At 43.0% G+C, this 72,089-nt stretch overlaps 1 long non-coding RNA gene across 1 annotated transcript; it reads right to left on the bottom strand.

The window, feature by feature from the left end:
- Nucleotides 1–15,159: 15,159 nt before the first annotated feature.
- Nucleotides 15,160–63,722, bottom strand: LOC136013170 (uncharacterized). Its single transcript, XR_010612168.1, has 4 exons — nt 63,651–63,722; nt 55,233–55,371; nt 18,826–18,957; nt 15,160–15,645 (listed from the first exon to the last, which is right to left on the bottom strand). It is a non-coding gene; the product is annotated as an uncharacterized LOC136013170 (long non-coding RNA).
- Between the last annotated feature and the right edge of the window lie 8,367 nt (nt 63,723–72,089).

Genomic DNA, 72,089 nt, shown 5'->3' with positions numbered 1-72,089 from the left:
TACACCACAGAATTACCACTACATGCTTGCCTTTCTCATACGGTTTAAGCATCTGCTCCTGACCACCAGTGAAGGGAGGATAGTAGACTAGCCATGTTTAGAGTGATTCAATATGACTATTTATCATTTAAAACTTTCTATGTATGTGCTCATTCACCTTAATGATGAGGGTTGTCAACCGCAGTGGTTCACCAACTGCTTCATAAGCAGCTGAGCCATCCCTGCAGCCCAACCACTTCAGGAGAGAGACAAGGTCTGAACTGGTAGGGAGATAGGCCATGTTCTCCCTGGATTAATTTATCCAGCTGCTACCTACAAGAAGGTAGAACTTCTCAGGCACTTAGTTCCCCTGGTTCAGACATGCCCTAAAGGGTTCATCCAGCTCAGACACAAAGGACTGTGGCAGGCAAAGGTACTGACTGATTCCAGGTCTCCAGAGTGCTCTGGTGGTGCCCAAACACCTGATCTGTTTTGCTTCTCAACTCAGGAGACAAGTGCAGGACAGGGAGGAGGTGGTAAGTGAAAAATAACAATTATGCAAGTGGCTAAAAGGATATTGCAAAATTTATAGGTCTGCACATCATCTCCCACTAAAGTTTACAGTGCACACCTCATTTTGGCAGCCTTCCTCACTGGTGTAAGTAGTCCTCTCCACACAGAAAGCTGAACGTGCCTCGAAATCCTGCAGCAGTAGCGGTTATTACTGCTGGCATGCAGAAGGTCAAACTCTGTTTTAGCAAGTCCCTGGAGCTCTAACATGGATTGGACTTGCATACACAGGTGAGGCAGAAACAGGAAGTAACATGGTTAGCAGAGAATAGTGCTGTAACATGACCCTTTGGCATAAAGATCTGCCTGCGTAAATGCCACTCTAGTCATGCCAGATGGAGACAAAAGAGTTTCTAATGCTACCGTTCCCAAATGTAACAGATCCCAGAACACTTGTGATTCCCCAGTCTTGCCTGAATCACTGCACCCTCTTACTATGTGCTACCAGGCATTAGTCCTGTCCCTGTGTGTAGGAAATCACTGTGGCAACTCCCCAAGGACTGCCAATGGGAAACCAGGTTTAATTCCTGGTTCTACCATAGGATTTTTCATCATTGCTTAGGACAACTGAGGAGGTGACATCTCTGTGCTTCAGCTTCTCCTCTGTAAAGCAGGGCTTGCAGCTGTTTTTAACCCCTTAGGAACATGAGGAGAACACAAAGATGTGAGAGAAGCTGTAAGATACTCCGATTTGTTGGTACTAGAGACCACCACAGCACGTAAGACAGGCGAGCCCATGGATGATGCCTGCTGGACAGAACTGAGACAGAACTGGACAGACAGAGCTATTCCCCTGAAGTCTAAGACAGGTGGCTGCGACTGAAGATCGCTTCGCCTATGGAGGACCTCCTGTGTGATTTGAGGTACATCCAGGCTTTGTCTCTTCCCCTCTGCCCAAACTTTGCCTTAGAATGGCAGCAGAATAGATGGTTGACTCGTGTAGCTGTGGGTCAGCTAGTCAGGACTCTGTATGAGCATCACAAACACCTTGTCCTGGCACAGCTGCAGAGCCCAACACCAAAATCTCCCAGCACCACACCACTGCTGGGAAGAATTACAGTTTCTTAAAGCTTCCCTGAATAGCCATACAACTGTATGTTTCAGAACAGCTTGTTCTACCTCAAGCCATGTGGTTATTTCATCTAGTGGTGGGCTTTGGGCAAACTACTTTATCACCAGTTGCAGCAGGGCTGAACTGTTTCCTGCTGCTGATTAAAGAAATAAAAGTCAACAAGCAGAGATTTTCCTGAAGTCTTTGTGTGAAGCTCTTCCCCTCTGCATGCTCACCACTGTATCGCTTTGCCAAGACTTGTTAAGGCTTCTCCATTGTTCTTCATGTACTGTCAATCAATCACAGTTGCCTGTACACACTGGCAAGCTTTCCAAAGAGGAATATGCAATTGAGATCCTTAATTAACACCACATAACATTCAGATATAGTCACTGGGGAAGGGACATGTGAAAGAAATCAAGCAAGAAACCTAACAGAATGGGGGGAGGGGAGTGGACCCCTTCCAAGGATTTTATCTGCAGAAAGATCTAATTAAGCTAGGATAATATGCAAGCTCACTTGAAAATGAACATCAAGAGAAGCTGAAGCTAACAACCAGCTGTCTCCTCTTTGAGAGTCAAAAGCTTTAGCTCCTGAGGCAAGGAGAAAGAGAAAAATAGGCTTAGGATTTGTGTATCTTAAAACAAGTGAAATCTACACCCCCTGCTATAACACTGCAAATCTTCCGCTTCATTTACATCACAGGGGCAGGTCTATTCACTACAGGGAAATGTCCCTCTATTTGCCAGTTAAAAACATTGCTGCCTGTTGTAGACAAGCCTAGTACTACGCTTCCACTTTCTCCTCAGCCCAGCCCAGGCTTCCTACCCTATCTTTGCTGTCTGGGGTATATCTGAGGTGTAGCGCTGAAGGCAGGGTAACCAACAGGTGGGCTGGTTTTGGGACTGAGGGAAGATGATACCGTATTGTTCATAGAGACCTCACAGGGGAGAAAGGCAACATGGAGAAATGTGTTAAATCATCATTTCAGAAGTTAAAAATAGGTTTTAGGTAGTGATTTGAAATGCGACTTAAACATTAGGTACCTAGGTGACCTTCTCAGCAACCTGGACACCCAGTTCCCCTAGGGTGTGTCTACACTAACAGGAGTTTTCCAGCACATGTATACATACATTGCTGGAGCTACGACAAAAATATTTCAGTAACAGAGATGCCATTCATACCACTGAAGGAGTTATTTTCTCAGCTACCTAAATAGACTAAACTATATATTTTATTTTTTTTCCCTTTTTGCAAGCATAATTGAAATTATGTTAGGGCCAGCACTGATACGGGTTTGATGTGTGTTCTTCCATATACTCCCAAACAGCATAGCCCACACAGATGACAAAAATTTCAAAGCAAAATTATCTATATGCAATTATCAGTATCACCACTACCCTTTAGAAAGGGAAAAACAAACCCAGGGGAAAGCATTCAGGTCAGTGCGAGAAGCCACACAGCTCTGCTGAAGAGCCAGCAGCAGTAACTCTGATTTTTCCAGCCTTTATTTAACTTTTCCATTCAGTGGTCTGTCCGCAGCCCTCAGGACATTGAGGATGCCAATGGTTCCTTTATAATTGGGAAGTTTCTACCTCTGTCAAAGCATTACCAGAAAATACATTTATACCCACCAACTAAACCCATCAAGGAATCACAATCCAATCTGCAAACTCTACAGGACAACAAAGCATCTGAGCATCCCTCAAAGCACAAACCAACACAAAGTGCCTGGACTCCCCAGCAGTGACTTGTCAGCGATGCATAAATTTATCTCCAAGGAAATACAGGGTTGTTGGACTCTAGCTGAAGACCCAGGTTAAAGAGCTTTCCCTCTCTGCTCTAGCTGTCTATTAATCAGACACGTAAAATATTACACTATTACAGATAGATTTGCTCTTTCTTAACTGAAAGGTGGAAAGAAATGTGTGCATTTCTACAGTCCAGGAATCATGATCAGTTTTGCCTAAACTTAGAGCAAACTGAAGGTTTTTCAGCAGACCAACTTTTTCAAAAGTGGGTAACCAAGAAAGCACATATAGCTATGACTAAAATGGCTGAAAGGCTGTCATTCCTTGTCCTTGGAGACTTCACTTGAATCCTCTGAGGCCTGGCTGAAATTTAACCACTCCTTTGACAAGTGTCCAACCCATTCATGTGAGCAATGCACTGAGAACTCAACAGCAAAGCAGGGAGTAAGAATTTCTGAATGGCTGTGGTGAGAGGCTCAAAGGACCTTCTCTAACCAAAGACATGAACTATCAATGACAGTTCCTCTGGTGGAGGGCAGTGAGAGTGGGCTGGTCGATATCCATCAGAACACTGACAAAAATGAGATTAAAAATTTAGAGATGTGGAGGTCTTACTTATTTTGAGAACAGGAGAGAGCAGCCACTAAGGCCAAGCAATTTTTGAATACGAAGATGAGCACTCCAAATGCTAGGAGATTTTTAAACATAAAATTAGTAAAGGACAAGCAGAATAACCACGCACTATTGTACACTTTATATGCACATGGATAAGGCCTGTGGTAGTCTTTAAAAAAGGGCAAGAAAATGAGCAGCTACAATGCAAGATCTGGATTTCTAATTGATGTCGCAATACAGTTACCTCTCCTCCCCCCACTTTTATTTGGGAGAAATTATATGAAATTTCTGGAGTTTTTAATTGCGGTTTCTCAGGCATTTCTAAAGGGTCAGAGTTCAGCCGCAGCATAGTGTCTCCAGCCTTCTATTTAAGTAACACTTTCTTTGGTGAAGAGAACAAACGTGGACTGGGAACAGACTAAAACCTTCTCCAGTCAAATTCACAAACTAATTCTAGTGTTTAATCTCCTGTTGCAATCTGCTGCTGATAAAAAGCCCCAACTTATTATATATGTGATTATTAAGATAATCATAAAATACAACATATTGTTTGACTTTGTTACAATAAACCTCCCCTCTCTGACTGGCAAAAACATCTTTGTCTACATCACATCTTTATCAGCTCTCTGACTGGCAAAATATGTCTTTGTCATCAGTGGCATACCAGGATACTTTATCCTGGGTTTTACCCATATACTCAGGAATGTTTGACATGACTATAAATAATTCAGTGCTGACACATAGTTTTTAAAAAAGATTTAGTCTCAGTTATAATGCAAGACAAAGCCAAATGCCTGATAGGAACGGGACAGTATGAGAACCATGCTCTAACCATTTTCTTTACCTGAGTGACTAAACAGTGAAGATGGCCCTTCTGAGACCAGTCTTTGTGGGAAAATGCACCCAGCTGAAAAGCTGGAACAGGCAGAGCCGGTGGAAAATCCCCAGCACAGCACACAGCCCCTGATGGGAGAGCCGGCAGCAACAGTTAACACATTCCTGGCCCAAATAGATTTCCTTTCCACAGGTCCTGGCTTGTGGAGGACAGGATGATCTCAGGCAATGCACTTACAGGACACATCTCTCACAGGAATGTATTGCACAAAACAGGGGTTAAAAAAATACAGTCTGTAGTGAGAGGGGTGAGAAGTGTGTCTGCTCCTTGAATACAAGCAGCATGGAAAAAAGCCCAAAGACAAGAGGTCCCAAGGGGAAGTTTCATACTCTTCTCCACAGCACCAGGGCCTTGAGACAAAAGGAATTCAGAAAACAAAAGGAAATCTTCCAGCCTGGCTTCATCCTTCCAGCCTGGTAACGGTGAAGACCAAGTCTCGGCTCAAGGCTTAGGATTTGGTCATCACCAGGATTTTGCTGCTTGTTTCAAGGAGCCTTCCTTGACTTATGACCTCTGGAATCTCCTGTTGATACCTCAGCTGGTAGAAGACAGCGGCTAGTTGTCCTTGCCTGATGACCTATTCATCCTTTCATGCCAGTCCTCTGAGCAGGAGGGGCAGGAAAAGCTACGACCACGTATCTGTGACCTCCTGCGTGACAGCTAGGCAAAATCCCTGTCAGCCACACAGAAATGCCCCAGTGGCGAAATGTGTTGCTGCATTTACAACAGCAACTTTCTGGAGTTCAAGGAGAAAATGCTGCAGAACAGGACCTCCCCCTCGGCTTTTTCCACTAGCCTTAAGGGCAACTTGGGACAGCAAAAGAGAGTGACCATGAGTGTCGTTTTTCTGCAAGGACACTGCTCCCCTGCAAACCAGCCTGTGACCGTGCCGGGGCGGTGCCGTGCTCTGACCCCGTGTGCTCATGGCTGGAGGCTAATGTAAAGCACCTCTGTCCTTCCACCCGGCCTTGCGGAGGCACCTCATGTGTGATAGCTGTGCTGCTGCCCGGCAGCTCACCCAGGCTGACCCGCAGCCGGACTCAGCACCACTACATATTCTTTCCTGCTCGCTCTCATGCACCACTGGCTTTCCACTGCCCGTGTGCCTGCACAGGGCCCTTCATCAGTAAAAACCTTCTCCCTTGCCTTAAAGGCCCAGACTTTGTGCCCAAGAAGGTGCAGGGTGCTGGTACTCTGCTGCTGCTGTGCCCCGAGGAGGTGCTGGAGGAGCAGCCCCAGGGCTGGAGCAGTGCTGTCTGGCACTTGCTCTGGTCTGGTATGGTATGCTGACCAAACCAGTTACACCAGCACCCCTGTCCTCCCAGCCCCCATGCTGAGCTGGCTGGGACACAGGGAGGCCTCCAGGCCCCAGACAGGGTGGGGATGGGACCTATGGAGTTGCTACAGCTCTGTCTTGGGTGCTATCCAAAAAAGAAAGCCACGTGGCACCTCGGCCCAAGTGGTTTGGGGCCAACCATTACAGTTGCTTGCTAACATTGAAGGTTGAACTTGTAGCATAAGCAAGGCTATGCTGTAAGTACTGGTACACAGCATAATTAAGCAAGGGCCATCTAAAGAAATAAATGTGAAGTTCTCCCTCCATAGGGCCCTAGCTGTCCCCGTGCCCCTCATTTTCCAAGATGAATAGCTTTGTCTCCCTGCTCCTAACAGCATTTTGACATCTTTCAGCCTTGGAGACCTGTCCAGTAGAAGTTCCCATGCCTCACAGATATCTCCCTTTAAAACTTCTCCAGCATGGGCAAAAGCCCTGTGCCTTCCTTTCCTTCACATACCTCTCCTGTAGGCAGGGATCACACATTGATCTCATTTTCTCTACCCATTTTTTGATACCTCCCTGCACCATCCTCTCATCTCCCTCTTCTACTGCTCTACTTTTTTCCTCCAGGCTCCAGGGAAGGCAAAGCAGAGATTTCAGCGGTGCACTCTGTGGGGCTGCCACAGAAGTGTTTCTGTCTGGAAACAAAATTGAGAGAGAGAGGAGACTTGAAGCCTGACCTACCTGGCTAATGACCAGGCATGTTTTCCAAAGCAAGCTTTTCTGAGGACTGATACAGTAGGTGGGTAGAAAGCAAATGTATTTCAGAGAGAAACAACTAGTGTTTCGCCAAAAGTGAGAAGGACCAGGCCAGGTGTGTGGTTCCAACCCCCTTGTACATCCCAGCACTCCCCCACTCCATGGTGAGCCATGCACCCGCTCCTCAGGCTGGAAGAGATCTGGTTTACAGTGAGTGAATTTTTCCTATCAGTTGTTGTGTTTGTCACAGCTTTTCCTCCTCATCCTTATGAAAGAAAATATATTATCCTCCACTTGTGTTTAGATGTGATGAGAGGTTTTCTTTCATGAGAGACTTTTGCTTGGGTCAGAGCTCCTGGGTAGATGCAGAGCAGATGTCTGATATGAAGGCAAAAGATCCAAAACACAGGAATTTCACACCACCAGGTCAAAGCCCTTCTCTGAAAGCAAAGGCCCCTAACCTTTCCTAGCTGGTGATACACTTAAGAAGTTTTTACAAGCATAAAAGCAACATAAGCATTACTGATCAAACTGGCTTTATGCCACGCACACGTTCCCACTCATAATTGGTGTATTAAAGTCACAACCATGCCTATCCCCTCCTCCCCTCCATTTTCATTGTGTTCAGAAAGAGAAAATCGTCCTCTGGGTACAAATGACACAAACGTGGCAACACTGCTTTGACAATGCGTTTGCCATGGCCTGCAGCTCACCGAGTATTTGCCTGCTGAAAACCCCAGCCAGCTGGGGTTCGGGTTGGACTCTGAATGTAGATCACTGCTTTGTTGGGCAGGGTGTGAGCAGCCACCCAAGCCAGCGCAGCTCTGATGCTTGCTGTTTCCTTCCCATGCACCACTGATCTGTACTGCTGCAGTGTCCAAAGCTCGATGGGCAAAGGCCCCAGGCAGCCAGGCGAGGAGCGCACACCCCAGAAGGGAGGTCTCAGTTTCACTGAGCTTCTGCTTGGTGCTATGCGGGTTACAGTGGGACAGGAGCTAAAGCCCAGCTCGCTACCTGGGAGCTCCATCCAGCTGTTGCAGTCTGCATTGCTGGTGCGCTTGGGGCGGCCCTGGCTGCTCGTGAGGCAGGCCATACAAACATTGCAGACAAATTGTGCTGCAAGCCGTAACTTGTTGCAACACTTTTGGGGTTATTAACCTAAATCTGTGGATGTGCATTGTGAAAACCAAGCAACAAAAGGGGGGAGAAACCAAACCCCCTGTGAGTGCCTGGGTGGCTCCTGTGTGCTGTCATAGCCTCTTCACCTCCCTGTGCTACTCCCATTGACCTTGACTTCAGCAAGAAGACTGCCAACTTAAATCAAGCACAGACTAGTAGTGCTTAGCAGTCGAATTCCAGTCAGTGCCTGCTGGCAGGCTGAAAAAAATGAGGTTTAGGACTCAGTGGTTCACTCCTCACTCACAATGGGCCCAGATTAGCTGTCTGGCTGAGATCTGAACAGGCAACTGTAACTGCTCTAGTGCAAGAGAAAGACCCAGGATTTGGGGAGATTTTGGCTTGCCTAGCCACAAACCTGTCACATAACCATGCCCAAGTCACCTCATCACCTTGTTGTCCTGAAATCGGGGTAAGCACTGTTTCTGCTAGGTACTGAGGGCTGTATTCTGAGGCCTGCATGAAGTCTGGCCATTATGTGGGACTGTTGTGGTTTAAGCCCAGCCAGTAACTCAAAACCATGCAGCCACTCACTCACTCCCCCTCTTCTTTCCCTCTGTCCCTGCTCCCGGAGGGCCAGGGAGGAGAATCGAAAGAATGTAACTCCCATGGGCTGAGATAAGAGCAGTCCAGTAACTAAGGTATAACACAAACCATTGCTGCTGCCTCCAATAATAATAATGATAAGGGAAATAACAAAGGAAGAGAATACAACCGCTCACCACCCGCCAACCACTAGCCAGCCTGACCCCTGCAGCAATCTGGGCCTTCTGGGTAACTGCCCCCAGTTTATATAGTGGGCATGACGTGCTGTGGTATGGAATACCCCTTTGGCTAGTTTGGGTCAGGTGTCCTGTCTCTGCTTCCTCCTGGCTTCTTGTGCCCCTCCCCACAGGCAGAGCATGAGACTGAAAAGTCCTTGATCAGGGTAAACATCACTTAGCAACAACTAAAAACATTGGTGTGTTATCAGCTTTGTTCTCAGACTAAAGCTGAAAACACAGCACTGCACCAGCTACTAAGGAGGAGTAAAATAACTGTTATAGCTGAACCCAGGACACTGACAGACATCCCAGAAGGCTCCACAAGAAAGAACTGGCTAGAACTAACACCTGCCCCTTTCCTGCAGGACTTCATTTGCACTGTCGTGGATGCAAGGTCCCAGTCCACCTAGAGCAAATGCAGAACAGGAATGTTTGCTCCAGCCCTGCTTGTTTCCCATATCCTGTGGGTAAAACAAAGCTTTAGGCTCCATGGCTGTGAACAGGTTACTCTCAGCACTGCTAAATTCACTTTTAAAGCAGCATCATGAGGGTTTTTTCTCGCCTCCTCCCTCTCCACAAGTTCATAAAGTGCCTTTCAAGTAACAGGCCATACCCAAGAATTCCTCAAGATCTTAACACAGGAAATCTTGGGTTAGAGAAGGCTGCTGTTGTTAGGATAACATGCATCATAAATACGGCATGCTCCCTGCCTGATCCCAACAACTCTCCTTATGCTTCATGGCCTCTCTCCCACTTGACAGGCTGAAAATGAGGTCAAATGCTCTGGAAGTGGTTTGATGCACTTTTTTCTGCATGCAATAAAATGCCCCAAATGAAAGCATTTCTCAAGTCAGCACTGTATGAGCAAAGATGCCTAAGCTGCAGTGTTAAAGGTGGTATTGATCAAACTGCTGCAGTTGACTGACTTTCACAGACAATCCAGGCCAGCAAAGTCATTCATCTCTGTAAGGACCAAGGTGCCCTTCTCTCATACATCTGAATTGCAGATTTGGTTAATGATAATTCATGACTTACACTTGCATAGTGCATCCATTCTATTCCATAGCAGCTTACTAGCTGCAAACAGTAATGCTACATGTCTCACTCCATACTGCTGTGTGGCAAAGGAGAGGGCTGTATATAACCTATCATACATGCAACTATAGAGCACGGAAGAATTAAGGGAATGGAAACTAAAGTGTAACACCTGGAACTTAAGAAAAAATAAATCCATGTATTTAGAACCAGTACACAAAGTGTTCAGACCTCACAATTACACATTTCACTGAAGATATGGTAGGTAGTGGGTACCATAAATTTTTCTAGCACTGTGGGGGCCTTTCCTGCTTCAGATATAAGATTGCCACCTACTGACCAATTGTCCCTACTTTGGGCAATAGCCCAGATCCTGACCCTTCCTCCTAAGACTCTCCATTCTCCTCCCATAATAGTCAGCAAGACTCCACTTCATTTAGTTTGTGATATCTGATCAGATTGCAACCAGAGGTCATATAAGTGTACAGACCATTAAGCACCAGTTCACTTGGGCAGAAGCGAATGGCTCCATTATACTGAAGTCCAATTACTCCTGCAGCTCAGTTTAAGCACTGGGATATCATCTGAGCAAGGTAGTGAAGGCAATAAAAATGCAATCTGCCTAAGACATGGTTCTTGCTGGGGTGATCTGGATATGGAAGGTATTTCCAGATACTTCCAGATCTGTGCTGTTTAATGTACAATGGGAACACATTGCAAGAAGCTAGATTTACATGTCTGTGACTAGAATATTTTGTCATGAGTTACTGGTTTGTGATACCCTGCCCCTACCTGCCAAATGCAGAGAGTAGGTTTTTTAATAACTTCTCATCCAAATGCATGTGAAAAAGTATCCCTGCTGGAAACTTCTGACTGTAGCACAGTTCTGTTTGTGCTGGAAAACCCAGGTACCACCACCCAATAGAACAAAAGAGTGATCTTGGAGGGATTCTTCTCAGCAAATGTCCAAAAATAGCAGATACTGCAAGAGGGTAGAAGGTCATGTAACACCCATGCTATAACACTCTTCTGAGTCTGTTCGTTACCTATGATAAGCCAGCCACTCCTTCTGTGCTGCTTGCTAGGCAGTTTCTAATTCACATAGTCTTTATTTAGCTGCTATTTTGCTGAGTATCTCACACATTCTCTGAGGCCCAGTTTTCCTTCACAGAGCTGGGGTAGCCACATTAGGCTGAAATCTGTACATTTCCGAGTTTTCTCTCTTGTTTCAGCCACAGCCTCTGCCTCTGACTCAGACTGGTGTTTCTGATAGGATCCTGGAGAGGGAGGAAACAAGAATAAATAGCATCACGCTCTCCTCACATGGGTTGTGGTGCAGAGCTGAAACAGAATATAAGGAAGAGCCTAGGCCAGCGAGGGAAGGGGATCAGCTGAAACTAACCCACATTTTGAGGATTTCTACACTCTAACGGGGCACTGAAGCAGGGGTATTACCAGCCTCTCCTTCTCTCATTCTGGTACCCAAATTGGCTATTACTAGTTCCTAACTATCGGAAGCATGAGCTGTCTTAACCTCCCAGAGCTGGTGACAAACTTGCCCTAAGAGGCAGCTAATGGTGTCAGTCAAGATGAGGGCAGGTTAGCATGGTAAAGGTCATGGACACAGGGCACCCAGCCCTGACCAAGGATGACACTGTGTTTGCTTCTCTCCGGAGAGCAGCATTAAGTCAAGCAGAGGCCACTTTGGAAGAGTAACAGTTTGAAACAGCAGCAGAAAGCTAAATAGCTTTACTGGCAAGGGGAGATAGAGAGCTTAAGGATTTTGATAATAAACAACTGATCCTCTGACCTGATTCAAAACCTGGTCTGGTGAGAATGGATGGTGACTCAGCCTCAGAGGACTGATTAGTACTCTGCACGCCGGGATTGATTATACTCTGCATACCAGGATATGCTGGCCTCAATTTGATTCTTTGGAGATACCTGCATGATGAAGAGCTTCTTATATCTAGCACATCTGAGAGTTTTAGGAGGCCACTAGGCTGAATCTGAGTCAGCCACTTACTGCAGTCAGTTCCTTTCTGAAAGAAAGGCCTGATGGTATCCCAGCAGAGGCAAGCTGGGATGAAAAGCCACACATGGATTTTTGTGAAGCTCCCCTTAGAAAGGCCTGATGTGCATGTGGATGTCCTCAAAACATTATCAAATGCTTTTCTTAGGTGCCAATAACTTAATACCTTTGCTCCTCAGGGTGCTGCAGCTTTTAATAAAATACTTTCCTGCCTCATTGGCTGCACAGTTTCAAGTCTCGTTTTGTCTCCACCAAACAAGGTACAGCCACAGGGGCATTGTAACTAGCAAACAACTAGCAAACTGCAGTTTTGCATTGATACCTTATTTTCTCAGATAGTAATCATAAGCCACACCAGTAAAAAGGCTGCTTTTGCCTCTACTGCATTTACATCAATGCTTGTACTGATTGCAGTTGACTGGTGGGATAACAGGGAGAGAAAAAGTACTTTCCACATTTCTAATAGCTCTATTATTTTGCAGTACAAGATAAGGCTAGGTCATGTCATTGATCTCAGTAACATAGGACATCCCAGGGCAGATGGGAGGTAGATAAAGGCAGGCTGCCCATTCTGGGCAAGGAACAGAGTCGCACAGAAGAAAGTAGAGCAAAAGCTCACACAGGACTGACTCCACACCAGGAAATCACTTTCCTTTTTTCAGCAAAGCTACTATGGTGGAGACGAGCTCTAGTATGAGGCAGGAGCAGCTGTTTCTAACAGTGTGTGCTCATTAAGATCTTTTCAATTGGAAGGACAAAATAAAGGTTGCTGCATGCAGCTTACACCCCTTGTTGAGTCAGAGGGAGGAGGAATTGAGGAGAGGCTGGGTGTACAGCTCTGTCCCAATTCTTCTGATAATGGTCCCAGACAACTGATTGTGCCCTTCCTGAAGTGCACAGAAAACCCCAGGAGACTGCTTTCTGCCAGCCCAGCTGAGGCTCTCTGCACAGCTGCATGCAGAGAAGGGCACGTTTCAGGGAAGTATTTTTAGTGCCGGGGAGCTGACAGACCTGCAGAGGCAAGGCACCTCTCCAGAAGCTGAGTTGGGCAAGCACGGGGCATCCATCCACCCCGTCCCTCTGCCAAAGCACTCCTGACCTGGAAGGAAGCCACTTCTTGCAGAGGTGAGCAAGCTGCCTGCCTGCCTTCCCAAGTTCCCCCTTCCCCAGTGCCTCTCCATACCACTGCAAAGTGCCCTGCCAGTTTTGGGGCCACGGATACTTGCCTGTCAGGAGCCCAACCAAGCCCAGCTAAGCAGGAGGTGCCCCAGCAGTCTCAGGCAGCCACACTCACTGCCACTGGCCAGCCTGTGCAAGCCTCACACCAGAAACCCAGCTCTGGGTCACTGAGTAGCATCTACCCCTCCCAGGAAGACAGCTAGGTAGTTTTAATACAGTTTCTGTTGTTCAGGAGATTAAGGATGTAGTTGAGGCTTGTGGCATTTTCCCTCTGGGATCTAATTAGACAGCAGGAAAAATGAATCTGTGTGTGGATTAACTCTTACAGAGTCAACATAAGACATAAGAAGGGTCTCAGTAGAGCAGGGCAAAGGCTTATGTCGCCATTGCTCTGGCTCTGACAGTGGCTGCTACCACATGTCCAGGGAGGTGGTAAGACACAGGAAAAGACACATTGATAATTGCTGAAGGCACCCAGTCAGCCTCCAGCACTACCCTGTGCATGTGGCAGTGTACCAGGAACTGGATGATAAACGTTACAAAAAATCTGCATACTTTCATGGAGAAAGTTTTGCAATGTTTTGCTTAAAGCTGCAGTTCCTGGTATCAAAGGGTTGCATAGGTTCTTTGATCAAAGAAAAATAGGATTCAAACTGTCATGACTGCATAGAAAAGCCTGAAAACAGAACTTCTCTGTACACCAATGTGCCCATAACCAGAGGGCATAAAAGAGGATTCCCACCCCCCACCCCCCCTGTTTATTCTTTAATAATCCATTGATCTCTAAATTTGAAAGCATCTTCCTTGATGGCTGAACACCTGAGATCAGTAGCAGTACACCAAATATTTTTTCTTTGAACAAAGATTAGCATTTTTCTTGACATTCAAGGCACCTTGGCTCTTCTTTTCAGAGACAGCAACCACACGGCACTCCCAGAGTTTTCACTAAGCCCTCTTGCCTACCTCAGCAAAAGTCTGAAAACACTCATATTCAAAAGCAAGTCCGGTAAAAATACAAATAAAGAACAGCTTTGAGGCCACCCACAGATGTGTGTAAACCCAGCTAGAAGAAATATTGCTGACATGCTGTGCAGTAGATTTCTGTTCCACGGTCACCAGTACACCTTCGCTAGCCAACTCACTGTTTACAAAGCAAGGTTAGATATAAAACATAAAATCTGTACAGAAAAGACTGCACTAAACCAGATTTCTCCTGCACCTTGAACCATCTTATCTGCACTCTGTCCCAGCTCCAGTAAGGGCTGCTAACATTGCAGATATTTTAATTAATAGATATGAATGTTTAGAAAGAACCAGCTGGCTACAGAAGAGTTTCCTTTGTGTCCCTCTTGTAGATCACACTGACGTGCAGTGTTTGATCTTGTACAGCTAGCTGCTTTAGGGTACTTAGTCCCATGAGAATATAAAAGGAGCTTCTGATCTCAGAGCACAGGCTATGCTTTTAAGATCACAGACAATGAAACTGCAGGGTGTAGACTGAGATATTTTACAGGACATTAGTACTACTAACTACTTTTCTTATCCTATAGCCTTATACTTAGCTGAGGTATTTTTTTAAAAGAGAGGGAGTAAATCACAATGATACATTTATGAGTACTCTACAGCAACCTGTGACATAAAATTGAATGTTACTTAGTTTAATTAATCTGAATACCAAACTTTTCGCTTTCTAATTACATTGTCCAGCTCTGGTTTTGCAAACCGCTGTTCAAGTAAACCAATTTATGTGCATATGCGTGCAGTGTCAAGAACTATAAAGAGAACTAGAATTATTCTTTCATTAAATGCTAGAAATGGACTTTCACTATTTTATTCTAGGAAATCTTGTAAAACAACAATCTTGCACTGAAGGAAAGAACATGTCTTCAAATAAATGCAGTTTCAATGAGAAACTATTTTTGAACAATAAATGCTGACAAAATCTGTGAGTGTTGTTTGTGCAAATGTGATATACGGGCAAACGAATGAACACCTATTTGTCATTATCTGACACAACCTTAATTTAAGCAACAGTATCCTCAGTTAATAATATAGGAAGAGATTGGAAAGAGAGAGGTTAAACTTTTAATTGGTTGTTTACTGTTTCAGTTCCAGGCAGCATGTATGTATCTGCTCAACACTGGGATGGCTCAGGAATAATAGTGGGTGTAGCGACTGTAAATAAGATGCAGGTTACAAGCCATGATCTGATGTAATAAATCACAAGTCAGATGACCTTGTGCTTTGTGACATCACGGACACTCGAAGTGCTATTTATAAGCTCTACCGTGCACTGTCCAAGAGTATTGCCAGTTCAGAAATGCCTGCGAATTAAAATGTTTAGGATTCTTTTCTTATGGTCCTTCTTAGATAGGGTGACCTATTTGCAGCAAATTTAAGCCAATACAAAGACAGGGTTGCTTGGGGCCACAGGTCAGATGGAGCCAGGCACTTGTGTTCGAGGGAAGCCAGTGCAGTTGAGTGCACAGGAGTTGTGCTGCTGAGCTGACTATCGCTGTTGCTCTTTCGGAAGTAGTTTTTATTCCAGCTTCACTAAGGTGACCTGAAATACCAACAGAGAAATATTTGAAGAGTGCAATAAGGAAAACATTGAGAGTGAATGAGGATAAGATGAAGAGAAAGCAAGGGAAAATTATCTGAAGGGACAAGGCTGGAAGGGTCACTCCTGCTACTCCCTGGCTACCAGGCAGTGCAGTTTGTGAACATTAATACCCATGCCACTGCTTGTGGTGGCTTTTTAGGAAGATGGTAATGGTCAAATTCTTCAGCTGATATAGTACAAAGATAAATGATTTTGCTTGAATCTGTTTTGGTCTTAGCACCTTACACTGTGCTAACACAACTGCAAAAGCAGGTTAAGCACTACTCCATTCTGGGAAATGCTGAGCTTTTGTTCTTACATGTTAGATACTGTGTTATGAATAGCAAAGCATCACCTGCTTCTACTGACAGGCTTATTCAGATCAGGATCAACTGATTTCCAGAATCAGTCCCTTCCACAGACAGCACAGGCTGCACAAGGGCACTTCTGAGGTGGCTGAGGAACTTCTCCAGGGAACTTACCCTGTATGCACAAGGCTTTAGAAAGAAGACACCACAAACATTTCTAATCTGACTAAGAGAGACACTGCAAAATCCTCAGGCATAATCACTGATTGATAAAACAGACAACAGGAAAAGGATTTAAGCAAGAAAGGAAGAGAGAGTAATAGCAAGCCTTAGAAGCTTATAACTATTTAATTGAATCAGAAAAAGGTAACAGCTGGTTAGTTAAAAGAAGTGTCCCTGAATAATTACTGCAATTATGCTGAAATATATTATTTTGTTTACACCAAATTGACTGCTACTTTCTTCAGCGCTCAACACATTTATACTGCTAGGCACACAAGCTAAACAAGTCAACAGCTGCTCCCCCCATCTGCTGTGCCAGCCCCCATCCACAGCCTCAGCTCCCCTGGAGGGACTCCCACAATGGCAAACACATTGCCGTGGCTAGGAAATGGTTAAAAAGTCAATATTTGAATGCTTTATGGAATTAGAGGGCCTTCCTTGTACAATGTTGCATGGAGGTTTATTGTAGTGTTTATTAGCACTACTCCTCTAACCAGGGCAATCTAATGTTACCAGCAAGGTAATCTGGGATGCCCACTGATACAGCTGGTAGAGAAAGGACATCCCCAGGCACGAATGTTTTCTGTGTATCTGACTGGACTGGACTGGAAGACAAACCTATGCGTATTCCATTTGCGTCTGATTTTTACAAGAACTGAGCTTACCAGCAGACACCATTGTTGTTAAGTGTTTTAGAAGAGGAAGCCCACTTCTCTGGTACAAAAGGTTCAGTATTGCCAGCTGAAATTACAGGCAAAAGGACTAGCAGCAGGTGCCAAAGAGCCAGAAAACAGAATACTTAAGTAAATCCTGCATGAAATATGCATGATACAATTTCCTTCTGCTTTCAGGATCAAGTGGCTAATTGTAATTAGTTGAATTGTTAAGGTAAAGCCCTTCTTCTAAAGGAACTTGCAAAGGATTTCCTAAAATAGCTCTCTGAAATTTCCACATCTCCTTAATGGTCTACCAAACAAAACTATAAAGCAGCCAAGTAGTCATGAACTGAAAGCATCTCCTCCCTTTCCCTGCTTCAGAAAGGTGGAGATGGTGCTCTCTTGACCTGACTGATGGCTGCAGTTTTACCCTTGAAATGACTCCTGTATTTCACTGGAAATAACACTGGTGTACAGCAGGAAGGAAGCAAGAATGACTTCTGGCTGTTGCGATAAGGAATCTCTTAATGAGCCTCAGTGTTGTGGGGAAGCTTTATCAAGGAGGTCTGCCCTCCTCTTGGTCTTGAACTCAGTTTCTGGCAAATGTTTCCAGTCAGGATTGAAGTCCTGAAGCTAAAAATTCCAGGTACCCAAAGGTGCTTAGTTCAGATTTGGCACTTCCTAAATGCATTCATCCTGGTAGGACAGATTCTGCTATCTCAAGGGCTTGAAAGGGAAAGCAAATGCCTGGGATGTGGAAGGCTGGCAGGTCAGAAGCCTGGTTAACAGGCTCCAATCAAGAACCGATGACTGGAGATAGTGACCAGAAGCAGTTCCCAGCTGGCAGGGGTTCAGCTTCCTGTGTTACATGAGTCAGTGGCACTGGGCCAGTGACCAGCGAACAAAGTACCCTCAGTACAGCAAACAGATGCCAGGGACTGGGTGGCTTAGCAAATGCTGGGCTCTTCTGTGGGGTTTTAGACATAGCCTCCTATAGCTGGGGCAGCAGTGCTTTTCAGGGGTTTTGGTAATAACCAAAACCATGAGCAGAGGACTGCATGGGTATAAGGCTATTTGGAAGGCTAATGAAAATATTAGGGCTGAGGTGAGCATACAGAGAAGAACAACTGTACCGCTGGCTTCCTAATAGTGCTTTTCCATCCACGCAACTCCACCAGAGATCTATAATCCCACACAGCAAGTGTCAACCCACTAGAAGCAGCTGCCCCTCACTTCAGCAGGGAATCCCCTACAAGATTTGTGTTTTGGCACTGGAACTGAGCAGAAAGCAGCAGAGCCAGCTCTCTGATCTAGCCTTTTGCAGCCTCCTCTCTGTTATGCATGGACAGAGTTCCAGGTCTGAACAGGAGGCTGGAGACACCTTCAACTTCAAGCAGCTTTCTTATTTTTCTGAGGTCTAAAATGCCACACCTAGAAATTTCTGAGACAGGAAGAGTTAGTATTTCAAATAAGCAACCTGATATTGAAAGCAGTTGTCTCTGACAAACTCCAAGTCTTTAAAACAAGGTTGTGCATGGACACAAGTGAAGAGAAAACACTTGGATTAATGAAAGAAGTGAATAACAATAGACTTAATTAATCAATAACCACACAGACACCCTTTGGAACCACTGCCAGCCAGCTGGAAAGTTTCTCTTGCGTAACAAAGTCAAACTCTAAGTGCTTTATTGCTCAACCAAGATTATTATTTTTTTAAAGCCTTAGGTTTGCATTTCATCTGGAATTACTGACCTTTCAAAAACATTGACCCTTTTGTGTGCACTCCTTTTTTCCTTCTGGTGAAAGGATGAAAGAAAATGTCAAATGACACTGAACTGATAAACGAGGTGGAGGTGTCTAAGAAATACCTATTGATGGGTTCTCCAGAATGAACAATGTGTCCCAGAACACATTTTGAAACGCAGGCTCTGAGTTTGCAGCTCCCAAGGACATACCTGCTGCATATGCCCATGAATGCACGCTGGGAAATGGCCAAAAAAATAATTTCTTTTTGTCATGGTAAGAGGCTCTTCCAAGGACTGTGTAGGCACAGAGAAAGAAAAACTGTCAGCCCTGAGAGACGAGACCTGAAGAGACAAGATGGTCATTAAAAAGGTGAACAGCACTCAAGAGATCAGTCAAGATAACACTGAGTAGCACCTATAACCTAGTACAGAAGTAACTTACCTTAAACCAGAGAAAGGCATTCCTTGTCTGGAATAACTACAACTGCAGACAGAGACAGACTGCCAAGGAAAGGCATCACCAAAATGAAACATTGCATATACTATTTTTAGCCTAAGGGGAAAAACAGCTCTTTTAAGATTCTCCTTCCTGGGGTGTATGGTTTTAATACACACACACACACACAACATATCAAATACATACAGAAAGATAGGCTTCCCTCCTCATGTGACCTAGCCTACTTTTCTTAGTGGGATACTCTATTTCATCTCCACATAAGCAGGTAAATTAGATGCACAGAAACAGATTCACTTGAACTGCAGTTTCCTCATTCATTTCCCTTCCTGGGACCCCTTCTTATCTCATGTAGGTAAAGGAAAGGCAGACATTGATTCCTGAGCCTTTGCTGGTGACCTGGTGTTTAGGAACCCAGGCACTGGAATTTGAGCACCTCTTTCAGAGTTCCCAGCAAGTTCAATGCGAGTAGCTCTCACTAGCCTTGGGCTAGCTTTGATTCACCAATTAAATGAAAAGACACTCTATGCCTCCTTATCAATATTTCTGAGATCATATTTCTTCTGGAAGCCATTTTCCAGTTGTCAGTATCCTACGAAATAAAGTGCCTTACCCTACAATACAAATTTGCTGCCCTTAAGTCATCTGACTAGGCTTTTAAAATCAAGACTTCCTCCCAATGCTTCTCCATGACCCCTCATTCTCCTAAGTCACGATAAGTGTTCTGAATCAGATACTGAACAAACACAAAGAAAATCTGGAAACAGGCACATACTTACAAAAGTTTTAAAGCTATGATCACTGCTTTGATTCTAAACAGTACATCTTATTAAAAAAAAAGAAAAAATCCAACAGCCAAGCACCAAATTCCACAGACGCATCCACTCCATAAGTTATGCAATGTAAGGATGATTATTTTACACACCAAGAGGCTATGGAAGGAGCAGAGAATAGGGAGGAGAGCAAATAGTGGAGAATTGCAAGTGTATGTGAAAGACCAGTGGTTTTCCTTCTCATGTTGCAGTTGTTAAGAACTTTGTGTTGGTTGGGTTTTTTTTTTTTATTGGCCTTCTCCTGTCAACATATAGTAAGTGCTTCTGAGTAACCATCTGTGCATGGCCTTATAGCTCTGCACCAAGTTAAGTCTTTTCGGATTGATGAAGTGTGAAGAGCTGACCACCAGCAAGGCTGGCTAACCAGCTTTCAGATCCAGGCTATGCAGCTTGCATGGGGGAGGCAGAAAACAGAAGGTCTCCATTTCTCTAAGCCAGTAGCTCTGTACTTGATGTTGTTCTGCATTTTCATTGATCTTTTTCAGTGGTCCAAGATCTGCTACTCTGAAGCAAGAAAGGGGTGAAATATAGTCCTAGTTGTATTTCTGGTGCTGCAACGTGTTGCAGTAAAATACTGTTCATCTGAGAAACTTGAGAGCAAGCAGAGGCCATGTTATTCAAATAGTCTTCTGCATAATTAATTTCTGGGCTATGCTGAACAAAGCTGTGATAGGCAGACAAGTGCTGGCAAACATCCAGACCCTAAGCTGGATCTGAACTCTGAAACAGTTTGGTCTGTGGATTTCACATCAGGTTTGGGCTTCTCTGCACTGTGCTGTGGAGTATGGGACAGAGATACTCCCAGCAGGGCCGAGCTGTGCCAAGGCTCCTCCACAGATCCCTGCAGCATGCTGCTATGCTGATGTACCCAGTTTAAATGCAGATGCAGTACAACTATTTTTATGCACTGCTAGGCCACAACGTGCTGCTTTCAGATCTGAGTTAGCTAGGGAAGGAGAGGACAGAAAAAACAGGAGAGAGACCAAGTAGCAGGGAGCAACAACTACAATAAATGTAATCTGAAAATACGTAGCAACATAGTTTATCTTTACAATAGCTACACCTGTGCTAAGAACATCCGATGAAGGCGCTTATGAAGTACATTCCTCATGATGCCTTTACAGCTCACAAGTCTCATCAACCTGCTGTATCTAGGGGACTCCTAGAAAAATATCATCTGTCTAATCACATTACAATACAGGATGCAGGAGTCTGGAATTAAAGCTGTAATCCTTGGCAGGCTAGCAGCCTTAGCACACTGCCTCAGTTTTAAGTCTCCAGCCTGAGAGGTTTTCAGAATGAGTCTCTCACTCAGCAAGGATGTTCATGTGGAACAGCTGTGAGATCAGCCATAGTCTATTGTGAGCTGGACTGAGGCTTATCAATTCACACCAACCTGGCTAAACAGTCCATCCTTTCAAACCATTAACCATGGGAACATGACAAAGCCTGGTCCTTTCTCCACTGTGGACTTCAGACAGGACTTTCAGGTACTCCAATCTTAATCTCTTTGGAGGAGATATGTTAATTAGGCTCTGTTAACACAAAGATAAATAATTTTTACAGAACCCAAGCAGCCTCTTTCTGTCATAAACCTGCGATAAGTATCTATTACCTCAATTAACTGATGTTACCCCAAGTGAAAGAGATCATGCTGAAGGCTGGAGTCTAAAGCAAGAAAGCATCTTATGGATCCAGATCCAGTTTTACTTACCCTTGCATACATCAGAGTATCTGCTCCTAAGACATGGAGGTTCAGTTCGTTCCTATGATCAGAACTGCACTGCTTCTCTTTACCCCAACAGGTCCTGATTTAACTGCTCTCCTTCTTGGTGCTTAGATTGGAGGATGCAAGCAGTTCAGCTGAATCAGACTATGCCCAGGACAAATAGTTTGTTGGGCTGGAGCCACAGTTCTTGCCATCTAAAGTCTACAGTGTTTCATATCTTACACATATGTTTGAGAGGTTAAGGTTGGACAATTGGTCATGGTCTGTCAGTGCTTAGGAACCTCTATATTTGACATGGAAAACCTTTGACTAAAAAAAGCAAACCAGCAAAGCCAAAACTATTGAGAACACATAAGTATGAAAAATCAGCAAGTGACTTGGGACAAAGAAAAAAACTTAGTGAAGCTGTCTCAAAGCAAACATACTAGATTTTCATGTATACTGTGGCAACTCTTATGTAGTTTTATTATCTAAGAGAATTTATACTTGAATAAATTTAATGTTTTGCTTGAAGTGCAGTGGATGCTACTTAAAAATTCTCAGCAACATCAAATGTAGTGTTTATACCATAGGGTACTGATAATTTAATTTAAAATCCATCTATTTTTCTGTGTGCTGTTCAGCTTTCCACCCAATCTTTGGACTAGAAATATAAGCGCCTTAGTATCACACATTTCTCTCCTATTCTGACATAGTGAAGCACTTCAGCTATGTCAGGGTATTTACATCAATAACATTTTGTTACTGTAAGTTTTGTTATTTGTACAATTGTGAATGTAGTCACTGAGAGGCAGGCTGGATCCTGCTGCCAGCCCTGAAGCTGCCCATTTCAACACCGGACAAGCCCATCTCGTTCAGTTCCTCGCTTCACAAAACCCAGGTCAAGGAGTAGGATTTTTTCTCTCTTTACCCCACTCAACCCAGGTCCCTCTTCACAGATGCTCCTGAAAGTACAGGGTCAAATTACACCTATAAAACTTAAAAGGTTTCCATGGCGTTTGTGTCCCCCAAATCTCCTGTTTCCCTTTCCAGGGTTGGTCATTGGGAACCCAATGGAGATTTCCATTTATCTTTATTTATATAATGAGATCAGAGCTTGTAGCCTTTCTGTTAGAGCTGCAGACCTAGTAAAAATCACAGAAATTCTGGGCTGGAAGGACCTCAGAGGTCCCTTCCTTACAACATGCCTAGACCATCACTGACTAACAAAGCTGTGTTCTTAAAGGACTCCATAAATACAGGGACTTCATAGACTTCAAGGCTGCTTCACTGCTTCTCTTTTCCTGTTTTCAGAATAAATGAAAATATTTATTCAGTAGATGTATTTTCAGAATAAATCTACCTCTGACACTTTGTTATGCAAACAAAGCTGGCCACTATTTGTTGCATACTCCTCCTGCCATGGAAGCAGAGATCAATTAACCGCTGTTCTTTTTATAGCCCTGTTGGAAGACAGTTCTCCATGTTGCCCCTCAATGTTCTTTCTCCTAAACTCAGCAAACCCAATCCCTTCAATCATTCCACTTTGGCCAGGTTTCCCAGACCTGTGGAAGTTTTCATTGCTCACTTCCAAGCCCACTTCAGTCTGCATCGGACACAGAGACGTGCTCTAGATAGGCCGATAGTTTTTCTCTGATGTTAGCAGAGAGTCGGACACAGAGACGTGCTCTAGATAGGCCGATAGTTTTTCTCTGATGTTAGCAGAGAGTTTCTTAAATACCTAAGATATGTCAGATGACACCACAAACTGGATCAGATTCTCTCCAACAAAGCCAGCAATTACATATAGGCAAATACAGTAACTTTCTTTTTAGAATTTTTCTGGTATTATCAGGAGAGTTTCTCAGTTTTCTGGTATGTTCAGCACACATCATCCAAATCATGAGAATGAAAAAGCTACAAATGTGCACATCACATTACCCTAACTCTTGGTCTCTTCCCCTCAGTCTACCTGTTTCATTCAGTGGTTGTGTCTCATCTTTGAAACCTTGTGAGCATTTTGTAGGAATGACTGTCCGTTATTAGACCTGTAAACTGTTGCTTAATACATCGGGACTTCAGCCTGGTAAGACTGTGGGCATTGAGAGTTTTTCTGAAGTAACGTAATAATGTATCAGATGACAAAGCACCTAAGATCACACATGTCAAGGAGAGTTAATCTGGTATTAGTGAGTCTTAACTAGACAAGAGCAGAGCACTCAGGACAGCAGGTCCTTTGCCCTCCACTGGCTTAGAAGCCTGGGGAAGAGAAACAGCTCAGGGAGGTGTCTGCATGCCCGCATGAAGAGCTCCATGAAATCATTTGGTAATGCGGAAGGGGAAGATAAGAGGTTATGTTCACCACGCGGATGCAGGCGCCTTAGTATAAATGGCTTTGGTCTTGGATTCTCATTGAACCTCTTTGTTCTCCTCAGATTTTCTGAACAATGTGATTCTGTTTCTCCCTATGAATGTAACTCCTTACGGTTTACTGCAGTTTTGTTTATTCTTTGCATAAAACTTAGGAACTGGCTTTTATTCTTTCTTCCTAGGAGATGAGCTTGTCTGGTCTTTCATAATTGTCCTGTGGTTCTCCAGAAAAGCAGAGGTAGCGGGGTCATGTCTGGATCATTACTATAAGATATAGTCAGGAGAAAAGTTAAGGGAAGTCAGGCTGTTGTACACAGTGCCATACAATGTAGGACAGCTATTTAGGTACTCACTTCTCCCCTCACAGGGGTTGAAGTTGTCATCAGCCTGTTCCCTAGCTTGCCAGCACAAAATCACCAGGTGCTGCAGAAATTGCTGGCAAGCCTCAGTTTAACAAGCATGCTTACAAACAGCATCTCAGTGAGATTCAGGGAGGGAAGTGGTCTTTTAACAAGAGGTGACAAGTCACTCCACAGTTAGTAGCCTGACACACTACAGCAAGCCATCTTAATGATTCTTGTTCATCCCTGTGAGAGAGGCTGGGAGAGAGTGTCAAAAATGAATAATGGAAGTGTGATGGTCCAGGGAGACCATTAGGCCGTTTAGTCCAATGTGCTTATCCACTTAAATATTTTGCTTCCACTCACTCCTCCTTTCTTACTTTTTCCTGAGATACTGTGATTCTTCCCTCTTCCGCCTGCAGACACAAAGCTCTAGCTGTTGCTTGATCTAATTTCTGTGACATTTCAGGCACTCTTCCTGCTGACTTATTCCATCTGGTTATTACCCTTTCAGTGAGAAGCAGTTCTGTCTGCATCTCTGCTGAGTCTCCTAGTCTGTGTGCTAGTGTTTCGGCTCCTCCTCCCTGAACAAGCAAGCTTGTGCAGGTTTATAAATAGGAATTTTCAAGCTAATGAGAAGGGGTGCGGGGGTGAGGAAGAGAGAAACTGCACTGAAGTCACTTCAGAGACAGATCCTACCTAATGCTCTTCAGAACGACAGCTTTGCAGGCACAGCCACAGAGGGACATTTGGAGAGGGGATGGTTAAACACCAAAAGGGGGAAGGGGTTTAAGACTTGGCTCTGTCACAGGTTTTAATACAACCTGGGAAAAGTCATACCTCCTCTCAGTTCTCCATGGGCTGAATCCTGTTCCTGCTTCCTTCCCAGCTCATGTACTGTAATACCTGTGGGGCAAGAATGGTCTATTCTTATGCATTTACTTGCAGATCAGTAAAATACGGTTTGCTTCTTGCTGGGATCTCCCAGTGTTATGACGATAATACAGACTTCTGTTTAGAGGCAGTGCTCATACACACAGCATCCTTTCGCTGGGGAACAGTATGCACCTTGCACTGTATGACTTTTTTCCCCGACTTGTTTTTATTATCCCCACTTAGGGCTGGTAAATAAAGCAGTACAAGTCCTTCTGGGACTGAAATCCTTGTACTGACTTCCAGCTCACTTTCCAGAAGAACAAGTTATTTCCCTTATCTGTACCATGAAGACAAAACACAGCCAGGGTGACCTAATTCATACAGACTGCATGTGGATCAGCACCTTCATATCTGGACAATACTCTGCATAGGCTACATGGTTTTGTAAATGCCAAGTGTCACTGTATTTGGTCTCTGAACCAATAAACAGGGACCTACTCCAAAATGACAACAGAGAATTGGCTGTGAGGCATCTCTCTAATGCCATATATGTGATAAAAGAGAGGTGGGGGCCAGACATACTAAACGTAGTATCAGATCTGAACAGCACATCCTGCTACTGAGAAGCCTTTCAAGAGCTATAAGATTATTAGACAAGTACTCTCCACTTGCAAGTCCTAGGACTCAATGTGACTTCTACAATGCTTAGCAGATACGTGGAGAGGACGTGAGGTCAGATGTAGAATAAAAACTGCGTCAGAGTGCAAACGGGTGATTATCTGGAGTCGTCCCTGATTGCCTCCAAACATGAAGAGTCAGCTGTAAACTGCAGGATGTTCTGTCTTTGTCTGCAGTGGAAAGAATCCAGATTCATTCTAGTGCAGGACAGCCAGAATGTAGACATGCTCAAAATACTCAGTGTACCTACAAAAGAAGTGATGCTCCTGTATCCCTTACTTCTGGACCTCACACAGACTATATCTCAAGCATGCTGTCCTCTTCATCCACTAAATTAGGACTGATTCATTGGAGAGATAAATGAACATAGTCCTCTCCTCCTTGTGTCTTCTCTTTCTGAAAGTCCTTTCTGAAGAGGTTTGGAAGCTTTCATTTCCAACCATGGAAGTGGTGTAAGATTTTCCTATCTCCCCTTCTGGAAGAAACCCTGGTTTAGTCCACAGTTAAAACTGATCACTAAAAACACTGCTCCCCAAACATGCAGCTGCAAGAACTGGCTGTTCAGGACAGTGGCAAGAACCACTTAAAACATTCCAGAATTTCGAGGTATGAAGAATTAGCAGCAGTTTTGCAGGAACATGTTCAGCATTCTGAGGCATATCCAAAAAGCAGGAGATCAGCCCTCATTTACCTATTCCAGCTTAGAAAAGCAGTATTGAGATGGTCCTTATATTTCTACCCAGCAGGCTAAAGGCATGTTTAGTAAGAAGATGAGACTTTCTTCTACTCCCAGATATCCCCTTCTTCACAAAACTCTTCAAAAAACTTTCAGTGACCTCTTACAGATAGCTTTATCAGCCCAGGTGCTTACTGGGGTAAGACATGGCAGCAATGTCCTACCAGCAGACTGCATTCAGACAGCAGTGTGGAAGGGGAATGGAAAATTTAGCGCTAGTATTTTATTAGCTGAATGTGATGCTCTTCTGAAGCCTGTTGGCAAAGTTAAAAGGTTGATGGCATTTTTAAAGAATAGGCTGAACCACGGCCAGCCCATGCAGTTTTAACTGGGCATGTACTGAACCTCTCAATGAAGTGCTACACTGCTACTGCCACCTGTAATTACAGGAGAAACAGGTCTTCTACACACTAAAGAGGAAACCTGTTCTGGTGGTACTGGGACATGGAAACATGAAATCCTCAGCACTATTACTACTGTCAGCACTCTAGGAAACCTGCTTTTGTTAATGTCACAGAAAAATGTCTCTCTGTAGTAACATAGTATCTCAGGAAAGGTCTTTTTCAGAACTTAACTTCTCCCACCTAACAACCATGCTTCATTACTTGCCCTTTTCAGAAGCCAGTTTTTTATCTATTGCTTCTGTGGCTCCAAGATATTGCGCTAAGTACCCGTCTCATCTCTCCATAAGGATCAAACACGCCTTCTGCTTTGCAGAGCATGTTGCACAACTGTAGGTCCTGTTTGCTACCCAGTCTCCGGACTGCCAACCACTGTTTTATCCACAAGAACAAATGGCCTAACACCAAACCAATTAAACAGGGCTAATGTCACACCCTACTTCTGCACTACTTGCAGCCAGGGATAGATCTGTTCATTTCACCAGTGGATCTGTCTACTGATCTAGTGCTGTGGTGCTGTGGTTTTCGACCCACAGTATGTGAGATCCCTAGGCTCTGCCAATTATTTTTAAGGAGTCCATGGATAAAGACCAAGAAAAGCAAACCTACTCTTCCCACAGGAGCCCACACCTCTGCTGGAATTTTTAGTGGCTGGCAAATTGGAAGAAAGTTGAAAACCATTTGTCTGGTGTAACAAGATAGGATATGTTCCCTCGGGCATCAAATTTTGGGGAACTGCTGAGGAACTTTGCCAAGTTGTAACAGTTGCAGTGCCTAGTTAGCACCTGCCTATGAAGAGCAGCATTTGTGAAATAGCTAGGGGTGCACGGAGTATGCAGCATCTATTCCATATTCCATGCCTGGATGAGACATCTCATATGAACAGTAAGCTTTCCTCTGGGTCATTTCAAGCCAGTGCCAACATCAAGAATCGTAGAATACCACACTGGAAGGGACCTCAGGATTCATCTGGTCCGACCTTTCTTGGCAAAAGCACAGTCTAGAGAAGATATCCCAGCATCCTGTCCAGCCAAATCTTAAAAGGGTCCAGTGTTGGGGAATCCACCACTTCCCTGGACAGATGATTCTAATGGCCGATTGTTCTCACTGTGAAAAATTTTCCTCTTGTCTCCACTCAGAATCTCCCCAGGAGTAACTTGTGCTCAATAAACCCTTGTCATTTCCATATGACTCCTTGTGAAAAGGGAGTCTCCATCTTCTTCGTAGCCACCCTTTAAATACTGGAACATGGTGATAAGGTCTCCCCTGAGCCTTCTCTTCTCCATGCTGAATAAACTCGGTTCTCTCTCAGCCTTTCCTCATACAGCAGGTTTGCCACTCCTTTGATCATCTTTGTGGCCCTTCTCTTGACCCTCTCCAGCCTGTCTACATCCTTTTTGTGTAGCAGGGACCAAAACTGAACACAGAACTCCAGGTATAGCCTGGCAAGAGTTGAGTAGAACAGAATAATGGCTTCTTTATCTCTGCTGGTGATGCCCTTGTTGATGTAACCCAGCATCCTGTCAGCTTTCTTTGCACCGTTTGCTCATATTGAGTTGCTTGTCCACCAGGACCCCCAGGTCTCTTTCCACAGAGCTGCCCCCCATCTGGGTACATTCTGGCCTATGCTGCACTCCTGGATTTTGTTTTCCCAGGTACAAGACTTTACATTTTTTTTTGTTGAGGTTCATAAAGTTTTTGTTAGCCCATCCAGGTCTTCTGCAGGGTGGCTCTCCCTTCTGAAGCATCCACTTCCCCACCAGTTTAATATCATTGGCAAACTTCACTAGGATATACTTGATTCCATCATCCAGATCATTTATGAAGATATTAAATAGCATTGGGCCCTGGGGGACCCCACTTGTAACAGGTCTCCAGCTGGAAAAAGAGCTCTTCACCATCACTATCTAGGTGTGGCATGTCAGCCAGTTCCCCATTCACTGCACAGACCATTTATCTAGACTGTAATGCATCACTTTCTGTAGGAAGAGGCAGTAAATTATTGGCAAGAATTCTCTAGGAGAATGTAGTAAAGTAAGTCACACAAAATCTCCCCAGTGCAGAAAGCTGCTTGTTGTATGGGGAACTATTGCAGGCTCCCCTGACCCTTCCAGCTCCCCATAACACAACCAAGCCTTTCACAGAGTGTGCTTGAGCCATTCACAGCAAAGTCCCAAACATATTTCAGCAAAATCTTTCTCTGGGGAAAATACAAGATAAAGTTGCATTTTCTCTGCAAGAGCACTCACTGACGGCAATGACATTGTGTCTAGCAGAATGGAAAAGAAGATTTTTCCATTTTTAAACATTCTGTGAAGCAAGAAGTCCACGGTGAGAAGGAAAAGCACCCTGAACCACTCTGACTACTCCAGCTGAACCCAGGTTAGACACCTGAAAAAATACACTTTTGGGAAAACATTAAGGCTTTGTTTAAAAACCACACAAAAAGCCCAAAAATGTTGCAGAAGAAACTTCCCAATTTACTCTCCCTCTCCCAGCTTTAGTAACAGGTTGCTATCCCAAAAGTCTTTATGGGATCAGCCCCCGAACTTTGCTTTTTTCCCTTCCCTTCACAAGTATGCTGCTCTTTGGTACAGTGCTGGATGCCCAACTGGCATCTTTTACACATCAATCTTCCTACCATGCCTGAAAGGTTTCCCCCATGCACATATAACTTCTGCCCCTTTTCATCATGGCTCTCTGCTCTGGCACAACTAGTCTGTGTTGCCTCAGAGACAGAAGCCTGCAAACCTCAATGAAGTATACAGCTTCCAGCAGCGCAGATAGCTGGATGCAAAGGACTTAGGAAGCCAGGTTGCTCTGCAGGGGAACAGCTTTTCTCTTATTAGGATAACGCTGCTATCAGCACACAGTTGTTCCAGTCAGTTAAAAATTACCTGATTATAGGTACCCATGCCCTAAATAGACCTCCTGAAGGGTTTGATGGGCTGTCCAGACTATACACTCTTAACATCTTTGTTGGTGGCAATTTCTGCCAGTAAGAGTGTGTGGGTAGAAGCATTCAGAAAGAGCTTCCTTCTAAATCCTGCCTGTCCTTAGCTTTGCTCACACGCCAGGAGATACCTGTTAACTGGTACACAGGAGAACTGTTTTCTCTGTGGCAATGCACGTTTAGTAGTCTTTTGCATCTGACAAAAAACGTATGTACTAAAATACCATCAGATGGTAAAAAAGCAAGAGAATACTACTGGAATGAATAACTAGCTTCCAAGTTTATCCCTGCATTGGGGCATATTAAAGAGACACTAGATAGGATCCATTCAAAGCAACTGGTACATAAAGGCATAGCAGCAAGAGAACTAAATGCAAGCTGCAAGCTAGTTTATGCCATATCTAAGGATTTAGTTGGAGTAAGGTATCTATCTTCTTTGCAGAGCCTGAAAGCAGCTTAAAATCCTACTAAGTCTTTACACCACTATATGGATTTAAAAAGCATCTGGTCTTGCTTTTAAAGCCAGAGCTATTTCAAAACTGATACACATCCAGACAAAAAGTGCCTCAATGGGGATGTTTATCCTTACTTTCCTAACAGTTACATTACCTGTCATAGTTTCTCAAGTCTAACAAAAAGAACTAAGCTTTACTAAATACCACAGTTGAAGATTTCCTCAGCAGCATTTTCTCCAAGAGCAGACAACTCCCACTAAGTGTTCTCTGCAGTCTGCAAGAATCTGGCCAGGGGGGATTGCTTCAATTTTTTGGATGCATTTCCAAGGTCACAAGGATTTTCACACCTTCTACAGCTGGCTGCTCAATAGCAGGTAAAGGATGTTGCAGCTAATGGGAACACAGATTTGAGCTAATTATGGAGTGATTGACTTCCCATGGACTTAATTGCTTATTAGAAGTCACTCTGATCTCTGAAATGGAGGCTATGAATCTCATAATATGCAAAGAAATACCCACCATCTGAAGAATAAATATGACAAGCTCATTCAAGTACAAGGAATAGGCATTTGCATGCAACTTCTTTCAGTGTGTTATGCATTAGTGGTTGGACTCAATAATCTTAAAGGCCTTTTCCAACATAAAAGATTCTATCATTTTATGATTTCAGCACCAGTGCTTGGAAGCCAAATGTAAGTGTTCAGGTGTGAATGTCAGGAAGTGAATTTATCCAAGAACAGTTCCAGGGCCCCAGTCTTGCCAAGAACCAATACCAAGTCACAGTGCCTGCCAGTTACTGCTAAGTACCTTTATATATGGAACATAGGAAGCTGCATTTTTGTGAAACTTTACTCATATCAAGCACCTCTGCAAGTTCTCCTTTCACTACAGAGCACCCTCTCAGACCACCCTGCCTTCCCGTCTTGCAGCATATGCTGTTTGCTGAGTGCTACCCAAGCCAGAGACTGTGCATTGGTATAAGCAGAAGTACCTACAGAAGGCAGCACAGAATCCTGCTTATTGAGCTTTTTATGCTATGGCTCTGCTTAGTTTCAGGACCTTTCCTTCAGTTTCCTTCTCCATTCGTGCACACAGGCACCAGCTGTCTCCACTGCCTTTTCAACCATCATCTATTTCTCCAAGAAGCCCTACTAGGCAAGACTCCATGCCAGCCCAAGCTACTACAGCAACTACCAATGGGATTTGTATTACCTCCTTCGCAGTCAGGGCTCAAGAAGCCACTATGTTTGCAATATACCACAGTGGAGTTAACAAAGCAGTCTTCTTTTTTGCCTCCCAAGCATCTCTGTTCATATTTTTAACTCTAACAGCAGTGAGCTTTTTCTTTCATATAGCCCTTGGGGCTTTTTATATTCATTGGAGTTAATTTTCTCATTACTGACATGGCAGCTTGCTCCTCTGATGGCACCACTGCCTTGCACTCACATGGGATCCCTAGGCACTAACTTATATTCAGGGACTGATTTTGCAGGGTTTTCTGGCAGTTACACCACTTCATTGTCTGCTCCCACCATTCAGAAGTATGTACCTGCTTCTCAGCTGCTGCGTTTCACGGCTGAACATCTGAGTGCAAGTTTAAACCGAGATGAGCTCAAGGTAATCACAGAATCATTTAAGTTGGAAAAGACCCTTAAGAACATCAAGTCCAACCAAATGCATTTGTCTGTAAACTGCAGCAGCTCAGAAGCAGAAATGTGACACCCCACATAAAGGTGTAGACCCTGCTCTCTGCTCCCATGAGACAGGTTAGATGCCTTGCACCAAACCACAGCTGTGCCCCATGGGGTCCCGCCATGGCCTGTGCCTTTGGACATTTGCCCTCCTTGCTCTCTCTCCCTTCAACAGGCTCAAACTTGCTCCTTTATCATAATTTCTTTCTTCCTCAATTCATACTTTGTCATAAACAGTAGGAGATACAGCCATGCCAAAGAAGCAGTCTTTGTACATTGTGCTGTACAAACATGAAGCTGTGGATAACACGGTTTCCCCTTTAAAAAACCATACTCCCTTGTCTCTGAATGGGAGCTCTTTCCACTGTGACGTGGTAGCACAATGAATTCCCTACACTGAGACGTTGCTTACAGCCTTGAGACAAGGCACAAAGGGAGTGCAAATAAATGAACAATACAGTGGAGGAAACAAACGGCAAAATAAAAGCCTGCAAGCAATAAAAAAGAAAAAAAAGGAGAACCAGCCTGCAATGTTTAAAGCTGTGCCATGCAAAACCAACACCATATAAAACGATGAAGAATTTCTACAGAACTGGGCTGATAAAAAGCCTATGGGGAGTCCAGTCAGAAGGGCATGCTGACTCCACGAGCAAGGGCAGAGCCAGCAGTTAAAGTACAAGTGTTACACAATTTTCACATTGGCCTAGTGCATCCCACGGGATCCCACAGGATATTACAAGGACTTTTTCTGCCCCTGAAACTCAGCCATATTTGGGGTAACAGGTTAGTGGTGTACAGCAATTTAATTTTTTTTGCTAGTGCTCTATGCTGTTGCACAGGTCCTCCCTACTTCCGTCCCCCCACTTCCAAAGGCTCCCATTAATTTTAAATTAAGCGTTTCTTCTCAAATAGAAGTTTGTTCGTACATCCTTCCTTCTGATCCCCTCAGACCAGCCTCCACAACTGATTCTCACTTCTCTTCCCCCTTTTCTTCTTATTCTTCCCCCACAACTTTTAGTCATAAAAGCGACTTCATCCTCACTGATCTCCCATCTCAAATCCCACAAAAACCACCACTAATGTCACTGCAGAGGAGTTGTTACCTGCTGGCAACCTGAATGGTCACTTGATGACAGCCCCTCCCACCACACTGGAGCTGTCTTTCGGGGCTTTAGAGGGTTTTCAAAGCAGAGACACTTTATTTCAGTCTCATGTATGAAACATTTAATGCAACATACTGATCTCAGTGTTTCTGTAACATACAGCTCTTGCTTGCTTGTTACCATCTGCCTAGTATAATGTATAGTGCAGTACATGGCCAACTGTGTTCACTAAACACTACCTTCTGGCTCCAATGTTAGGTATCCTATGGGATGGGGAAATGTAGGTCTCTGATCTGCCCCCTGGCCATTTCACAGTTTGCTTAAACTCCTCAACCCTGGGCTGCTGTATGACTCAAGCCCTTCTTTTGTCCTAGATCTAGTGATTTCTGTTGAGCCAGGCAATACAGCTTGCCGGGTAACCCAAAGTGGCAGTTTGGCTGTGCAGTGGTTGGTGTGATGGGGAATTTCTCCAGTACTTCAGTGGGCGATAAAGAACCTTATGAGGGCGGTAAACCAGCAGCCAAATCAAGAGACCCACTGGAAGAGGGCTGCCTCTCTGTGCTCCTTTACAAACAGATTTCTGTAGCAGAAAATGTTTTTAGAAGATCTTTCTGCTCAACTTGTTAATACTTTTCCTTCTTCCTTTCATCTCCTGGCTGTCATCAGCTGTCAAGTCTTGATGCATATTTTTGATTCATTTGCCTTTTAAAAAGGCAAAGGTCAAGACTTCCAGAAGATAGGCAAGAGCTTATTTCTCCTTTCCACTCTGGACTGAAACAACACTACTGCTTAACTTGCCTTAAAGAGCCTTGCTGCTCTTCACCTTTAATCATTCATGCATGCTTCTGCACCTCACTCTTGCTTGAGCTGACCCCAGTGTTTATGCACCTGGCTGTTAAATTAGCTCAGGATGAAAAATAACTTTCCCCTCAAAACGGCTATCTGGTTCACAGCACTATGACATAAGTACTTGTGCCAGCACCACAGATGGGACAACTGCGTTGAGGGAAAACTGATAACAAGCAACTATGGTGGAGTGAGAGAATTATAACATTTAAGATGGTTAACTGCAAATTATAGCCTTACTGCTCTCAACAGTGGTAGCCTGCTTGACAGAAGTTGCTCAGTCCACTGCACACTGAATAGGATCAAAAGCTTAACCCATAGCTGTGACCCACTGCAGAAAAGTATCTGCAACCTAACAAACCCTCCCTCCTTTTCCTCAAAATGTGATTCTGAAAAAATCCAGGCATCTTCTTCCCAACCAGGAGTTCATGTTCTAGGGCTAGCCATGACCTGCAACAATTCTTGTTTATTACTGTCTGCCTAGAAAATCTTGTAGGGTAAGACAAGGATATTTCTCTGCAAGGTATCTATAAGGATCTCAAAACACTTTGCAAACATCCTTTAGTGATGACTCACAGCACCTTCTCTTGTTGCCGCTTAATGCTGAAATGGAGGCCACGGTTTGTCAATATGAAGAATGTGATGGCAGCAAGGTCTTTGGTGACTGCTGCTTCTGCCTCTTCCTCACTCCTCCCTTGTGCCATCACTGCCTCCGAATAGGCTGACCTTGAACTACTCCATAAACCAGATGGTGTAACTATCCCAACTGAAACCCAAGCAAACCTAACAAAGCTTTTCAGTTGTTATTGTTGTATTTTATAGTCTCAGCAGTTACCAGACTGCTAATACTGCTGGGAAACTGCTGATTCATGATGAACATAGTAGCAACATGCAGTGACACAGGAGCAGGAATGAGCTGTGGAGGAAGGAGAAAGCGAAGGAGAGGATGATGATGATGGGAAGTGAAGTAGCAATACCTGAAGCCTTTATTACCAAGGAAGACTGTGTCATCAAGCCACCATCCCAGGCACAGAGAAACTAAATGACTTGTTCACAGGAATAAAGCAAGTTACAGCAAATTATTGGCAGAGAGCATAATTTTAAGAGATGATGAGAGCTGCTTATCCCTTCCAAACTCCAGGCACATTTCTGCCCTGCTAGTCTTGTTTGAAATCACAATGAGAAAGTAACTAGTACAAATCCAAAAGGAGGCTGTCCCATCCAGGTGTATTATCAATACTTGGCAGCGCATAAAAGTTTCTAGACTGGTTCCTGAAGAGAAAAGAAACAGCAACATCCAGATATCTGAGCCAGGCCTTGTTTTTAAAGGCAGTATGTATGTGCACACACAGGTGGTCCACCTCTGCCCTCTTCCATTCCTTTCTTCTTCTCTTTGCCTCTGCTACCCCAACAAAATTTCACTAGTTAAGTTTAAAATGGATTTTTAAAACAGATTTTTAAGTATTTTTTTAAAGATTAGTTTAAAACCACTGCAAAGGGCTGCATAACCACCTCTTAGCTTTCAGAGGGCTCTTTCAGTTTAGGAACACAAAGAGTGCACAGTCACAGATCTGGAAGTAGACTGGTACAATGGAATTGGTGAAAATGTCTGCATGGATGCCCAGCTTTCTGTGAGGAAAGCCTACACATACGAAGATGGAGGGAAGCATTTGCAGTACCCAAGCTCCCTGCATGTGAGCATGCAGTACTGTCTGTGTGGGAGGCTGCTTGGACAGCGGGGTGCTTGAGAGCAGCAGGGGCACTGCTCCAACCCAGCCTGCCCACAACTCACTGCGGGAAACTTCTCCCTGTTGTTCTTCCAGAGAAACAGAAACTCCCCTCCAGCCTCTTATGAGAGCCAAGCAAGCCTGCCATACGTACTGTGTATATCAGAAGATGGGAAGAGGATAGGATGCTGCTTTTTAAAGCTTTGTAACTCATATTCAACAGCAAGGCCTAGCAACCTAGTAAGCAATTCTGTATAAGCCTATGATATATTTAAACGATCTCTTGGGTTTTACTCTTTGAGCTGGTTTGGCTTCCCTACTTTGTTGCTGCACTTGCTAAGCCTGATTTTCTTTCTAACCTTTGGATCACAGAGCATACAGTAATCTCCAAGCCAATGCCAATGCCCTCCATAAACAAGCACTGTCCCCAGGGTGTGTATTTCTGAACATCAACCACTTCCCCCAGTAGATGATAGCCTCTGTTTCCGGCTGCCAATTCCTTTCTGTTCACCATCTCACTCTGGATGATGCCCACATTCCTTCATTCCCATGGAAGAACAGCTTCATCTCCCAGCTGTGAACATCTGGCAGGTTCTTAGAGTCCAGATAGAACTGTGGCTGCCCCCCTGTCACATTGCCTATATTAGAGTTGATGCTGGTCTGCTGCTAGCCACAAAAGAGGTGCTGCTCACTTCTCATGTGCTTTGCTCCCACCATAGAAACACAGCTCCAGCTTCCATTCCAGGCCTATATGGAGCACCAGTTTTCTAGCTATGCTTTCATCTTTTCCTATTCTGCCAACTCCTCTCTCAACACTTCCAGCATGAAGGTTGTGTAGCAGGCTTGTGTTGTGCTGGAAGAAAGAGGGTTTGGCTGCCACACATGGGGAAAATACTCACCTCACTCTTCTAGATTCAGGTACATGGGTGGTTTCCCAGTTAGCATGGACTCACCAGTTAGCAGACAAGAACTAAAGATGCTACTGCAACACTGAAATTATGTTCTGTCATAAAAAAGAAAGCAGTCTGCACTAATGAATCTAATATTTACTCTCATTGGCAATTTGGGAGAATGCTTATTGTCCTTTCATATGCTTCAGCCATGCCCACTTGTAAGACAATCCATCATGTTACTGCTAGACCTGAAATGTGTGCAGTAGTCCGCCCTGCAGAGGCAGACAGCAGGAGATGGAAAGAAAGATGTTCAGTGCAACCACACAGACTGCTACCATTTGAATTACAGGAGCATCCTTGTTACAAAAGAGCACTGGTAAGGTCTTTCTCTCTCAATGGATCACACATCAGAATAGACAGGGATTGAGCAGCGAGAGGGAAGAAGTCATGCAATGCAAACATAAAGAGAAATAATTGAGGCCATGTGTAGACAGGTGCAGGGCTGGCCCTAGGAATCAATAAAGCAGTTAACTTCCCAGAGCAGGAAACCAAAGCACGCAAACCAGCCATGACCCAGCTGCCTGTTTTGCCTGTGCTGGAGAGCTAGACTGTCTGCCACTGCCTCCACCTCTGGTCAGCTGGGTTCAGACCGTGGGCAACTGGTATTTCCAGCACCAGGACTAGTAGCATGATCTGTCTTCACTCCTTTGATCTCTACGCAGTGTCACCACCACTGCTTCTCCTATCCATACCCCACCCCTTCCTTCCCTTTTCTGTCATAGGAATATATCTAATATCTGTTCCTCATACTGGGAGCAGATAAATTCACTTTTTGCTATGTCATTGGAAAACCTGACACTGCTCTGGAGAAGTGCTGCATTTATTTAAAAGCGCACTCAATTTGCTGCATGAAGGTTTTTCATCTCACCAAGGGCAAGCTCCCATTTGAAAATCAGGTTAGCTGCTGTAGCTCCTAATGGGACAACAGCCACCAGCAGCCTCTGGTTAGAGACGCAGCAGGGATGACTGCTCAGCCCTTCCTGGCAAAGGCTTGAAAGCAGCCTCATTTCCATGAGTCCTGTAACAAGCCAGCTCAGTGTTTGTTCCAGGCTGGCCCCAGCATCTGGCATAGCATGTAGCTGAATTGCATTCTGGTGAAAGTCGCCCTCAAGTTCAGATGCAAAACTGGCTTCTAACACAGCTGTGTTATTAATTTGTTGAGTGACAAAGAGAATTGCTGGGGATGCAGGTAATAAAGGAAGCAGTATGTTTTAAAACTTAACAAAAAACACTGATATGAGATTTCAATAACTTCCAGTAGAAACCAGTCACAGAAGAAGCTCTGTTTACAGCAGCTCCTCAATGCCAAAACATTTAGTCTCATTATTGTAGATGCTTAAGCAATCATGTCTTAGGCTGCTTTGTTTCATAGCAGAATCGATCACTAAAGATTACAAACAGAGCAGTAGCAGAAGTTCTGCAAAGGAAGACACAAAAGCACACTGTTAAAGAGTTATAGAAAAAGTATTCAAGCATTCAATGGAAAACACTCACAGGTGTAGACTTATGATCATATGACACACAAAAAGAACATCACTAAGGGCACAAAATCGTACACTCACAGGTAGGAAATGCCAGGATTAGAACTGTCTATGAAACCTTTGTTCCCTGTTGAAGGCAAGGCACTGTGGCATAATCTCCAACTGCAGGATCACAAACTGTTTTGTCTGAGGGACCTGTACCACACCCTACACAGGGAACTGATGAACATCGGTTCTACAGTCATTGATCTGTGGCCTGCACACTATGGGGTCACTGCACTACAAATTTCATCTGGATGAGATGCAAGCATGCAATCACATTTTAATAATCTTTTCAGCAAAAGCTCACGAGATAGCATTTAGCATATAGAGGACTTACACCAGCTGTGGAAGGACAGACCATACTTGACTCATCATGAAGTCAGTGAAGCACAGGCAGACTGTGCATGATATACAATCTGCCAGCACACAGTGTCCCTTCCCGTCTTTAAAAAGCATTTGACAGAGCAGAGTAAGTATGTACCATTTCAGCACTGTGCATCATGTAGCTGTCATACTTTCACTCTGGCCCTAGAATTGGACTCACCATCTCATACAGTCATGCACTGAAGAAACAAACATGCTCATTCTTATGGTCCTCATTTCACATGAATCTCAGCACTCTGTATCCTACCCACAAGCTGAATCCTGCACTGAATGCCCAACTGGTATTTGTACCATACATATTTCCTCCTGGTACTCTCAGCAGAAGTATCATACTGTAGGTCTCCATGACATAACGAAGTGCTAGGACAACATAGCAGGGCCAGCTCTAAACAGTGCATGTGTCCTATAGCCATGTCATACCCAGCTACATAAGTAGCCTCATGTTGTGCCAGGAAAACACACTTTTTCTCTGTTACCACTTAATGGATGTATCCTCAGAACAACTCTAGAGATGGTGGGGAAAGGATATTTACCCTGGTTTACACACATAGGATTGGGTCTTAGAAATCACAAGCTCTAACTCTTTCTGGCTGGACAGCCTAAGATCTAAAGGAAATTAATTTTTTTGCAGAGTCCTCCTCCATTCAATAAAACTGATCAATCAAGGCACTTTGCAATCTTCCATGGAGTGGAATTCCTCAAGAAAAATAAACAGCTAGAGTCCATTATAGCTTCACTTAGCTACTTAGCTCACGCAAAACTTCCATCAGCAATGCTTGTTCCTCTGACGTAGTTCTTTTTTCAGACTGGGATGCTGGTGGTGGCTGTGCCAACCTGTGCTCCCAGGAGCAGGTGAAGCCATTTGACAGCAAAATGCTGATTGGATTTTATTCCTGATTTCTCTTTTGCTTTGTTTCTCTCCAGCTGAGAGCACTAAACTGAGGGGTGGGGGGTGTAGACATTAGTTTTTGCTTATCTTGACATGATTTGTGGTATAGATCTTTCACAGCTCTCTGTGGGACTAATCCCTGGCACTTGTGTCTCTGTTAGATGGTGTGTCGTTTCTTCTGCACACCTCCTCATTAACCTGCTGACTGTATCTGCAAACAACAGAGAACAAATCTGCCTTCAAAGTTCAACCAGGAGACTCAGAGAGAGGTCCTGCCTGATGTCTGCAGGGAGGAAAGTAAAGGAATCCAAGGGATGCTTTGAGAATTAATAAGTATCTTTACTAGAAAGCAGATTTACTTCACGGAAATCACAGCCAGTCTCTCTCTTCCACTTCTCACATCAGACTTTAAATGATTGCAAGGCCAAGAGCTGTGAAGGCAGAATGCAGCACATTCCACTCTGGAAGATGCTCTACTTTAACTCAGCTTCTATCATCTAGTCTTGGCAACTGAAATGCAGAGTTTAACGAGAAAGATCATCTAGTCTCAGATGCAGACATGGGCAAAAAAGTACTGTCCTGACCTGTAAGTCTTCTGTATTTATATTTAGCAAGTTATTCCAAGCTCCATGCATTCTTTGAACTGGAATAACCCTTTGAAAAAAATCTTCAGTCATCTTCTGAATCTCCTCCTCAATCCTAATCTGAGGTTAAACTAAGAACAATTCTTCACTTTTGTTTTACCCCAAGTTTCAATCAGAAAACCCTTTTGATTCTGAGATCACTTTCTTTGCCTTGGAGAATTATTCCAGGATCCACACTTTCAGCCCAAGAATAATTACTATATGTATACGTTCACAAGAATTTGTTCCAGCACTAGATCAATCCTCACACTGCCTCCTGGGATACCCTATCCTCTGACCCTAATTTTGACATCCCTTACTTTTTCTTTCCAGCTCTGCCTCCTAGATTGCCCCTTTTTCTCCATCTTTTCTCTTGCTGTCAAGAGTGGTAGTTCAGGAGACCACCGCCTTTGCACATCCAACTTTGATTCTCCCATTTTCTCCAGGCTCTTCTATGAAAGAAAGCTAAGTCGTATTCGTTGCCTAGGCAATCTGCTGACCTCATCACTGACTTCACAGCTTTATCAAGACAGGCTGACATTACAGACCAAGTGAAGATTCTGGTTCTGACACATTTTTCCTCTTTGACAGTGGTCTTACCCCTGCATCTTTTGATGGAGACTAGTTCTTTACTAAATCCCTATTGCCCAAACGACAGAGGAGAAAAACCTTTTCTGAGCTTTACATTTCCTTCTTCCACATTAATTGCACAGATATTTTTCTCTAGATTCCCAGTGTGCTTTGCATTTTTGTTCTGCTATTACAGATATGGGGGTTTTTTTGTGTCTTTGGTTCCTGCACGACTTCCCATAATTAGGGATCTTGCTGGGACAATTAGGAACCAGCAGAACAGGGTAGGCAGGCTGAATCTTTGGTCCCTCTCACCATTTACTAGCTCTTTAGAGAAGCTTGAACAAAGCTATAAATACACAAATCATCTCCTCCCTGTCCTTTTTATAAGCTGTTCTCTGATTTCTTACAAAATTGCTGGATGCAGTAAGATTGCTATTCATTCTGTTCCAGCACTCATTGCACCTTTATGGCAGGTAAAATTGGATATGAAATTTGGAGCTTTTGGCAATAAACTGTAGCTGTCTAAAGGCAACAATTAACATTTGAGATTAAAAGAGTTAATGCCTGTTTTTCTGAATTCTGATCTAACACAAAGGATAAGATTTCTCTGTGTGCTCCTTCCTGGAGATTTTCAGTAGGTGAATCGACAAGCTTGTTAAGGGAGTGCAGGCATCCTCTGTTAAAGTCTAGTGGCCTTAAAGAAAGGCTGGAATTTGGGAGATAGAGGTTCAGCTCCCTGACTTGCCCAGATTTTTGACATATCCTTGCATAAAACACTAAATACTATTGTAACTCAATTTTCCATGAGTCAGGTACAATAACAATCTTGTTCCTCACAAGGCAGTTGGTAAGGCACTTAGAATGTAAAGTGGTGAATTGATTATGGTGCTGAAGGACTGTGAATGATTGATTGATGTTCCCAGTCTCATTCTAAAATGATAGAAGTGAGGCAGAGCCCAAAGGCCACATTATGTATGCTTATGACTAATGTCTGTGCCCAATATGCCCTAAAAACTAAATTTAAGGCCATGGAACACAACTGGCATTGTCTTATTCTTTGCTATTCAGCTGTATTTCTTATCCTCTTTAGTGTTTCTGTGGTATTATCTAAAAATTAAGAACACATAAATATTACTTCTTCAGCACAAATGCAAACAGACCCCTTGTTTTTACTAGTTAGGGCTTGTGGCCCTAGCAAAGAGGATGTTTTAACCCAAAGTTGTCCCTGGTGAGGGATTTTCCTGAAACTGCCCCAGGATGAATAGACAGCTGTAGTGTATTACTCTTCTTGCTTTTTTTCCTCTTCTGTATTTGTAAAGGTCTTTACTAGAGAGGCAGTTTTACTGTTACTATTAGAAAAGTATTCTTAGCAGTGTGCCAAGCATGGTAAGCACCTTCCAGACATAAATATTAATTCAGCAAGGTCCATTCTTACATTTCTAACTGAATCAATGGTAGAGCAATCCCTCCTTGGAGGAGCTCTCTGCCAATGAGCAAAAATACTCTCGGCAGGAATGAGGAGTTGGAATAGAAAGATGAGGCGAATCACCCAGCAATGGACCCCTCCAACACTAGACAGGAAACATAGGCCTGCAAACCCCTTTTGTAGATTTAGCTCCAGAAAGCCTTTCAGCAAAACAGTGCTAATGCAGAATATAATTATAATCAATTGGTGCTGGCAATACAGATGATGATTAGCAAAGCTAATTAGCAAATCCAACACAAAGCCACAGGGCTTATGCTCAGTGTCACCAACTTTGGGGCCTTTTGTGATCCCTGTCCAACCCAGGTCTTTGCTGCCCTTTCTCTTGTATGTGCCCCAAGCCTCTTATTGATGTAAAGGATGGTCACCTACTTTTTTGCCTGCTACACAAATGCTTCCAAGCAGACTGCTAGTCTGCTGGGTCTTTCAGATTCAAGCTTGTTTTATGGAAACAGTGAATTCCATCCCCAAGGGGAAAGGAGAGGTGCTGGTGTCTTCTTCATACTATGTCAGGGTGAAAACAAAGTAGCTGTTGCAAGCCTCCAAAACTTTTGTCAACTGCCTTTCTTCATATTGGAATGGGAACTACAATCAGTTACTTCAGCAAGCACTTCTTAAGAGATAGGGATTATTTCAATTACCTACTCCTACATAAAAATCCTAAGACACCAGTGAAAAATCAAAAAGAAGTAACATGCCAAATTACTGTTGCCAAAGACCACTGAAATATCATTTCATATTTTCAAATCAACTCGTAGTTCCAGAGCTAATACTTGGGAACATTCATTCTGTTAGGAAATTCATATCTGCCCTGAACCTTGATGCTGCAAAGCCTCTGTTTTTGTGTGTGATAGTCCTCTATTTAAAAGAAAAATCATGAAAAAAGCCTTAAAATTATAAGTTTTCCAAAATGCTGAACTGTATGTCTTGACATGTCCTGACCATATGCTGCTTTAATCAGGATCCCTCAACCCTATGTACTGGCACAACTATAAGCTAAACCAGTCTAAGCCAGTAGAGCAGTTTAAGATAGCTAAGCCACTTAAAACTCATTAGTACTAAGCAACATCAACAGTGTATCAGAGATCCTGTATTATTGACACTTCATCACTACAGCTTTCTCAAACATGCACAATTCCATCTTCATGAACCTGTTGAAAGTTTGGTAAGTTGAGTGCAGCTGAAGATCTTGCCTTGATAAGTCCTGATGTAGTCCATAATACAAGTCAAATAAGAAGCTGCTGGGGTTATCCATCTTTTACTCTTTTACATCTTTTACTCCATCTTTTACTGTTTACAGAAAACATGGAAAACTGTCTTGCTGATTTTGTTCATATACTTAAGAAGTTAGATGTATGTTATTTCTTGACATCACTTGTCTCTGCATGTTTCATATTTTTTAATGTAAGTGTGTTGGGGAAAGAATTAAAGAGCATGTATGATGGTGTGAGACTGGTGAGATGGCTTGAAGTTAATATGACTGCATTACTCATGAGTGGCAAAGCCTCAATCAGGTATACAGTTTATTCTAGAAACTGGTGTCCTGCATTTAGGGGAAAACTCTTAAAAATACTTTTTAAAAAGTGAAGCCTTTTTCAAGAAGCATATTCTAGCATTTCTTCAGCAATAACTCTATCTTCCCTTACAAAACATAAAAACTGATGAGCACAGGCAAAGTTATCATTGCTTCTTTGAGAGCAGGGGCAGGTGGCGGGGCGGAGGAGGGAAGGAAGAAATAGGAGGATGGAGACAGAATCTGATGAGACCCTGCCTTCACACACTGGGGCCTATGGCAGCTGCCAGGGAAGGACACTGGCTCCTTCTGCAATAGCAACAGCTCCAACAGTAGCCAAAATTTTTGTACTGGCCAAGCATGCACTGTGGCAATCATCACTTTGCAGCCCATAGCAGCCCGATTGCTACCCCAGGCAGATCTGCATTGACTGTACTTGGAGCAGACCTGTCTCTAGCTGCTCCAGACTAGTGGCAGTATCACAGACCTGCTCCTACAGCTTCTGTCAGAAGAGGCAAATGGAAATAAACCAGTATATGCACCTTAAAAAAACCCACTTTTGCCTTTTCTTCCTGACACCTAGCTGTTACAACAAAAGATCTGACACCTTGCTGTAACCCTTGCCCTTAGCCACACGTGCTTTTTATTTGAAGTGTAGCAATACTTTCATTAGCATAAACTAGGGGAAGAGAGGATGAGAGGAGGAAGCGTGACATAAAAAAATGGCAATACTTCAAAGCTTTTTAAGGAAGAGTCACAAGTCCCAGAGGAGACAGTTTAATGAGCAGAGTCCAGAGGGGGATGTAGCTCTCCAGTCAGTCACCCTGGCATCATCATTTCTCAACTGTTTCTCTATACTCTCCACACCATTCTCATGCCATAAAGGGGAACTGAATATGGTTGCAAGGACGGTCTTGGCTTCTGAATAGCTACAGTGGTAATGGTATTGTGTGCTTTCAAAGTACTAAAAGAAAACTAAACAATGGCAACATCAAAATTTCATGTTAGTCCTCACAAGGTTCATCATACATAGGTGGAACATCAGCTCCTCATCAGCCTTTCCCTACCTGAGATAACACAGAAACTACTCATGGTGGAAAACCCGCATCTGTAGACTTACCATAAGAAGCCCCCAGGTACCTAATTTACAGACCCAGACCTACATTTTGGGGAGGAAAATCCTCTGTCTGTGGCCATCTCTCTTCTCTCAGGTGTCTGTGCTCTCCGCTTGAGGCCAGGCACCTGGTGCTGCTGCAGTGACACTTCAGGCTATGCTGGTTTCCAGGTGAAAGGCTGGCACATTGTGACAGAATTTAGTTTCCAATCTCTAGGTCCCACCTAATCCGGCACAGTTTGAGTGCTTCAGTCCTAGGCTGTTTTTTTTCAGATTTCAAGAAATACCACAGTAATGACAAAGGCACTTCTGAAAAGCAGGGCAGCTTTGTACTGATCTCCAAACCAGGTGAGGGAGTGAAGGCACCAGAGCTTTTCAATTGACAGTAAGATTTCTAATGTGGGCACATGTACACATCTTGCATCATTTTGTTCTCAAAATGGGTGATATTTAAGTTGTTTTGTTTTAAATTAAGCAAAATAGGCCTGCGGTAGACACCTGGCATGGAAAATTTCTGCCTGAGGGACAGTTTAGCAGAGCTGCAAAAAAAAAAACAAACCAAAAAAACCCAGAAAAAATACTCTTGCAATAGAAATAATTATGCAACTTTGACTGTGGGAGAAGGTAGTTATTGCTCCCTAGGATGAGTACATTTGAAAGGCCACCTTATAAAATAAAAGCTGCAGACCAGTAATAGGGCGTTGCTTGGCACTGCATTCTTGAATAGCTTTAGTAAACACGGAAGACCAAGGACTAGGAAATATAAGGTAGTTAAATAGCAAAACAAAACAAAGGCCTACAGTAAGTTCCAAGAACACTTGTACTTTCCATATGAACTGTATGACTGGATGCTACACTTTCCGGAGCAGGGCAGGGCTATATTTCTGGTTTTAGTGGAATGGTTATAAAAATGGAGTGACTGAGTTTCTAGGTCATAATGCAAGCTGTCATATATTCCTCTTTCTTCCTTTAAACTCTCCAGTTTCACTGAAGTTTTACTGAACTCCTTTTAACTCTGGACATGCTTTTCACCTGGGTTAAGTAAGTGCAATTACCACTCAGAAGAGGTCAAGATCTAGTCCTACTTACCATCCTCTGTGCTGATGGTGCTGGAGTCACTTGATATGTACAGTCTACTATTCATCCAAGTTGTCATAACTGGATTATTAAACAGGACCGGAGATTAAAATGTACCCGAATTAAAAGATTTGGACTCTTCGCTACAGTTTTGTCATAAAATGACTCATTTGCTGCTGATCAAGGCCTGCAATTATTGAAACACTTTCCCCTTAGACACAAAAAAGATGGATAATTGGTCATCCCAGAGATGAGTGCTGCACTTCAAATGTTTAAAATTATATAATATCTGGTGTGTGCCTGCAGTAGGGTTTAGTTTTTTGTCTTTTTCCAGTAGCTATACACATGTGATGGTTCTTTCTGGTTTTTTTGTCTCCTTCTCTCAAAAAGGCATGTACTTCTCTTCAAGCTTCTTGTTCTAACAGAAATCTTGGCATGATACAATGAATTATATAGTATTGTACCTTCTCACAAAGAAAGCAAATATATCTCTTTAGAGCACATCCACTTCTGGAAGTTAGATGCCAATAAAGGCTTGAAATTTCTCATCTTACTTCAGCAAAATTTCTGTTCAACCTGCCTAGCGAGGTTTACAGCCAAATTGTTTCACAGGAGCCACAGGTGAAGTGAAGGTCTGTGTCAAGTCAGGAGGCAAAACTGGTGACTTTACTGTGGCTTGTGTTCCTGTGAGCTGGGAGGGCTGATTGCTGGCCCAACCCTGGAGACTGTGTATTAAAGCAAAACAAAGTCATTTTGTACTGGATCACAGAAGGGGGGATTCAGGAAAGAGCAGGTCTCAGGTTGCACCACCATCAAGACCAACCTTCTAGATATCTGAAGAAAGGTGGAACAAATCTGCTTTGCTCTGTGCTGCCCAGAGAAAGATTCGTTTGTGCAACATTTCTCTTGAGTGTACTTGAATGTACTTGAGTGTTGGTCTGAAAGGCCTTCCATATAGAGTAGATATGCAACAGTACAGGAAGGAAGGTGCTGTATGAGGAGTTTGCTTGCATGGTGTGCGTGTCCCCAGCAATAAGATGCAGTAACTTTAAGAGGACAGTGGTGCCACCTTGAAGAGGTATGGCCTCTGAAGGTCACACAGCTCTTGGGGAACTCAGCATCTGTGCTGGAACCTGACATAAGTTTGGCTTGTCAGTGCCTAAATGAAAGTTATACATGGTGCAATTCAGTAGATCACTTTACCCGTGCTTAGACCTGATGCATTCCTAGGTCTTTTCTTGCCTCAAGGATTGTGAGGGAGGTGCGCTTGCTTTAGTGGCTCTGAGGACTTCTGCAAAGAAGAAAAGGGTACAACCTTCCCTGGTAATTTTTTTCTTCATTGCTTGGGAACCTGCATTTTCTTCATTTTCTTTAGGGAACCTGGGGTACCTAAGATGCTTGTACAAGACTTGGGCCACCAGTGCACTGGGTCCATTTGCCTGGGATAATTCAATTCTTGGGTGTTCCTGTTGCAGCACTGCAGAGCTTCCATTAGCAAGCTACAAGGCATCACTGCATATGCTCCAGCATTCATTGTCGTCCTCCATCCAGTGACGCAGCATGGCCAAAGGACTGTGCATTCAGCACAACCCGTATGTATGTTGGGTACTCTAAGTTTGTCCCTGGCTTTTTAACCATCCTCACCAGGACTCTCCTTCCTGCACTGCTGCCCAATTTGCCCACAGCTCTTGGAAACACAATAGTTTGTTAATCTTTGTGAAGATAAGCAAGCTTTTGAACTTTGGTGTATTAACCCTAACAGAAAAAAGAAGATACAGGACCAGCCACCTGAAGAAATGCAAGCCACAGCCTGTCATGGAGATCAGTAAGAGTTTAGGTGCCTGTATTCCTTCTTGGACTTGGCCATTTGCCTGACAGCGCTTACCATCAGACTTAGTTTTTCACCAAATGTTTCCTGCAGCTCACAGGGAAAGCAAACTCCTACAGACTTCCACAAGGGTTCTGCCAGTGTAAAGCCATCCTTTTTCAGAGCAATCTTCCAGCAATGGTGAGAGGAGATTTGGTAGAAAGCCTAGGCTGGGGAATTTCTTCCTTGTGTAATTAGATAATTTGCAATAGCATTCTTAGTGGTGTTATTAAAATGCTGTGATTCAGATATAGCCGTGAGAACATTAAGGGCCTGATTTATTTTTCTGCTAATAGAGTTGATTTGTGTGCTTGGGATTTTTAATTTGTAGGGTCAGAACAATTCAGAGTCTTTATCTTCACCACTTGCTTCTAGCCAGGTTCACTTTTTGCTCTCCATAGCAGTGGAAAAGTTTTACATTAACATATAATATACTGAAATCAAGAAGGAAAGCATTATGGATTTTCTTTCTTTTTAGAATCTTAGCTAAACTACAGTCTAAACTACAAACTAAAAGTTTTGACCTTGTATTTAGGGTAGTTCTGTAAACCAGTGGGTGGACACATGCATGATCTTAGCAAACAGCTGTGTTAAATATATTTTGGGCCTCAATGTGACATCGTGGGGTTCTGACTAGCTTGTCAAAAACTGGATTACCTGAATCAGCACTCATTTGCACATTCAGAACCTGAGACCTGATCCTTAAGGGCTCTCTTTTACTGGTGAGCATGCAACTAATATTTTAAACCCACACAATTTTTTCTGTATCAAATAATGTATTTTATCTCAGAAGATGTATTAGGTCAGTGGTTTTTGCTGATGAGAGATTAAAATAGTAACATGTTCTGACTAAAATAATACAGACCTGGGAAAACTTGGTATGGAGGAAACAACAACCAAACCAAACCCAACCACACCTAGAAAAAAGATCACCCTAGCTCTAAGAGAGTAACTCCTTTCTTTCCATAGGAAAAATTGTGATTCTTCTCTGTCCTACTGCAGAGGAAAAAGAAGGCTGATTTGCAGTATTCTGGCCAACCACAGGACAACATAATTGGAACTTTCCACAATTCAAATGCCATAAAATCATGAAAGTAACATTAAGCCTTATGAATGAGGAGCCGGTGAGATTTCAAAGAGTATGAGATGGGTGTTTCCTTTTTTTCCTCTACCAGTTTCATGCCATTTCTCTGTCTTCTTAAGATCAAGCTGCCGTGTCCTTTAGTGAGACTTCTGTCCTTCCCAGTCTTCTGCAATCACCTGCTGTGACAAGCATAAAGCCACTTCCTACACCACCTTGTGTGTTGATAGTGAATAGTGGTTAGCCTGGCACTAACATTTGTGGACCAGCTGCATTTGATACTGCTGATGTCTCTTCCCAGCCTGAACAACTTGAGTTAACTTGAGTGTTACCTCTGTAGCTGAAACTCACAGAAACCTGACAGAAGCGCTGAATTCCCCTCTGCTGCCTGCAGAGCCACCTGTGCAACACCAGACAACTGGGGTGAAGAGGAATCATCTTACAAACACCTAGACTCCTTCACCCTCCCCTTTGCCCCTTCCCCAGACCCACCCAGCTACCATTAAAGGTCTGTTTCCCCATTTCACTCCCCAACTCATCAGCTTGGAGTGCCTTCAAGGACATCTCAGTTGTTTCTGGTCTCCCTGCACTGGGTCAGTGCTTGTGCACCCTCTCCATGAGACCCCCAGCGCAGTCCCAACAAGCAAGCAAGACTCAAGACCTACCCTGGCATATTATGTCTCTTCTGCGCTTTTGGAAAGATCTAGGTATGCACACATAAAACAACGGCAAGGGCACTAGCTACATGACTTTGTCCTACCATGTTACATGAATAAGATCTTCCTTTCCTCTTACCACAAATCTGAGCTTCATTTGTTGCATGCTGTTAGGCAGTAACTACATGGATTCCTGCAATTGTTCTGTATCAGAGCTGGGTAAGTGAATGTTTACCAAACAGTGGTACTTTGGAGTTTGTACAATATTATTAGATAGATCAGCATAATAAAACATTTAAGGATCCTTTGATCTAAAGGCTGTGCACAAATTTCAGGTCTGAAATGTCCATGATACCAGAATATTCTTGCATGTGCACAATACCAGATTACCACGCATGGCACATGTTCTTCCTGGCTTTCCCTCCGCTCTGCTAAGTCAGTAATTTCAGAATTCAGTGTTGCCTGGCTTTGCCCTATGCATTGCCACCATCTATTAGCGAAGAAAAAAGCCTACTAAATTTCTGCTAAAAGATTAGAATTTAAGAAAAACAGCATTTCTAGGAACACCATGTACAGTACAGATCTTCACGGATTTTTAATGTACTTGTTTCACAGTGATCATAGTTGTCCTCAGAGAGGAACCATGATATTACTCATCACCACATATCTTACCTTTGAACCAGGTTGGACCTGCTGTTACTGGAAATAAGTAATTGTACTAACTGGATAGTTAGTTCCAAGAATAGCCATTTTATAACTACGGAGAGGACTCTGAGTGCAGCCTTTTAAATCTCTGAATATATTTTAACTACTTGGCAGCATTCAGGGGACAAAATATAAAATAGCTGAGTGCCACCTTAATGAGCTCTTACAAGGAATACAAATATGTGGGCTTCTGGACAAAAGGTGATTGATTATAGGTTAAATGATACTTGGGTAGCATCATGTGCTGACTAAAAATGAATAAACTGCTAATGCAGTGAAGACTGCATCTGTTTACAGGCCTGAATCAAGTTGTAAACAAGAGGAGAAAAATTTCTGCAGTTTTCTCACTTTATGTACTACTATGTACAAGTGACACATGGTTTCCCTTAGGGTTTTCAGGCAAGGTCAAATGCATCTTACTTTAAGCCCTGGGATTATTATTAAGAGGTGGGGTTTTTTTTGGAATTGCAATTCTAGTTTGAGAAACTGTTATACAAAAATACTACTAACTAAACAGAACTGCTGCCATGGAAATGGTTCTCCAGCAACTCTTCTCACTTCAGTGAAACATAGTAGGGCTACTCGCTCCCCCATCCCTTCCGCCCTTGCCTGCATTTATTCTGCACCATGAAGGCAATATAATACACTTCCCTCCTTGGGCATCACCACTACAGTGTTTGCCTTCTAAATTAGTTGTACTATATAAGGCCCACCAAAACCTACGGTAAAAAGTATTGAGGAGGCAGGATCTGACTTGCAAAGCCTTTAAGAAGGTTTGTGTGGAAGACTTGATTCAGATCCACTCAGGGGTTTAGAGGACTGTAGGATTCTTTTGTTGTTTGGGGTTTGTTAGGTTTTTTTAAAGGTATATTTCACTTTCAGTGACAGAGGCCAATGTGGCTGTGCTCCCAGAAATCAGCCTAAAATGATGTTACCTTTGGTGCAAGGTCACAGACTGAGAACTCTGTCAAAGAGGATATACAGGAAATGGAGAAGGTGTAGAGCACCTGGTAGCATCGTTCAGTCTCTGGTCTGCCATTTCTTTCACAACCCAAGTCACATCTTCAACCTCAGCTTGCACAGACATGAACAAGCTAGTTTTGAACAACAAAAGCTACAAAACAAAGCTACAAAAAGGCATAGCTACCCAGGGACTTACTGTCAGTGCTGGAGTAAGCATCAGGCTGATGGAGTCATACTACCAAGTACCCTGCTGGCTCATCTGAAAGTGGCCTAGGTCCATCACTATGCACCAGAGTTTTCCCTTTGGGAATAGCCCCAACTTTGTGTTGTGGAGCACATGTTCCCTTTATTGCTGTCTTTCAGTTTCTTATTCATAAATCAAGTACCTTGTCTAGTAACATCACCGTGAGAAAAATGCTTGAAACAGGTAATGTTCCTTGGATGGGCGAAAACTTAGCACCTAGCTGACCAGCAGCGCAAGCACGTTCTGTCCTTTTGTCCTTTATTCTTACTGCCTTTCAAGTGCTTGTTTTATAATAAACTCTCCTGCTTTTTTCCCCACAAAAGAGTGGCATTTCCCACACCTCCACTCTCCAAACTGACAGCAGTTCACCTCTGTAGTGACTTCTTTTTCCCCTGTAAGAAGACAAGTATTTTAAAAACAACAGAGTGCGTGTTCTGGACAAATGCCACAGTGGTCAGGGGAAGCATCCAAAACTCTAGATACCATTCTGAGATTCAGAGGACATCCATCTCTCTTCTTAGCAAAAATAGGTCAGAAATACAGTAAGAATAGACCTCTCTCATGGGGTTTTGATACATCAGCTCTTATTTGAGGCCAGAGTTGTCTGAAAATTTGGAAGAGAAGGTTAAAAGAAATTTTGGTGCTCATAGGAAAGAAGAGTAAGGAAAGAGAAAGGAAAGGAGAAGAGGAAGGGAAAAGGGAAAGGGAAAAGTAAAGAAAATTAAGAAAGGAAGAAATGAAGAAAGAAAGGAAGAAAAGAAGAAAAGAAAAAGACCTTCATGTTTTAAAGAAGGATTTAGTTGATTTCTTTTGGATTAATTTGTTCATGCCCAAGAGCTAGTAAGTCAGGACAAGCACTTCCCAAGGCTCCTCCTCCATGCACTGCATCACATGCATGCCCCTACAGAAATGAAGAGAGCACAAAGGTATGGCAAAATACTGTGAAACCAGAATGGAAAGACCTTGTACTCCCTATGTCCTTATGCTGCAGCAAAAGGATTACACACAACACAGGGAAATGACACATAAGTCTCCCTTAGTTTCAACAAAGGAGATCCCTGCTGGGGGATCTGATGCTGCCATTGGCAAAAAGTGTCAGCACCCAGTGAAACTGGTGGGAGTTCAGGGCATGCAAAATAAAAGAAATGTAGGACTGGCCCTGGACATACTTATGCAGATCCCTCAGACAACAGTGGGAATCCCTTCCTGGGTTCAGCTGTTCCAGGCCAGACTCAAAATGCCAGCCAGAAAATAAAGCAAAGAGATGCTACTATTACCCTTCATTTATTTAGCCTTTTCATAGTGTAAACAGACATGAAACCTGAGAACGCAAAAGCTTAGAGCACTCCTTATGCTCTGGGGATGTTTACAAATTGCCAGCCCTTTATGAAAAGAATAAGCAGGAATTAGGGGAAAAAAAAAAAAAAAATCCCCTGAAGATATTTCCTGGTTCCTGCTTAAGCATGTGAAGGAAGAAGGAAGACTTACTCAATTTGGACCAGTTCCAGATGCACACTACTAACTCCACATGAGGCTTTGCTTTTGCTAATGCTTGTATCTGTGTTTGCCATTCAATCTGATAGAGCCATGAACAGCAGCAGCAAGCCAAAAGAAAAGGTTGTCTAGTGTAGATGGTAGAAAATCAGGCTTGGCAGCTAGTGGGCTATGGACAGCCCTGAACAGTGCATGTGAGGTGCAACGAGAGTAAGAGGATTCACCACAATGGTTTAGTGGCATGGGCCCTCAAGCAGAGCTGTAAAGTGAGATGTCTGTTTCTCTGCCTTTAGTCGGCTTTTTAATGGGAAAAGAACAGGTCTTACCCAAGATCTATCCGAGGCTGGTCTACAAAGTAAAGGGCTCTTTACAAAAAGCTGCCATTCACTCAACAGTATGGTATTTATGTGAGGTTCCTGTTTCAACAGCCTTTCCTCATGATTATGGTGCTATAAATCTCAATGAACATGAGGGCACGAATTTCCAAGCAGATGATTGCCAGGGTTCTCCCTTCAACACACCACAGGGTCTGCTAGGCCAGGTCACATTAGCAACCACCAAGTCTAGTATTTTGTCTGAAGCATCAGGCAATGCTTACTTCTCAAGAGGTAAATTCAGAATGCCATGGTTGGTGCACTGCTGGTTATAAGGAAGAAAAACTCTTTCTTCCTAAATAAATCAACTACCCAATGTTCTAGACCTATTGCCATCAAACTCCATTTTCTCTTCTGCTTTGTACTTCACATACTCTTCCCCAATCACATGATGGCTTTGCTTTCCAAATCTTGGGTGATCTCATGGGATCCTACACTCTTTCTAAAAGGAGCTACCAATCTCCTTGCCCTTGGCATGCCACATGCCACAGCCCAATGGTCCATACCAAGCTACAGCCTGAAGCCAGATATATTCAGCCACCCTGAGGAGAAAGCAGACAAGGGAATGGGTACACCTAGTGTCTTACAATTCAAACAGGATTTGAAATGTTGCAGGACCTTCCAGACAAGTGAATGTAGCCCTTCATGAGGGTGATGTAGGGCAAGTTAATTGGACTTGCGAATAGCACAGAGCTTTGCAGGAGACAGAAATGCTTTGATGGCTTCTATAGTGGTATAAGGGACTATGTAAACATTTCACACTTGATTTTCCGGACAAACCCAGGCACTTAAATGTCTACCGAAATCAATGACAGCTGTACAAGTCTTGTCCCACCGGAATCATGTAATTCAGCAATTTTTTTTCAGCATTTCATTCCTATTCAATTATATTGCTTTTGATGTATCTACATTAAAAGTTTACGAGGTGAATCTATAAAATACCTAATACATGCAAAACTGGAATTAAGAATAGCCAAGGAAGAGCAATCAACTAGTGTAAATGCCTTACGGAGAGGGATCCAGCAGCCATAGCACTTCACTTGCTCATTCATGATAAGAAACGGCAGGGCCTGTGCTGCTCATTCCTGGTGCTGACAAAGGGCTAATACTAAGGGGCTGAAGGACTAAAAGGCAAGTTCTGGGACTTGGCAGCTGCTTTTGCTTACAGATTTTCCCACTTTTCCTGGGGCTGGTATGACATATCTACCAGCTGGTGCAGCTGACTCTGACTGCCCTCTAGTGCAGGGATCAAACTCACTGAATAATTTAAAAGATGGGGATAGCTACAAATGGAACAGACACCTGCAGCTGAATGGTGAGACAGCTCTTGCTCAAGTATCAGAGGTCTATGGATGGCAAGGAGACTCCCAAGTTGTATTCCATGTGGCACACCGGCCGTGAATATGATGCCATTGATCAGCTTTAACAGTGCAGAGCAAACAGTTGTCCTTTCGGGTGCTGCAGAGAGAAATTCTCACGCAAACCACAGGTAAATCAGTAAACTATCAAAGCAGAAGCATCACATCATAATTATACTTTTCAGAAGCGTCAGAAATGGCTTCTGGCAGTTATGTGTTTAAGAGAATACTCGGCTAGTTCAGTCTTTGTCTCACATGTTGGTGGCTGACTGCTGAACCACTTCATGAAGCTTCTCATCTTACAGGAGGATTTAGAACTTCTTTTCCATAAAAGAAGACAAGATAGTTTTGAAGTACTGAAATCCATGAAATTCCAAGAAAAATATCCTTCTGTGAAACAGTGGAATCACTAAGGACAATTTTTAATAATCTTGATTTTTCTTATTGCTTCGGGCTTTAGAGACATTGTTAAGACAGAAAACAGAGCAAGCACATCATTAGATTTAGCAACTACCAGCAATTAGATACAGCAAGATAAAATTACAGCACTGGAGAGAAAAGATCTACTTACAGTGGTTCCAAATAGACATCTGAACTATTCATCTTCTGTACAGCTGGTGTATTCTGGCTATGCTTTTTATCTTGAGATAGGTAAATCTGAACGAGCTGGGTCAGAATGACCCCATTCTTGGGACCCATTTGATAGCTTCCTGTTGAAAAGAGGCATTATAATGAGAAGAATTTAATAGTAGGAAAGATTCAGAAGAATGGTAATGGACTATAGAGCCCTTTATCTTTTAAAGTCTTTTGTTGCAGATCAGTTCACATGAGATCGTCCAGCCCATGGCACTTTCTCTGTGAGAGACCAATCTTTGGGCAAAATTCAAGAAATGGTATAAACTCGTCCTGTAATTCATACTAGACAGAACTTATTTCAAAAGCATGCTGGTGATGAAGCACCATACACGGTCAGCAGTAGTAAGCACCTTGAGCCTGTGGCTGCATTTAACTCCCATGAGTTGTATTAGTAGTCACTAATATTAGTAGTCACTAATATCACATGAGACGTATTAGTAGTCACAGCCTTTTTAGCTGTCCAGTTGTTACTAATACACACGCATGTTTGCACAACTTAGTCAGCCTGCAGCCCATCCACATACTTTGGCTATACTCCTGTGAAGCTTCTCACTCTTTGAAGATTTATCTAGCCTAAGCAAACTAATTATCTGCATACACTACCATCTCCTACCCATCCCTCTTCCCAGCTCTTCTAATATATACAAATGGGACCTGTCATACTTTTACCTGACTAAAAGTCAGCTGAGATACAGTGGCCAAAACTTACTTTAGTTTCAACAATTTAATAGAAGTCTGGGCAGAACAAATTAATGTCCTGATCTGGTTCCTTTTAGAGAGCTACCCCGTATAAAGCCACATTGCTACAACCTGTATCAAGGCCAGATACCATGACACAGAGCCTAATTATGGTTGGAGCTTGAACATACTGGTAGAAATATGTTCAAGCTCTGTACCACTACTGCACCTATTCCGTGACTAGTTAGAAGACTTTACCTTCAAGGGCACTTTCTAACCCTCAATTAATGCGTCTGAGTAGCTCCTTCTGATCACCTAAGTAATTCTTTTGACAGTACTATTTGTACCTGCCTTGCTGGTGTATCTTTTGTGATGCCTCCACCAACTCTGTCACATGATCAAGCTTCAACAGCAGACCCAGGAAAAGAATCCCAGTGTTATAAATATTTCTTGCTCTCAACACTACATAGCCAGGTTTTCATGTTAACAGCAGCAACATCTGCACACAGATAGTGGAACTTCCCAGTAATAAAGATGTGCTGACTCCTCCGTGTTAGTTCTCAATGGCAGAAAAGAGCTGGGAGCACAGAGACAGGCACTCAGTGTGGAGGTGAATGTTTACCACTGAGGTAGCAAACTCTGACTGACAACAGACAAATAAGGGGAATGAATGCTCTAAGCAGTTGTTTCTTAAAATTAATCTCTACCAAACTCAGAGGCCTGAAAGTGTCCCTCCTCCAATGTTGCATTTCAACGCTGTCCTGGAGGGACACTTTCTAAGAAGTATGCATAAAATTCATGACAAAATATGGCTCTATCTAGCTTCAAATCAGAGTCATGGGAAAGACTCACATTGGCTTCAGCAGAGTTAGCTAAAGACCTCCATCTAACCTAACCTACTGGCAATAGCTGTGTGTCCCTAAATGGCCCAGATATCCCACACTGATAGCACATGAACAGCATATCAAACTGATCATGGTATGGAGCAATAACTCAACTGTTATTAAACTAACCAGAGCTAATGAATAGGAATGCAGAGATAAACACAGCACATGGTACTTTCACAAGGGTAAGGGAGTTTCATGAGCTAATGACTACAGTCCCCACTTCTCCATGCCCTGTTGAAAATTCCAGCCTGTGGATCCCAGTCTGATCTTCTTTACTGTCAGGATCAGGTCTCTTCTGATGTCACTGCAGTGCTATTATTGCGCAAGCACAGAAATAAATTAATATTATCTATTTTCTCACTTACATGCTCTTATGCAGCAGCAACCCTTAGTGAAAAGGAAGCAAGCTGGCTGAAACTTACTGTAGGGTGAGAGCATGCACAGAAGCTGGTACTCCAGGTAGAAAATGCACTCTGTCCCTAGCTACCCCAAAATAACATCTACATGTGTCTAGAGACAAGCAAGGAAGCATTCTACTATTTACTGTTATTAACGTTACTGTCCCAGAACAATAAAATTAAATATAATAAGACACAACTGCTTTTCTATTACAATTACTCTTTTGTAGCATTGTGCAAGATAAATGCTCCCCCTCCCTCCTCCCACTTACCTAATATAATATTTGTAAAGATCAAGACTGAGATCTGAAATCACACAATCTTAAATTCAGTTTTCCACAGCAATATTAACCCTGCCCAACAGGGCTAGTCAGACAGCAGGATGTGAGAGACTATACATCTGGCAAATAATTTAACACAGTACTGCTATTTTGCCTTTCGCTTTAGGAGTACACTCACATTTGTGCCAATGCGAACACAAAAGCAGAACTCAAAGGAGAACTCTCCAATGTAACCGTTAAAAAAAAATTACTTACAGTGCTGATTATAGGTTAATTAACTTATTCTCTAAAAGCCCAGTTCCGAGCAGGTAGTATCCCATTAACCAATACCTTCTATCAAATGTATCTGCATTTAGTACATAATTACTTTCCCATAACAGTAGGCTCCAACAGCTCTTACTCCCCCATGTTTTAATCACTTAGCCATCACTGTGATTTTTAATATAGAACATTGAGAGTTTAAAGATGTCTCAGTCACATTGTAATTACAGTTCAAGCATGCTGTGATGTTGAACACCATAGTCACAAACCTTTCTTATTCCTCTGCTGGGCTAGAAACTATGTTACTGAAATTCATGCTACATTATTGCCCTGAAACTGTCATGGAGTTCCACCTCCTCCAGTATCTTGCAAGTAAAAATGGAGCTCTCGGCTTACCCCCAAGAGGCCGCTAATTAAAATATGTATTTTTAGACACTAGGTATACTCAGATACACTGCGAGTGATACTATAAATATTTTGTGGCTTTATTTTCTTACACATTTAGTCTCTAGAAAAAGGACAGAAATCTTACTTTTACTGTAATGACAGCCCCACTTACGAAAATATATACTGGATATAAACAGAGGAAAGAATAAATCAGAAGGCATTCAAAGACTTCAGTAGTTAGCTTTTCAACTACATTAGTACATGATGGCAGAAACAAACTGCAAAGCAGCAACCAAGTAGCTGAATATACTGCATCACCAGTTCCAACTAAATTTTAAATAGAAGTTTATTTATTTCCCCACTTTTTGCCTTCCCTTTTTACCTTCCCTCACAAGAAAAGAAAGCATTATTTGCTATCTCAGCTGAAAAGAGGCTTCAGAGGAGATGAGGGTATCAGCAATTTCATCAGGTTCCTAAAAGCTCAAAGTGAGAAACGTATCTGTAACGCCTACACTTTGGGTTTCCTACAGCAGATCAGTGATCAGAGATATCAGGGGGGAGTTTCCTGCCCCTCACTGGTCTGCACAACACTTTCTCACTACAGCCTGATGCTGTGTGTCTGTGTGCAAGGCACAGAAGGCACACCTGAGTCACCTTCTGGCTTGGGAAAGAACCTGAAAGGATTACAGAAGGCTACAGAAATTGCTAAAATGCTGGGGATCAATGGAAGGGGAAAACCACGCTACAACATTGCTAAGACTCATGGCTTTTAATAGGGTATATGGAAAAAGTGGTTTGTTCAATACACTGTTCAATACCTCGCTTACATTATGCTTACACTACTGGCTTACACAGCTGTATGGTACCTAGACATTTTCTTAATGCAAGTGGATGCATCCGCTTTCCTAAGATTTCCCAAACAGAAAGGCTACAGCTTTTAAAAGCATTTTACAGACACGGAATTGGGGGGGACCAAGATTGCACAACAGCTAAAAACTAAATGCAGGTTTTGAATCCTGGACTAATGCTGAAATTACTGCATCTTCCTTCCTTTTGCATCCGTAATTCAGTTATTAAGCACTCACTGTGACACAGAGTAGCCCAAGAAATGCATTAAGATTTAGATCTATGTACATCTGCTGTTCTACTCTCTTAAATTCATCAAACATCAAAACAACATTGAGCAAGAAGAGGCCGCTGGATACTCAATTTCAATGCAAGATGTTTGACACTGGAACTCATTTTCTGCAATGGACTCTGGTTTTATGTATGGCATATCATGAGGTTTGGTATTCAATGCTCCAGGAGGGCTGACCTGCTCTCTAAAGAAGGAAGATGCAGTAAAGAGAACTAAAGAAGAAAGTAAACTGAAATTCATATTAATCTAGTAGGAAGCCATTGGTAGCCATTCTAAGCTGCAGTAAGTGTATTTTTCTTCACTGTAGTTTTGTAGAGAGGATAGGTGCTTTTATAGGGATGAATACATAAATATTTCAGAGGATAACTTGCTTATTTTATGGACTTCAATTTTATTAGTGCAAGCAAGAGTGCCGCTCTTTATTGTCATTCAGAAAGCTGCAAACCCTTGACAGCAGCAGGACTAGTCTCATTACAGCATAGAAACTGAGGCACAGATGCTGCAAACACAGGAATTCTCTGTGGGAGAGTTAAACTATATTCCTTTCCCTGACTGTACGTTACTGAGCTACGCAGATCTTTGTTATTCAATATAAAGCTAGAATAATGTACAACTATTGCTTTCTGCACACAGAAGAATACATAACATCCTTTTAAGTTATACAGGCTAGAGGAGAGAATTGGATAAATTTAGTAGCATTACAGCAAACTGGTTGCAACTTCACTAAAGTAATATTGGTTTAAGGGAGATCAGAATTAGTGAATACTTGGTGAGTTCATGTAATTGTAGGTTTTATGAAAGGAGAAGAAACACCATGGAGAAGCAACACTGAAACTCTTTGTTCATCTGTTAACCAGACAAGGAAACTGGCAGCCAGCCAGTCAAAGCTTCCCCTTCAGAATACCAGAGACTGTGCCAGCTAACTTACCTAATTCGAGACCACTACCCCATCATAAAGCAGTATTCAGCCAGTCACTCATCTGATTTTTAACGTCTCCTCTGCTCAGTCCCTGGGGCACACTATTCTTTTCCAGGGTAGCTAACTCTGTGACTTCTATTTGTAGGAGATATCCTCCCCTGCTCTCTTAGATGATGGCATGAGGAAGTCCCATGCTGTCACTGATGCTTAGAATAAAGTTTTCTGAACTATATTTGGGATGAAGCAAATGAAATCAATTCAGGCTAAAGTAGGGATCTGCTGAAACTCCATTATCAGCTGATACTCCACTGCAATGGAGTGCAAGCCCAAGTCCAGATATGTGCATACAGAAAGGTATATGCTTCTAGAAAGTCACCCCATCTATCCCCATAGATGTTTCAGTTCAGAAATTCTGGGAAAATCCAGAACCATGTCATGTTTGTATGAGAAGCTAGGGAACTTGAACGAAAATTGCTAAGTTTATGTGTGTAACTTTCAACCTGAAACCCACTCCCATATGAATTACCAAAGCTACTACATATCTAGTTGCCAATAACACATTCCATATCCATGGCTGCTGGGAGACTGGAAAAAATAGGAAACAATCCTTCTTTCAGGCCATTTTCCTCCAGCCCCTTAGAGCTGGCAGCTGTAACAGAAACCAGGATCCACATACTCTGCGTAAGTAGTTCCAAGACATTTTTTTCTACAGGCACAACTATTTCAGTTGGCAGTTTGGTTTTGGTTTGGTTTTCTTTTTTCTTTTTCCTTTTTCTTTTTTTTTTTTTTTTTTTTTTTTTTTGTTTCCCCACATACAGAAATGGTTGTGTTTGCATCATACACCTTTATACAAATATCATGTTCATTCACAGTAGAGGAGAGATCACAGAGCTTTAACTCCATCAGGATATTTAAAGCCACTGCAATTCCTCTGTGTAGACAAACCTTAATTTCCAACACTTGGAGATTCATCTATCTCAGTTCTTGAGATTTGGCTTGTCACAGTGTTGGAAAGCTTCCCAAAACTTGCTGTCCTGAAATATTATCACAATAAACAGGATCCTTCCCTATAGTCCCACTTCCTAAGAGCAGGCAGAACTGACACCCAGAAGCAACTGGCCTTCAAAGTCTACAGCCTTTTGTTTCTCTTCCACAAAGCTGACCTTGAAATGTACTTGCTGCAGCTATTATTCTCTCTCTCCCTCTGCTCTTGCACTCAAGAGCTTGCTCTGCTCTGCCTGACGTTCCTGAGTCATTATCTATGTCTTAATATCCATCTCCGAGTGTCTCATGTGCAAGTTAAGTGACAGAAATAAAAAGCTCCACTCCTAATAACTTTTCTTCGTAAAAAAGAGCCAAACCTGTGTCCTCCCATGACCCTCTTATGGACTTGTGTTTTCTTTGCTGTGAGAAGCTGGAGCACTTGAGGTTTCAAAGACCTCACTGCCTGCAGAGGATGCTAAAATCTCCTCTCAGCAGAGTGAGAATTACAGTAATTTGCAGTTCTATCAGTCATTTTGGAACAGTCTGTGAATTCAGTCCCAGTGGCTCAGAACTGCTCCCATATGCTCCCATCCTTTAACCCTGGCCCTAGCAATGGCACTTCTGCTGCCTCTGTCTGCTGAGTAATCCTTTCCGCAGCGTCGAGGAGGAGCTGAGACAAATGCTGAAAGCAGGTGGGCAGTAAATGAGCTGGGATGAGCTTGGAAGCATCTGCTCCCACCAGCTCTTCGTTAGCCATGGGGGAGATGCGTGAGCCACAGCCACCTCTCTCCACAGCAGCCATAGCAACAGTTACTGCCACATTCCTTCACTTCTCTGCTGGGACTCACCTTAGCAGTCTTCCCTGCTTTATTGCTACAAGCTGACTGCTAGGTCCACAAGGATAACTTGAAGCTGGGCAATTTCAAATACAGGAAAACACCTCCATGTATCTCCCCATAAGGTTACAGAAAAGATTTTGGAATCAAAAAATTACTTCTCCTTTTGACTACTGGTAGAAGTCTCTCTTATCAATATGTCCTTCAAATGCACGACCTCCCCACCTAGTTTTGCCAGACTAGGACCTGAAAAAAAAAAAAAAAAAAAAGAACCAACCCAGCAGTATAATGTAGACTATGTCTTAGAGCTCACACTGTCCAAAAATTTCTGGCTATGGAAAGAAGAATGCCATAAGGGCAGAAGGTAAAAAGATGACCTGCCACAGCAGAAGCATGAGGACAGAGGTGCACTAGGACCTCAGGACCTTCCAAGGCAGAAAAACACAGATGCGGCCTGATATAATGACACAACACCTCAGAGGCCTTTTCCTCACCCTCTTCTTCTTGAGAGGCAATCACTGGGCAATGGTGTTTTCCTGAAAACAATGTCTGGTCTCCTCAGGCTGCATGATCCATTTGTATACCGGAAACAAGAACATTATCATCCTGAGGAGGGACACAAGAAATGGTGGAGATTTACAGGAACATTTAGAGGCTAAAACAGTAGAAGAGGTGGAAAGATGAAGCTATGAGAATTTGATACAACAGTCCCACACTTTATTGGGTGTCACAACTGCCTTCAGAAATGGTCTGCAATGTCCCACAGGGCACTGTATCAAGATCTGAGGAGAGCACTGGGTTGACCCTCCACTGGATCCTTTGACTTCAGCCAACAAGCCACATTTGGGGAGAGAAGTACCATCTTTGATGGTATGATAAAGCATTGCTTGCATACCAAGAAATCTAACAGCTGCAGAATTCCTGACTGTAGGGAAGGTACAAAATGCTTAGGAGCCTGATTTTGCATGTAAATTGCAATTAGGCTTTTAGATCACTCAGGATGGAAAATTTCACACTGGACCATCTGTAATGCACAGGAGCTGTAGTCCTAAGCCACAGATTTTATTGCTCACCTGTAGAAACTCAGCTGTCTGGGAGCAGCGTGTTCCTTGCTACTCTATAGGGAGAATCTGGTTTTGACTTCACATTCACTGATGACCTCATGCTGGCTCTATGCCAGTGATTTCTATGGAATTATTCCTGGTTTACTGCATTATAGAGAGGAGAATCTGGCTCACTGGTATAAATGTGTGAAAAGTGACTACCCTGAGAAGATGCCACCATGCCCTGCCTCCTGCATCTCCTATGCCTGAGAGACAAGTCCTTCGGGGGGATACCAGCCAAAGAGCCTCCACCTCACATTACATACCATAATAAACAACTCTGTTGTTTTATTTATATTGCCAATTTAACAGAAATGCTCATCAGAAAACTATCTTGGCAGTGTCTAATAACAACCTTTCTAGAGGCCCGTATTTTCCCATAGCTGCAACTCTTCAAAAATGTAATGCTTAGTTTTGACTTGACTAAAGGTTGGGGTGGGTGGGTGGGTGGTCTGAAATCCATATGGGCCTCTTTAATTACCTTAGTCACACCAGCAGCTTTGAGTTACCACAGACAGCATCCTCTCTGCTTTCCTGGGAGCAATGAGAGAACCTTACACTAAAAGGAGAAAAAAAAAAAATCCAGTTTAATTAGTTGCAAACCACTTTTACATCATGTTTTTTCTTTCTAGAGATCCTCAGCTTAGGAGGTGTTTGCTGCCTGGAGACTGGTTTCGCTAATTTCTTAGACATAAAGAGCTCCGTATGTTTTCTTTCATTATCCCCTCACTGACTTGATTTTTTTTTTTTGTCACTATTTTTATTCCACTCTTCTGTGGTCTTGTTTGTTTATTGTTTAATTACACCTGTCAGCACTTGGATGAGAAACCTTAAAGAAAACTAGACTCTTTAAAGATGCTTTTTCTAGAGGGTCACTATTGGAAATGGTGTACCTTAGTCAAAATTCTTAGTACTTTCTCCCACCATGACTGGCCACAGCACTCACTTATTTTACTTCTTTATTTCTCAATTCCACAAACAGTAATTAAACATTTATGTTAATTGGCAATATTTGTTGTTAAATTCCCCAGTGCAAGACTGTTTTTTCCCACAACTGCATGCCACTTCACAATAGCTATGTTTATGTATATGTCTACACACAAGTGAACATGCAATGGTGTGCTGTGGGACACACAATTTCACATGGCATATATATATACAGTTTTGATACATGAACATGACTTTGAAGATCAATATTCTTAATTTCCACAATCTTTCATTTCTTCCTTGCTAGTGGATCTAGTGTTCTAGCTGAGCAACTATATTTTTGCTGCCCAGTGGGTTTCATTTCTAGTTTTGCAGACTGCATAGGAGCTACAGGCTTTGGACTCTCGCTAGATGTGGAACATTTGATGTGGTGCCTGACCATCTACAGTGACCTCTACACGAGCAGTGAAAAGAGACTGCTGTCTTGACTATACTGTGGAACCAGAGAGGGTCACAGGGAAAACAGACACACAGGACAGATTATTTTTGCACCCATGCTGTTCTGGACAGTCCTTTCTACTGCTTATATTATCATACACTTCATGATACAGGGAAAGAGAAAGGACTAGATTTCATCAGCTTTGCCTTCAGAGGCTGGTGTGTTTTTATCAAGAACCAGATGGAAGTGGAAGAGGAGCCTTTGGGAACCTACATACATGGAAAATAGTAACACAGCAGGCAATATGCCCTTGCCTCAAGGGCAGCTAACATTTCCTGATTCTGTTAGCAAAATAAGAAAGACTTTGCTGGACTGAGTGCCCTGGCATCACAATACCCCCGCTCCATACCTCCACTATTGAGCAACTCCCCTGGCCAGCAGAACTTTACTACAGGGCTCATGGCCAAGCACTATAGCATCAACAGCAGAACTGGCCCAGAGTTGCTGGCAGGTTGCAGGCAAGTGAGGAGCCACTGGCTGGCCACTCCTGGGACTTGGTGGGACTCACTCTGTGGGATGAGACCATAAGAGGTCCTATATGCTGTCGAGACTTGAAAACTGGATATATTAGGCATGGTGGACAGAGCTACATACCAGATTGTTGTTCTGCAATTCCGTTTCCATTATCTATCCGTGGTGTAGCCTCTACTAGCCAGTGGGGTGCTTTGTTAGAGAAGGCTCTTAAAGGTTATTAACAAATTATGTTGTAAAAGCAACAATAAACAGAAGTTGCTAATTGAGTCAAGGAAGTAATTTTAGGGTCTGATTGGTTTTGATACTACAGTCAAAGATTAAGTTAAGGAATCAGGGCTGGGCACTGCCGCTTGTCTGGAAGGTCAAGGAAAATGTCTGGATGTGTCATGCAATGTTGTCATGTGTTACCAGGGGACTCTGCAGGAATCAGAGGCAAAGGTGACTCCCAGGGCTAGGCAGCATCATTTCCGACACACTGTCACAGAACAGCACAATGTTTTAAGGCTTGTTTAAATGCAGGAAGTGGCTTGATGGAAATGGCAGAGCACATGTGCAGTCCCACTGGGATCCATTCTGACACCTTTACAATTTAGTTCTTATCTATGCGGCTTGCCTAATGCTAAGAAGACCTCAGCGTCACTTCCATTACTAAGTTACTTCTGTGAAGTTTCATGCTTGTTCTGGCCACTCTCTTTCATAGGAAACAACTTTTGAGAAGAAAATAACCTGACAGTTTATATCACACATTTCTTGCCTGCAGAAAATTTATTACAATGGCTACCATCTAATTTTCCCTTTTCAGAACCTCTGAAAAACTCAGTCTGTTAAAAAGCACAAATGAAGCAACAAGTAAAGATGACATTAATGTAAAAACTATTGTTTTCAAAATAGTTTTTATTAGTTTCTACTAAAAGAATCAGGAATTCTTGAATTTTTTTTCTGGTTTCTAAATATCTATAACTTTCACATTTTAAATCTCTTCTCAGCAACCATCAGGAAAACATATTCTAAATAAAGAGAGCTAAGCCTGGTTTAAACCCACAACTCTAACACAAAACCTCTGAGTGCTGAGAAACTTCCAATAAAATAAGGAAAGCCAGTGGTAACTGCTGTAGCAAGCTCTTGAGGAATCAGTGACTGGCTGGTGTGGGGAAAAGGCTGAAACAAAGATAGCTTCATACCAGATGTAAGCCAGCACTGAGTCTCAACCTGGCCTATAAGAATAACAGGAAAAGCCTGTAAAGCTATTTCCTGATGAAAGAAGATCTTGTCCTTCAGGGTCTAGGATATCTCTGTAAAACTGTCTCATGCCCTAAACCTGCCTTTGGTGTCAGCAAGATACACCTGAAATCACATGGCTTTGTAGGGATTATTCAAATCAGAGACGGGCTTAAGGAATTCCAGGCATTGAATAAATGTCACTCTTTATAAGCATGTTTGGGAAAACAGTTTGGGTTTAGCTTGTTCTGATACTCAGGGATCCTAAAGAAGAGGTCTGAGCCTTAGTAATAACCTTCTCCTCAACCAGATCAAAAGGTGGGAAAGTATAAGAAATTCCTCTCTAAGGCCTACCAGAAGGGCCACAGACACATCATTCAGTGTGTGCTTCAGGGTACACCTGGTTCAACAAATGTGTCGCCACATGCCCGCTAAAAATATTCTGTCCTTTCACCTCCTTCCAATTTTCTTTAATCTTTTTCTTTCCCAGACACTAACTCCCCCATTTCATTCCTTCACCCTGTTCTCTCAAACCTCCTCATCCATATTCCCTTTTCCATCAGTTTTCTTCTCTTTTGTCCTCCCATCAGTTTTCCCCTCACAATTCACCCTGACCTAGAGCTCTTGCTCTGCTTAGGATGTAGAAGAACTGACAGGTTTGGATTCTGAAGCAAGAGCTTACAGGATCGTGTCCTTAAACTAGGGGGGTTTTAGTACCCATCTATAACAGGGCTTTACCTTCCTGTTGATTTCTGGTGACATCAAGTAATTCTCAATAGTTGATTTACCTTGGGATTATATGGCCCAAGAAAAGAGCCTGCCAAGAGGTATGTTCAGCTGAAGAGATGTCTCTTCCACGTGTGCACATATTCTTCCTTTGTTTGCCACCTGATTTCTGTGTGCTTTCTGTCTTGTGAAAATGGCTTCCAGTTGTTACACATCACCCTATACAATTATAGGCATTTTACATACAGTTTCCAAAGCAGCCATTGGTTTGCTGCAATCACCTCCTTTCCAAAGACTTTCAGGCATTTGCCATTTCTGTGGCCTTCCAAATGACGGCTCGTAAGTCCTCTGTCACGGGAGTTATGTCGCTTGATTTAGCTTATCTCCTCAAGTCTGTGTCAGCAGAACTGAGAGCACATCTTTACATCCTGGATGAGGCATCCAAAGTAGGTTGGTCCTACTTGCCAAAGTAGGTTAACTATCTGCTTTCACTTACAATGCAGCATCTGACAGTGAATGTTTAGCATCTGGTGTTTATCCATTTGAGGCTGCGTTAGTTATTTGTAGCTCAGACCAAAGGGTTCATGCTCAAGAGACTGTGACAGTCTTTGCTGAGTCAAAATGCACCAAGAGAACAGCACCAGAAAGAAGCTGTCAGGATCAGTGCATTCCCACATATGCCCTAGGCTTCACTCCTGCTCCTATTTAGTGGTATCATGATAGGACCTAAAGGCTCACCCAGAAGGGCTAAATGTGCTAGATGACACACAAACATACTATTGAGGATAGTCTGTGGCACAAAAATTTGAGAACTGACACGGGTCACACAAAAGAAAAAGCAAGCATTATCTTCCCTGGATCAAAGATGGGAACTGAAACAGTAACTGTGACTTGTCAAGGTCACTCAAGAATTGAGCAATAGAGATGAGAACAGAAATCTTTATTTTTCTGAGTCACAGCTCAGTGCCTCAGTCACAAGACCATCCTTCATCTCTTACTCTTACCCCAAGGGAAGAACATGTCATTTCTATTTGCTTACCTAGCAGCAGTCCTATGTACAGACAATAAGATCCTTCTAAGTGAGCAGGGTACCAGCAAGACCAGAGTCTGAAGTAATTGGGACACATGAGAGCTTGCTTCTTGGCTGGAGGCACATGACACAGCTGGTGTGCATTAGAAAGGCTCCTGATTCCTACAGCACCCTCAGATTTCATGCCTCATGAAGTCGATAGAGACAAGGAGAATTCACAGCTCGATCCCCCTCAGATTAGGTTTCTGAACATTTCCTTTGTGGCATGTGGAGAGAATCTGAAGGAGAGCTCAACAGCACAGAAATTTTCCTGGCAAGGGGATGGACCTTTGAAGCTCTCAAGTGGTCCCAGAATAAACTTCATGACTTGGGAATGAACGCTATGTGCTGACAACGTCATCAGTTCACGGCTTTAAAGGCAACCTTCAGGGCAGCTTTTCTTGTGCCCACTGCAGCGCTGTGGTCCAGCCAGATATCCTGGGAAGAATGCAAACAATTGGGTGGGATGACTCTGTGGGATACTTCCATGGGCATGTGCAGTAGTAGGGGTATTATCTGGGACATCAAGGGACGGAGGGCACTCACTCGTGAGAGGCAGTTGTGAGTCAGAGCTTTCTGGCAGGCATAATCCTTCTGATTTTAGTGCCTCTGGATGGGCTCCCCTCAGAATCCTGGAATCTCACTATACAGGGAATGGAGGGGTAAAGAAATAATTGGTACCCAATATGGGAGAAGAATTGCAACAACCACAGTGACCTGGTTTCAGCTGGTATAACACAGCCAGGCAGATTCTAGAAGGCCTTACAGATATTTAAAATAACCACTCATATTGAGAGATTCTTTGCAGAAGATGGCCAGGGATTTAAATGGGAAAAAGGCACTGGTGACATAGATGGCTTGGGTTGCATGCTGGCGAAGAAGCAGCATGGAGGATTATAAAAAAGTTGTGCTGACAAAAGTAGATGTGGGGACAAAATCCCAGCTCCACTGAAATCCAAGACAAAAAAAGGCTTCACTGGAGTCTGGTTTTGGCTGTGGAGATCAGCTGTGCTTGTAAGCCTGCAGGAAGTGTTTTTCTTCGTAGTTTCATCATGTTGGATGTACATTACTTCTATGTACCCCAATGCCTTCTAGACCTGTTTATGAGGAAAACTTTTGTTAGCTATGAAGTACAAACTTCTAGTTACATCATATTCTCTGTCTCCAAAACCTTTGAAACTTTTGGGAGTTCTTGGGTTCAGACAGAAAAGGTGAACAAGCACAGCTTCCCCTGTTCCTCCCCGTGGTCTTGTGAGCTGTTTCTTAAATATCTTGAAATGAAGATTTTTTATGCATGAGGACAGGCACAAGACCAAGACCAAGTTTTATGATCCAAACTTCTACTGAAACAGAAGTTTTGCTTTACACTTTTACCAGGTCCCAGGCAGAGGCTGTGCAGCAGAAGCAATAGCAGGAACTATAGACTTGCGGAAGAGTGGCTGGAAAGCTGCTCATCAGAAAAGCAGGGCCTGGGGATGCTAGTCTACAACTGAATGAATATGAGCCAGCAGTGTGCCAGTAGCATCCTGGCCTGTGTAAGAAAGTGTGGCCAGCAGTGGGAGAGCAAAAGCAGCCACAGAGCTGCTCAAGAGGGAGCCTCACTCATCTTCTGGCCTTGGCCAGTTGGATCTCCAACTTCATAACCACTTTTCCTTCCTACAGGGGAAGAGGAGTAAAGGCATTACTACTGTCTTACTAATATCTGCCCCCAGTTTTAAGAACAGACCAGTAATTCCGATCAAAGCTACAAGCAACAAAGTTTGTGACAGATGAGCTGGGTAGGTTTTGTAATTGACAGAGAGAAATCATGGGGTCTCCCCACTGAGATTAGCTTTTACCTTTGTAGATTCTCCCACCTGGCGGAAAGCAGCATAGGAAAGCATGACAGAGGACCTGTACAGACAAACGCATACTGATGTTGCAGCTACCTGCTACTGGGTCTTCCAGCAGATGCAGCCTTTGCTGGAGTTTAGTTTACCACTTGCTCCCTTCCTCTTTTTTATGCTGTGTTCCCATATTGTAAGGTAATGCATAGCCACATCACCACATACTCATCAAAGCCTGCAATGACAGTCCCCAGAGCCAATGAACTCTCACAGCTACTTTAACCAGAGGTCAGAGAAAGGGTAGCAGGAAACCGGCAGCTGCAAATTACCAGTGGAGAAGGGGATGTGACAGTTAGGCAGCCCGATGAAAGAGGACAAGCAGGAATACACATGCAGGCAAGAGAGGATCACATGAGTGGTACAGTTTAGTGGTGATCTTGGCGGTGCTGGGCTAATGGTTGGACTTGATGATCTTAAAGGTATTTTCCAACCTAGTTGATTCTATGATGATTCTATGATCATGGGATCACCGCTTTCAACCACTGGACCACAGGGTTAGCATTTCTTGTAATTATCAGGATATGATGCCTCAGATAGAAGGGGTAAGCCCACACTAGATATTTGGCTAATGGAGAGAAAGAAGAATCCTCCTGAACAAAGCTAAAAGCTTTGCAAGAAGCTTTGCAAAGAAGCAGCTGATGTATGAAGTGGGCTTCCCTCTAATTTTCTTGCAAATAAAGAAAGTGATAACTCTCCACGGGATAATATTGAGGTTTGGTAGTGGAGATACCAAGATCTGGGTCCTTCATGTCTTTACCACAGTTTATGAGCTCCTTAGCTGGGAGAGGGGATGGAGAGAAAAGAAAGAGAGTGGGACAGATCTGCAACCCCAGATTTGTCAGAGAGTCTGTGGTACTCTCAGAAGGAGGCAGAAAGCTCAAAAGGATTGTGCTAAGGCACGGTGTAGCAGTGTTTCTTTAGCAAACAGCAAAATGACACAGATCACTGGTTTTCCTTTATAATCAGCTAAAAGCTAGACTAAAATTTTGTATATGCATTTATTTTTTTCTCCTTCTGTTTATGTAAATTAAACAACATTTTCTTTCTCCCTCTCCTTCCTGTTGTTGCTTGCAAGTGGGAATGTAGGTGTGTATTTTCTTTCAGTGTGTACTTTTACAGTATTTTGTAGAAAACCTTTAATGTCTTATCAAGTGCCTATGGTCTTTGGACAATAATTTCATAAGCACTCATGTGAGACTCCCAGCTTTGTCTCTTGCTCCTCTTGCTATATAGGAGCAGATATAGCAGAATGCACTTAAATCTCAGGCCCCTATAGCAGTCTCCAAGGGACATATATGGGCAGCACAGGTAGCACAAACCCTAAGTTCATTTTAATAACATTCTCTTTGGATCCATTTTAAGCTTTCTGCAGGGTGAGGATTAGCTGGGTGAAATATTAGCTTATGTCACCTTGCCTGCACAATTTTCTCTGAGACAAATGTTAACTTGATTCATCTGAAAATCTGTTTCATTAAGATTAATAATTTCTTGACACTTATGACACAAATCACATTTACTCATAAGTAATTTCTCTTGTAAACAATTGCTGAAATTGCACCAAAAATGACATCCATGAGATTGTAACAGGCAATAATCTGTAACTGGCTGTATAGTCAGATATCATGTTCATCACAATTACTTTTGAGATTCTCTGCTTGGAAAGACACATGTATGATGAGAAAGATCTCCATTCTCATCATAACTTAAACACATAAAAGCTCTGATATTTCAGAGCAAATCTCCCTACTCAAAACACCTGGCTCACACAAGCCTATTCACCCGAAGGACTGCAGTGGCATTGAAAAACCTGTTCAACACTGCACATAAACTTTGTTCCTGGAAACAGAATAAATACAGTACAGTATGAATAATATATAATTCGCTGTTTTTTCCAATCAAAAAACATCTAGAGATGAGCTGCAACTCACTCTGCCTATTGAAGGATACACACGTGCGAGTTCCCTTGCATTACTCCTTTGAAGACTGGAAAAAGGGTAACACAACCCCCAGTTTTAAGAAGGGGAAAATGGAAGACCCGGCGAATTACAGAGCAGTCAGTCTCACCTCTGTGCCTGGTAAAATCTTGGAGCAGAATCTCCTGGAAGGCATGCTAAGGCACAT

Source organism: Lathamus discolor, chromosome 4 (genome assembly GCF_037157495.1).
Source record: "Lathamus discolor isolate bLatDis1 chromosome 4, bLatDis1.hap1, whole genome shotgun sequence".
Taxonomy (NCBI): Eukaryota; Metazoa; Chordata; class Aves; order Psittaciformes; family Psittacidae; genus Lathamus; species Lathamus discolor.
Note: the sequence above shows the minus strand (reverse complement) of the source record. Positions and strands in the feature narration are given on the sequence as shown.